The sequence below is a fragment of the Rhea pennata genome, chromosome 3 (genome assembly GCF_028389875.1).
Source record: "Rhea pennata isolate bPtePen1 chromosome 3, bPtePen1.pri, whole genome shotgun sequence".
Lineage (NCBI taxonomy): Eukaryota > Metazoa > Chordata > Aves > Rheiformes > Rheidae > Rhea > Rhea pennata.
The window spans coordinates 126,049,286-126,120,602 of record NC_084665.1 but is presented as its reverse complement, the minus strand read 5'-3'; the positions used below and the strand labels follow the sequence as shown (position 1 = coordinate 126,120,602).

The 71,317-nt window shown below is 46.7% G+C and overlaps 8 non-coding genes across 8 annotated transcripts; 5 read left to right on the top strand and 3 right to left on the bottom strand.

Annotated features, from left to right (window-relative positions):
- Positions 1–43,468: 43,468 nt before the first annotated feature.
- TRNAR-ACG (transfer RNA arginine (anticodon ACG)) lies at positions 43,469–43,541 on the top strand. The gene has a single exon. It is a non-coding gene; the product is annotated as a tRNA-Arg (tRNA).
- A 1,494-nt stretch (positions 43,542–45,035) lies between these two features.
- TRNAW-CCA (transfer RNA tryptophan (anticodon CCA)) lies at positions 45,036–45,107 on the top strand. The gene has a single exon. It is a non-coding gene; the product is annotated as a tRNA-Trp (tRNA).
- Positions 45,108–46,236: 1,129 nt separating this feature from the next.
- On the bottom strand, positions 46,237–46,308 carry TRNAW-CCA (transfer RNA tryptophan (anticodon CCA)). The gene has a single exon. It is a non-coding gene; the product is annotated as a tRNA-Trp (tRNA).
- An 879-nt stretch (positions 46,309–47,187) lies between these two features.
- Positions 47,188–47,259, top strand: TRNAW-CCA (transfer RNA tryptophan (anticodon CCA)). The gene has a single exon. It is a non-coding gene; the product is annotated as a tRNA-Trp (tRNA).
- An 856-nt stretch (positions 47,260–48,115) lies between these two features.
- Positions 48,116–48,188, top strand: TRNAR-ACG (transfer RNA arginine (anticodon ACG)). Its single transcript has one exon. It is a non-coding gene; the product is annotated as a tRNA-Arg (tRNA).
- Positions 48,189–48,862: 674 nt separating this feature from the next.
- On the top strand, positions 48,863–48,935 carry TRNAR-ACG (transfer RNA arginine (anticodon ACG)). Its single transcript has one exon. It is a non-coding gene; the product is annotated as a tRNA-Arg (tRNA).
- A 1,866-nt stretch (positions 48,936–50,801) lies between these two features.
- On the bottom strand, positions 50,802–50,873 carry TRNAW-CCA (transfer RNA tryptophan (anticodon CCA)). Its single transcript has one exon. It is a non-coding gene; the product is annotated as a tRNA-Trp (tRNA).
- A 1,950-nt stretch (positions 50,874–52,823) lies between these two features.
- TRNAR-ACG (transfer RNA arginine (anticodon ACG)) lies at positions 52,824–52,896 on the bottom strand. Its single transcript has one exon. It is a non-coding gene; the product is annotated as a tRNA-Arg (tRNA).
- Between the last annotated feature and the right edge of the window lie 18,421 nt (positions 52,897–71,317).

The following is a 71,317-nucleotide window of genomic DNA, read 5'->3' as shown; positions in this document are numbered from 1 at the left end:
AAGGTGATCTGGAAAGAAGATAAGGAAGATATCAATTAATGCCAAAGTGATTCCTGCACTTCCACATACCTTCTGCAGCAAGAATATCCATTATGACATGTTCCAATCCAATAATATGGGTGTCGACATATCCCTGGAATGCAGCGTCCGTTCTGGGCTATGCAAGGATCCAAGGGCCTAGGAATGAAGGGCTGCCCTAAACAGTGAAAACAGAATTGTTATTTGATGTGAAAATGAGCAAAAACGATTGCAGTGAGGGAGATATTCACACCCTCTCTCCTCTTCTCTAATTTCTCTCCCTGTTTCCTTCGCACCTTACCTGCAACTCCTTGGAGCACCAGGAATAGGACAGCCAAGAGCAGGTACAGGATCCTCATGGCTGTAAATGGGTTATGGATGCCTTGTCTATCTGTAATGAGCAGAGACTCCAAGATCAAAAGATACTGAATGGAGGGTCACCTAGCCAGGAGATGACGATTGGCTTAAAACATGACCAAAGCCAGAATTATATATGCTAAAATAAAATGAACTTGAATGAGGAACAGTGTGGAAACTCCACCTTTGGTGATATTCAGAAGTCCACTGGATGCAGTTCTGATCTAATTGGCCCTGTTTTAAGCAAGGATTTGGACCAGTAACCTCTACAGCCCCTTCTAAGTTAAATTACTCTGTGATTCTAGGATTTTTTTTGCAGTATCTCATCAGTCTTCTTACATTACAAAACAATATTCCAGACTTGTACAACACCAGACAGGTTACACTGATTGACCCCTGAATTAGTCGCTTAGACTCTATCATAGTTCACAAAGTCTTCATAGACTGAGTCAACAGTTATCCACATGATAGTCCAAAAAGGATATCAATTTCTTCTCAGCATCAATTCAGGTAACAATCAAAATGCAGCTGGAATTTGGATAAGAAACATAGCTCAAAATGTAACTCTGAACTCCAATGCTGGATAGATATCCCTTTCTAGGAAGCTACCCATTTCTTAAATGATAGGAGGAGGCTATCTGATATCTAGAAAGAAGGTTTCCAGGTCTTTCTCTACTCATCCGGGAAGGCAGCAAACACAGTTCCCTCCTGCAAACTCTGCAAACAACCCACAGTTCGATGGGACGGGTACAGACTGACCACACTCTCTGGAGTAAGGAAATAGAAGGGGTTAGTGAAAGCAGAACGCTTGTTAGATTGGAGATTAATGAAAGAATAAGGTGTGTATAGAGAGGGGGCAGGTGAGCATGCCTGTCCAGAGCAAGGCACAGTGATAGTTACCAGAGGAGGAGGTGTCTGTCTCTTCTCCAGTGGGTGCCCCAGATCTCAATACTCCCCTTTATATAGTGGTTTGGGAAGGACACCAGAGCAGTCAACGGCCAATGAAAAAGCCTTTTCCAGTCAAATTTGTCCTCCACCTTGGTGTTCTCCAATGAGAAAAGAGGCTCCTGTCTGAGACTGTTTTCACGACAAATCCTCTGATCTTTGTGCAATTCATCTTATACCACCCTAGGCTGTGCAAGACGCATTAGGCCACAGGGTTATGTAAAATATATGGGAAATGCAATGCCAACTGTTTAGGTCCTCCAGGCTCCTTACTCCATATTCTATATGCAGCTATAACTGTCTAATTTGCAGCTTCTTTCATAACATTTTGTCTATTAAGTCTAAGCCTCTGGCTGTCTTTTCTCCATGACAGAGAAGTATTGCTTTCTTTTCAGCTTATTAGTTGCATAGTTTAGTGCCTAATAGGATATGCAATTACAACATGTATACATCTTATTTTTTAAAAAAATATCATTTATCACGTTTTCACCTCTATTGCTTCCTCCCTGGATTACTCTTTTTTTTTTCTGTTGTTTTGATATCCTTTCTGATATCAGCTTGTATTCAGTCTTTCTCAGGCCATCCAGACTCTTGTAGGATAACCAGCACTCCTGCTGACCTCACATACTTTTCCCAAATCCCCTAAAAAAGATAAGCAGGTTATTAAGAAGAAATTTCTAGTCTTTCTAGTTTGAAATAGCAGTCAGAAGTCATGGATTCTCTCTATACGTATGTGTGCATATTTGCATATACATATTATGTATGGATTAGTGTATATACAGACATTCAGATACTATATATTTACTTCAAAGTTTCTCAAGATTTTTTGCATAGCTTAGCCATAAATGCTTTTGCTGTTACTCCTTTCTGGGACACATCTGCAGCCACTGTTACTTCATAAGCACTTTGGCTCTAAGCCTAAGTCATATGAAGAACTCTGGCTTCTGCCAGGTATATGTGGCATCTTTTTTGGCAGGAAATTCTGTATAATCCAGGTGGCTTAACTGAACCGCACGAGCCTGGTGAGGGAGGCCAGGTAGAACACATGAGAAGCCCTGCTGAGGTGATCTACCTTTTTTTCCAGGGCAGTGACAGATGTGTGTAGATGCTCTTAAACCCATGACAGACCATCAAGTCAGCCAAATCATGGAGTCAAATTCGCAGCACCTTCTTCTTCACATACACACACAGACACACAAACACACAAGGAAAAGATGAAGTGTCTGGATCTCTAATGTTCATTTTATTAGAACACAAAGTAGAGTGAGGGGATTCGGGGCATGGAGAAAATACAAATCTCCCTGTTCCTTCTGTCCACTGGTGGGAAAACCTTTCCTCCAGGTTTACTTTTAGTCTGGCATCTTTGTGCAGTTTTCTGGTTGTTAGAAGCACTTCACCTTCCCTTCTGGGTCAGCAGGAAAGATTTTCTTTTCCACTCTTTCTTCATCCATGTCCTGACCAGATGTCTGCTTGCCATTTCTTTGTGAGCTTCCCACTCTCCTGTGCCAGCTGATCTCCTCTGGAAGGGTCTTTGCCTACCTCACTCTCTACTTCAGAAGCTTCCTCAAATTCAGTTACTACCAGACAAGGTGCAAGGACCCATCAGCATCTCGATGACTCATGACAGCACATTTCTCCTTTCTGCTCAGCCACTGCCCTCTACCTCCTTCCTCCCCACAAAAAATATATGATTATCTGAGTCAACAACTTAAAAAAGTCAAACCCTGGATCACAGGGGCTTAAGTTAATTTTTGCTTATTAATTCCTTTCTTAATTCCTTTTTTTAATGCTTCTGTTATTGTTGTATCAGAGCTGGGCACAGCTTGTTTCACTTCTGGCTTGCAGTGAAAGACACTAGAGAATTTTGACTGGAGCTCTTGGACAAGACCAAACTAGAAATAATAGAAGGATATTTAAAAAAGAGAAAAAATAATTTCATGAGGATGAAAAGCCATGGAGACTGTAAAGGCCTGCATATGGATGGCCAGTGTTCATTCAAGGTTAAACCAAGTAGCATTATGGAAAACTTCAGGATACTGCAGATGACGGAAGGACAAAAGCTGTTGGCCGACCCCAAACTGGGGCTAAAGTAATATGACAATAATAGGAGAAATTACCAGAAGAAAGACAGTAAAAGGCAGTATCTCCCTCGGATGGAGAAAGGACAAACAGTAAAATGGGAGTAGATTCATAGAATCATAGAATCACAGAATCAGTAAGGCTGGAAGGGACATCTGGAGATCATCTAGTCCAACCTCCCCACTCAGCACAGTCACCTAGAGCATATTGGACAGGAAGACTGCTTAATTGGGAGGGTAAAAAAGAGGGAAAAAGGGAATTTCAAGCCTCTCCTCACATACACCTTCCTATTATGAATAATTTCCAGTTGCAAAAGTACTTAGCTATTCTTTTTCAAGTAACAAAGTGCAGTCTTTGGAGGATGCTGCCCTCAGATTCTTGCTGCCTGACCAAGAGAAGCTGCACTCCCCATCTCTCTCGTGGAGACTTTATTCAGTTTTCTTCCTGTTGCTTTCTCTACTGATAGTTGAACAGTAAAGTCTGTCCTGTTCCTTTCAGAAAAATGCAGGAAAAACGCTAAAAAAAAAAAAAGCAATACGGGCTTGTAGGGAAATTACCCAGGGTAGAAGACCAATTTTCTGGATAAGGAGAGGAGATAAGGATGGAGATGAGAGCTGAGTCACACTGAGTTCCAGGGACAGCTATGACTGCAGTGGTGATGTTGGACTGCAGCAGCAGGGCCAAGGAACTGTGTGGTTAAGGCAGATTGCTTCAAACAGTACTGGGACTCTTCTCAATTCAGACAGTGCAGAACCTCAGCAGCAGAGAACCTGCACAAGCTGTTACTGCCCTTGAACTGGGCCATATGTGTAAAAATGTTTAAAAGCACATTGGACTAAAGGGAGCGGAGGAACCTAAAATTGTTGTGATACCCTCTTTGTAGAGTCTTCTATTTGCCCTTTAGAGTAACTATGTCTGTGAGAGGCTGTTTCACTGTAATAAAAATGAAAGTGCTATAGAATAAATTGGAATATAGGTCATCATGAGGCAGGGAGAAATGTGCACAAAGGTATTCCTAATATCTTTGCTAAAGCTCTACAGACCTACAGTTAAAAAGGGTAAATGCTGCTGGCATGTCCTGCTTGCTGAATTCCCTGCTTGTCTGTGACAGCAGTGCTGTTGTTGCAGATGTGCATGCAGCTGCGTGCACAGTCAGTGGAAACCTCTCTAGAGAGAGCGGTTTGAGCTCATTAACTAATGAACCCATCTCAGAACAGGCAGTGGGGAACCAAAGCCTAGCACATGAGTGCCTGCTGCACGTTTCAGGGGTGGCACCAGAGATCTCTCTGCATCATTGACTTCCTGTAGTGGCTGCTGCTGTGGTTTTTAATCTTTCTGGCTCACATAACAAGCAGAATTATAAATCTTGTGTTAGAGGTGGGGAGCCAGGCAGAGCAACCTGGGAAGGATGCCACGCTTGGGTGAAGAACAGGACTGGAGAACACTGTTTCTTTCTGTAGGACTAGATTTTGAGAAATCCTGGTGCTGGGAATATCTTCCTCACCACCATCTATCAGCTTTGTAGTGAATGCACAGAGCTGAAAGACAGCTCAGAGGCCCACCTTTAGGCTATTTAAACCTTGTTTCTGGTCCTAGCTGTATGCATTCCCTATGTGGCATAAAGCCTGGTTTTATAACATAGACTATGAAGCACAGATATTACCACTGCTCAGCAAAAACAAAATTTGGTTCCTGTTCTCTGGTTCTCAGACAAGCATGTTTGTGCACATATTTCAAGAGCTTTTAAAGCAGGTGGCTAGCCCTCTATTTGCCTGCATCATCTCCAAATGGTCATCTTGGAGGGTCTTTGTGGGTGGAAGAGGTGCAGCCCCACTACTGTGCCAGGAGGGCACAAGGAATAGCTCTCAATCAGCATTGCTGAAGTGAACACCAGGTGGCAATCATGATTTCCAGGTAGATTTTTGACAAGTCAGTTCCAGGCTGGTTTCCACAGGGCCCTCCAAGGGCAGTGAACCAGCAACAGGACTGTTCCCCGGCTAGATTTCGTGCTGCTTTTGCAAACCGTGGATGTGCCGTGAGGATAGGTGTCATGCAATTGTACCAGAGGTCTGTTGCCCTTCCTTTTTATTTTTTTTATGTAGGACACTGGAGGACAAGGATGGCAAAGAGCAGGTGAAAGATCCTCATGGTTTAAAGTTGTCTGGGGACTCCTTGTCATCAGAGGCAAGTCTCAGCAAGAAGGGACTTAATCTGGGTGCACTCACACAGGCATCTAGAGTGATTTGCAGTGCCCTGGTGAGATCTCCACCTGGGACTAGCAGATAAGGAGCAGATGTGAGGAGACCCAAGCCTTGCTGGAGCAGCACCAGGCAGCCAGGTGGGACACCAAGGGCGTCTCCAATGGCACTTGATGACTGAGTGTGAGCAAATGGGTATTTACGGAAGACAGGAATCTGTGACATGATGCATCATAAAAATACTGCTTTATATATATGCAGGCATATATTTTGGTGTAAATGTGCTAGGAGGACTGTAGAGGAATGAAAGAGTAAGCATTACCATTATTATAAAAAGTGAGGTGTCTAATTTAAATAAACAGTGACTATCACTTAAATTAATATCTTGACTATTCCTGTCTAAATCATAGTCTAGAATAGTCTTTTTCTGATCATATGTTCTTTAGATAAAATAAAATACAAAGCAAATTAGAAAAATGATCCTTTATTTCTTTTATCATGCTTATAAATCCTGAATATATGCATGCACAGACAAATAAAAATATGTACGTGTGCCTGTGTGTGTTCTCTGTATAAAAGATGAACATGATTTCTAGGGCTATACACAATATCTTCTGCATTACTGCAGAAAAAGGAAAATGAATGAGAAATTTAACTATCAAAATGCTTTCAGTATGTAGTATTAATTCGTGTATTATGTCTATTTAATTGCAAAGATACAGATTAGTCTAATACATTCCTTTGATGAGCTTGAGTAGCCCAGGCAATAATTAAAGTCAATAATAACACAGTGTAATTGATAGTTTAATTACCATATTTAAGGAATTTAAAAGCAAGTTTGACAAGAAGTATACTTACAATTCTTTAGAATAAGATTTTGTCAGTCCTATTTCATACATGAACTCTGATCTCTGTTTTGTACCACGCTTGGCAGGTGATACAGGTACCAAGTAGGAGGAAAGGATCTTGTCATCCTATTTAAATTCAGTGTTTATTTCTGCTTCCTTAAGTAAAAATGAAACAAAATGCTCCTACCTGCTGTAAAATATGTATGCATGTTGCATCAATTATGTAGCAGTGTGACTGGGTAAGAGTAGTCTGGGGGTGGTAAAAGCTGTCATTTGGATTTTTCCTATCACAACATCACTTGGACCCAAATAAGCAGAATTTCAAGCTGCTATTGGAACAGAAACTGGTGATTTCTAAAGGAAGGGAAGATTTCCCACCTTGCCAGGTGCTTGCCATTGGCTGCCCACCTACTGCTGAGGCAAACAGACCCCACAATCCTTTTCCCTAGACCTGCCTCAATTACCTGTTAGACCAACATAATTCACAGCAGCAGCAACACTAGCAATATAGAAGATACCAGATAAAAGCACAGCAAAAAATACTCAGTCATTGAGAACTGAGTGCAATTATTCCCATACACATTTCACCAAAGGAAGCACATCTGGCATCTGCAGCAGTCTAATGCAGCATTTCAGTGAGGGCACTCATGTTTCTGAGGAGGTAGCAGATCTACTGACCTAACAAGAGTGCAGCTAAATATGGCTATCTCTTACCTGTCTCTAATTCTTTCAAAAGGAAGATAGGTCTCTTTTTCCCCTTTTGCAGCATTTTCCTTTTTTCCCTTCTTAGGTATCTAAGAAGGTGTGCTACAGAGGAAAAGAAAAATGTGGTTGTGCTTCGATGTAAAACTAAATCGTAAGGATAACTAGAAACCAGAAGCAAGACTTAACAATTTGGCTTCCATTCAATCTTGGGTTTTACTATTTATTCATTATTGCATTGACCATACATTCCCTCCTCCTAATCTTCATCAAGAAGGAGCAAGATCCTCTCCAACTACTAGGCTGCATTCTCAACTCCTCTCTGATCCCAAGGCACTACCCACCACCCCCAGGGATCAGGTTCCTGACTGGAGCCAAACAAGCAGTTTTCAGCGTATGTCCCAATATATTTTTTTTTTAATCACAACCTCCAACGGCTCTTGCACAAACCACGGTGGTGCAACATGTTTTTCAGAAATGCCAACTCGTTTTCCACAGAGAAAGGTGAGAGAGTTCACGAGCAGGCTCCATTTCTCGTTGGCTGCTGGGAAGTGCCAATTCAGCTGCTGTAATCGTGGTGAGAAGCTCCTGTCACTGGCTGACTGGTCTGTGAGAGCTTTGTCAAGAACAGGAATGCACAAAAACAGTTGTTCTGGGACAAGATAGAGGTTGGTGAAGCTGAGCAGCTCGCTGAGAGGAACCAGGTAGGATGGACTGGCCACCGCAGCCACTTGCCACCTGCTATTCACTGATGCGCAAGGTTCTCTAGGGCGACCTGAAGATACAATTTTCACACCATTTTCAATTGATAAGGAGCAAAACACAAATCTTTTTTTGTCATATTCTGTGTTTATCAAAAAAGAAATTTATTATACTAAGACTTACAATTTCAGAATTTAATAAAATCCTCCTAAGCAATTAAAATATTTAATACTTATTTATGTTTTAATATTTAAATATTTCAGTAACATACTTGGCTGATTACTGTAGTCAATAATGATGATTTTGGATCAATATATTACATTAGTCAGTGTTATTTGTAAAAGTAAATTAGACTTTGTAGTAAGAAATGATGGTGGGGAGATACCTAGAGGCTTTCAACTGGCATATGTTATATAAGAGTTTTGGAGAAAATTAATAGATGGCTCTTTAGCTTTTTCTGTAGAGACTTTCTAGGGATTTAGTACTGGATTTATAGGTACAAAAATAATTACTATTTAAATAATTATGATTTCAGAGAGTTTATTACCCAGAGAAATCAGAATGATTTAAATCATTATCTAACTATATCTGTAATAAAGTATATAATAATTAAATAAAATGGACATTTTTAGTAATTCACTAGCTTACCTTTTTATTATAATTCAAAAGCAACTTGGATGAACGGCAAAGGACTATCTTAGTGAATATACTCAAATAAAAATGGATAAATGTCACAGTGGAAGGACATTTTGTTCATGTAGCATTGTTACCTGTAAGTTACATAAGAGACCTAAAAACCAGGCTTGTTTATACTATAATACAAAGGTGATAGTTGGAGAAGATTAATTACATTTCTTACTCTTTTATTAGTTATAACATCTTGACTGTATAGTAGTTCAACATAGAAGTCTGCATTGGAGCCAGTGTAGATTGTCTATTATTAATGGATAGTGTTCATTTCATTATTTTTAATTTTATAGGCATAAAATATATTTTTAGGTCTTCTGAAATTTGCTTTCAGATATATTTTTCTGTTTGAAATGCTATTTCAATGAATTTATTCTAAAAAAATTACTATATTGCATAAATTATAGTTTCTATTAATAAATTTCAGCTGATATGTCATAATTAGTGTTTAGACCAGGTAATGACACATGTATGATAAATACATGACCTCTCTGTGATTTTTTTTTTTTTCCTCTTGGAAGCTGTTATATTTTGTGACACTGAATTTGGACATGAAGATCTCTTATCTTTTCTTTGCTGTCCTCCTCTTAGTACTTCAAAGCACTTTAGGTAAGAGCTACATAAAATCAAAAGAAAAAAAAAAAGTAGTTTGTGAGTTTTCAGAAGTTTGTATTATGATTTTTTCTGAACTCTTTTTCTAAACAGCTCCATTACCTGCAAGGTTTGCAGCAGAAAATTTGCAAAGAAATAGGCCTGAGCCAGTGGACAATTCAGACAGGCCAAGTTCCATCTAGATCAAGGGTAAAAGAGGGGTAAAAACACACAGAGGAGCAACATACCTGGCAGCTGAAGTTACAGGCTGAAAGACAGTGTCGTGCTGGCCAGTTAAATCGTGCCGGGGTACAGGAAATAGAGCAGCTATGCTGCTGTCAGATTATTTATGAAGTCCTCCAGGCAGTTTTTGGCACTGGCCAACTAACATTCCCCACGTGCTGGGCACCATCTAGAGCACCAGAATACTGCCTTGCTGTATTTAAATACTTGTATTTAGTCTTCCTTGGGAGGGAAAATCAAGGCTCTGCTTCTCCGTGCAGGTTTTATGCGTGTGCCTAATAACGATGCGCAATGCAAACAAGCCGGGGGCACCTGCTCCACGGACCGCTGTCCTCTCCACACAAGGGCCTTTGGACGTTGCCAGCAAGGGATCCTTTGCTGTAGGACTGTGGTGAGTTGAGGAATCGGTGAAGGCAAAGTGTTTCTTGGGGGAACGGGTTCATTACATAAACCTAGTCTGCCTTTCAGATGTGAAACGCATTTAGTGCAAGCCAGCAAGGGAGCAGAGGTGTTGTACACTCAGATACAGAGTTTCTTGAGGACTTCTTAATTAGTTTTCCCTGTGTAAACTGATGATCTAGCTCAAATACCTCACATGCAAAATAGCTCATAGTCTGAACTCTTGAGCAGAGGTAAGTAACTGCTCTGCAATTAACTCTTTTCTCTGTATATCTCAATAGCTGATTCAGAACCCTCAGGATCAGTAATAATAGTTGCAGAACACAAATCCCTTAAGCCCATACTATGCAAATTGTGTGGAGACTCATGACATAGGAGTCAGATGCATATTTCATGCAGACTAAGGAATCTACACATCCCATTTTGCAAAGTCTAGCAGGCCTCCTATTCAAAAGAAGGACCTGAGACATGCTGTTCTGCTAATTATTTTCTTCAGTTCTACAATTCTTCATTTGTTAGACAAAACCAAAACATAACATCTTACTTTTTACTTAATTCCTTACTACAGTTCTGAAGTTTAGCTTATATCCCTACTCTAATATGAAACCGTAGAAAGAAAATCATGAAAATTTATACTCTGTTTCCATTGGTTCTAAAATTTCATTTCCTGTTTCATTTTACTAGAAGATGCCATAGCTAGTTTTGTTTTTGGAGATATCATTTAAATTTTGTTCAATATTAGCAACAGATATTTTAAAAATGAGGCGTGAATAGCAGATGTGTATATAGAGTTTCCTTTCCATACCAGAAATTCCAAGATGAGAAAGAAGCTTCAGATGTTGAGATCTAGTATGTCACTATTAAGTCAAATATAGAGGCAATTCTTGTTTAAAACTCAGCAGCAGCAGAACTGTGAAGTTCTTGCAGTGAGTTCCTAATTTATCCAGGCATATTTGCCCCCAGCTCAGTCAATTCCTCTGTGATTTCATTTGAATCTTATCCTGGTTATAAGAACAAAACCTAAAAGTTTCTTTCCTTTCTTGCAGTATGATCAGTGACTGTCGGCACTCAGATTGGCTAAGCGGAGCTTCTAGCAATTTAAGAAAGGTCTCCTAGATTTTAAGAAGATTTTAAGAAATCCTAGAATTTTGGGCTGAAAATGTGGGCGTAACTTACTCCTCTTGAGCAACAACAACAACAACAACAACAATGAAAATGAAACAAACTCTCCCACCAAAAAAACTTAATGACTTGAATAAAAAATAGAGTGATCCTTAAACCACCCAGGAAAGACTAATATTTCACTTTTTTTATATATATAAAATGTCCTTGCAGTTAAAACTATATAGCTCCCACAAATATTGATCCTAGAGAGAGCAGATTGACAACATGGGGAAGTCTGTCCCTATGGGAGGATGCAGAGCAGGTTCCTCCTTTGAACTTCAGAACAGAAACTCATTGTACTTTCTTTCTTTTCAGAACTGACAGTAATGAGATTTGCACTGAAAAACAGGCTACAGAAAATACTTAATACACAGCTGGACTGTTTGTGTATCATAGTCTCTCCTCTACATGACTCAATATGTTTCAATAAACTTACTCAAAAAGTCTTGTGTTTCGTCCTCACACCCATGGGGAATTGTCTTGGTTTGTGTTTTTGCCAAGAGATCTCTCTGCCTCTCAAAGAGACAAGAATGTGACATGTGCACTGTGGTGCTTTTCTCCAAGAAGTGGAGAAGAAACTGAACCAGCCTACTGAAAGGAGTATGGACTGATCCTATGCCTTATTAGGTGAACCAGTAATGACTGGGAATAGCTTCTCTAAACTGTGATTATGGTAGTAGACAGCTGGCACAAAGTCTAGATGAATGAAGGTTTGAAAATTACCTCAAATCTTGAATAGTCTTTTTGCTAACTGCTAGTAATAATGCTGGAATTTGAAAATAAATGAATAAGCTTCTGAATGTGGGGACGTGGTCTTTGTCATCACATTAAAAGAAGAGAAGTGATTCTTCATCATTTAGTGAAAAGGGTTTAGATTTTCACTCCAATTACACTCATCGCAGTGCACCACAGCAGTTCGGGGGTCAAATGCGGGCACATAAAACAGAGGAGGTAGTATGAAATCATCAGTGTTCATTTATATTAATAAACAGAATGGCACCAAGGAATGGGTACAGGGACACCTTGGCATCCTCTTGGATGGGGCAAACAGCAGTCTCCTGACAACTCAGGGCACAGCCAAGAGACCTTTTTTGGTCTTAGATGTATGCCCTATTTTGGAAGGTTAGAGAATTTAATAGTATAGATATGGCCAAACATGCCAGTTGACCACACAGTCAGAGAATGGACTCTAGTACTTTTTGATTTTTAATATGTATACGTTACCACACAGATCTTTGCAAGCCAAACACTCTCAGTGGAGATTTAACAGGACTCAGTGACACATATACTTAATTCAACTTAGTTTAGTTAAATAAGCTACATTTACATGTTGATTTTTATAGATAATAATAAAAAGAAAAACCACCCTGACATACACGAGCACGTCAGCAGTGTGATTTTACAGTGACATGCTTTTATTAGAATTGAAGCTGCAAATGTTTTTATCAGGGATATAAGAACTCCTCCTTAGAACTTTGTGTGCTCCCAAGGCTCTTCATCCCATGCGAAAGGCTCTTCAAACTTTGACCAGAGCCAAGATCCACTGATGTCAAAAGAAAGGAGATTTCTCATAAGTTCCCAGAGTTCTGGTCTGCATGGTCAGTGAGGTGCCACGTTTAGGAACTGGGAGTCCTGTAAAGAGAAGATAGGTGCTTAGCTATTTTCGCCTATCTTCACCCAATCAAGTAAACAAATACTTTGTAGTCTCAGATTGACATTACCAATTTGTGATAATCTAGCCAGAAAAAAAGCTAATTTAAGAATAAAGAACTGCACTGGTGAATGTGGCTGATCCTCTCACTTTCAGTAAAAGTGACAAAGGTACTCTTTTCCTTTCTTTTCTTTCTTTTTTCTCTCTCTCTCTTTTTTTTTTTTTTTTTTTTTGTATCCTTAGCATGAAGTTTTGCAGAAACCCAGTTAGATTAAATATAAATGCAAATAATTAAAAATCCTAAAAGATACTTAATATACAAAAGGAATGGATCTGATGTAGCTCCTTTGACATGAAATGCCATCAACAGCAAAGCTAGACCATGGCATATTCCAGTGCAGCTCCCCATGGAGTTGGTGCTGATGAAAACCTGCTTTATTCTCAGAAGGTAGAAATTCTCCTCTAGCTCAAAGGAAATCTCTGACTTCTCTTACAGCTAATTGAGGGTATAAGTGAGATTTCAGTGATACTTTGGCCTCATATTTGGCACTTTACACCAGATAACATAACCTAAATGGAAAACTGCATTCCAGGTACATGTCTTGACTTGCTTCATGGTTATTCTGTCCTAGTAACCTTGTTTTTTGGTAGTATGAAGCTCATACTACTCTCCTTGTGCTCAGGCTGACGAGAGTCCTCAGAGCTGACTGTCTCAAACCAGTTGTATCCACGTTGCTTGGCAAAGGCAGTGTTGGAGCACAAGACGTTTCTGCCCTGGAATTAGCTTCTCAAGATGGAGGAAGAGTTGAGTTTTTAATAATATAGATATTCAAAGTGTGCAGGCTTGAGTGTGAGCTCAAATCTGCATTAATATCGCAGTTGAGATACAGTCTCAGTGAGTTTCTGAGGAAAACAGCTCCATTGCTGGAAATGGCACCACCCTGAGCTCAGGACATCCTGGCTTATCTATCTGCGAATGCCAAGTTCCTCCCTCCTCATCATCAAATTCTCCTCGAAGTTTTTAGGAGAAAGCAAACTAGTATTGTTTCTTCCTGCTCCTCTAGTGACCTATATCTAATGTGACATTCATACTGCTGTGTTTTATATAATCCAGGGTTGACACCAGTAACCATTTGGTGCATCAGGGACCAAACAGTGAAGGACATTCACAGGCTCCAAAGATGAGGAAGGTAGGACATGACACTCCTTTCAAGCTAAATTTTCCTAGAGGTAGACTGATTAAACTGGACATCAGCTCCCTGGAGTTCTTTGTCACCTGCATAGGAAATATTCTGACACCACAAGGCTACATGTCTTCATTGTCAGCCATAAAAATCAACAATTAAAGGCACCTTGGAGGGCATGTGTGTGTGTGGGGGGGAAGATGATCTGATGTATCCCAAAAGGGAGGAAAGTCCAGTAAGTCTTTTTTTCCCTGGTGCAGTAGCATTTTGCTGGAAAAGTTTGTCCTACCATTTGCAGCATTTCAGCTTCCCACCGCGGCAGGTCCCAATGTCAACCAAAGGTCCAGAACATGCTACAAAAGAGCAGGAGCCCCGGTTTTGCCTGCATGCTATAGTATCAGCAGTTTCTTGGCTATAAGCTGCAAAAAAAGAGGAAAGAAGATTCATGTATATTTGTCACAGCAGAGAATGGGAGAGTTGTAATATTGGGTTACCAGGCATGGTATGTGGCTTCCTGCCAAGGTGCCGGGGCTTGCAAGAGAAAATTGCCTGATTCCCTGAGTCCGTTCGCTATTCCAAACAGAAAGCAGAAAAGAAAATAATAATAATAATAATAATAAAAAGCAGTTTTCTACCACCTACTTTGCTTTCTGGTGTCTGGATTTGTGACTGAGGTGACCCAATCACACAACCTTAAGGTCTTCACACACAAATAAAATGCAAACAAACCAGCAGGCTGTAATGCTAGAATTACAATCTGGAGATACAGTCTGGCTGATTAATAGTGACTTGAGGATAAGCGTCTGCTTCTTTAGCATTTCTCCTGGAGACATGTATTTGTCATTCAGTTACACATAGACACTCTATGGTCTGTGAAAAGGTAATAGGAGACACAGAAAAATACATATTTAAAATGAACCTCACAATACTTTCAATAATGTTTTAACTGAACTTCTTCAAGCTTTCAGTTCAAGTTTTATCAAATGTTAAGCATATTTGTGATATCATAGTCATTCTATCCTGCTTTGAATAGCTTTCTGTGGGAAAACTATATGCTTTACTAACATTTAAAATATGGCAAAGCTAACACAGATGGCATAAAATTGCAAAAGGTAGATCTCATTTACAACCGAATCAGTAGGACTAATGATTGCCCCAGTAAAATGTTTTATGCACTTAAGCATACACTATAAACTCGATAACTGTTGTCACTAGTGCTGTGGGTGGTTTTAGCCAAATGGCATGCTGGTTTTACTATGCCTGATACATTCAGAAACGAGAGGCCAAACGATCACATAGTGTCAAACGCTACAACTCCTTCAGTGGAATCACCTGGTGTTATCCCACCTAGAAAGCTGGCCACAAGTGTGGGTTCATAATATTTCCATGATAAGCACTGGGATGTGCAGCCTGAAATTCAAAATGTTTTTTTTTTTTTTGTCTTTTTTTCTGTACAGTACAAATGGATCTCTCATATCACCTGGAGCCTTGTATACCTATGCATTTAAAAGGTAGAAGAGACCATTATTAGCAGCTGCTCTGACTTCCTGCAAAATTCAAACTAGTTTTGCCTTGTGCTTTCTTTGACAAGCTCAATCACAGCTGTGGTCAAACTGGACTGGATCCCTGATTTAAAAGGAATGCATGACTTTTAAAGGCATATATATTTTCTATCTATTCAAAATTCAATAATGTCTGGTAAATCTACCACATTTCAGCCCATTTGTTCCAGTGGTTCTTAAGTCTTATCTTTTCTGTTGATCATATATTGTTTGAGGATTGTATATTGCTAATCTCACTCTGCTGCTTTTACAGATGTCACTGAACCTTGGTTTCTCTTGTCTCCTAGATTAAAAAGTCCTATAGCGTGATGGGTCTTTTCCATGTGTAAGTCTTAATGGAAAGAGACAAAATAACTTATCAGACTTTCCCAGAGACTCTGCTGGAATGGAACCAGCTCTGCAGCCATCCCAGAGGTCATGACTTTTGATAAGATCCAGAGTACATTTTGTGGTGCGTAAAATGGGCAAAGTCCAAGAGAGCAATCCAGAAGTATACTGTACAGGCACTGTCTAAACCTCCCTGGAAGGGTCTACTTTTGGCCTGAGTGGTTTTATTTTTCTTCACTGAGAAAACATATATTTGCTGCTCTAGGAAAATAGATTCACATTTGTATCTCCTGCAAATTGAAGCATAGATGTAACTTAAACTCCCCCAGGTCCAGAGAACAGCCTAGAAAGCTGCATGTGCCCTGAACACATTTAATGCACGTGAACAGCATAGAATTCCAGCAAAGTCCAACAATCACTACAACTTTCTTTCAAAAATATAGGAGATCTACTAATTTAAAATAATTTTGAGCAGGTGGGAATGCAAATGTGAGAAGAAGAATCTCTCACATCACAGGGCAATGTCTTAAGCTCCAGCCTACAGAATTGCCTGAATACACAGGAGTACCTCTTCTTTCTGTCATGTCATCAAGCAACTGCAATACAAGATTTGTAGGGCCATAAAGAGACCATCAACAAGACCATCCAACAAGATTAGGACTATTACTAGGGAAGGGGACTTCTAATATAAAAGGTATGGAGTCCAAGGACACAGAGGTAGTCTGAATAACAGCACTGGGTTTTAATGGGCTGCTCTATACATGCAGCCTTTTAGCCTTCATCTCATCTATTTTCTATCTTACCTGGAGCTGCCTGGAAGATGAAGAAGAGAACAGCAACAAGGAGGAAAAGGATCCTCATGACTGTCAGCTAGTAAGGTGATAGGCTTTGCAGGTGAGAAGATACTTGAAGGAAGCTATGTTTCTAGGCAGAATATGGTTAGCCCCTGTGCTTATAAAGGGCTCTGGGATTAAGCAACGTAGACATTTGGGAGGAGGGAAAGACACTGTCTGGAGAACAGCAAGTTCTTGTCCTTGTCATTGTCCTATTGCTGTAGAGACTAGTGATGTATGAACATGTTGCAACCTAATACGTTTTAAGATGCCTGACTTGAACCATGACCAAATCACACTAGCTGACCTGAGCAGCCAAATCACTCTGTACTCTCAGGCCTTGTGCCAACTGGTGGGCTGCATCTGGAGAGGATACAGGATTGGAGGAGGCAGGAGGTGGGATCCAGTGATCTGCAGTACTGTAAACCATGCCAATTTGCTGATGGGCAATGGCTCTTGGCCATGTTTTGTGACAGCTTGTTCTCCCCAAGCCTCCGGGCACTGCGAGCCTAGCAAAGGCCAGGGAGCTGGCCTGCAAGGCTGCATGAAATAGGGAAGCCACAGATCCTCCTCCTTGGATGGAGGAATGGATCAGAGCTTCAGTCCTCAGGTGAACTGGAGCTGTAGGGCTGCAGCTGCACTTCATATGTGCTATTGAAGGATGAAGGTAAAAGAGCTGTGGACATGTCCGATCCCTGCCTATAAAGTCTGTAGATATGACATAACTTCATTCTTGCAGCTCTTCTTCTAGGATAATTCAGTGCTCCATTACTCCCTGCATGAGATATTTATGGTCTAGTTTAGCCATGGGTTTGTACTGTCCTTTGAAGATGAAGTCATTGAAGAGAAAGGACTGTCTGGCACCATGCACTGTGTTACGCTATCACAGAAGGCCATGTTGTTTAGCAACTAGCTTACTTCTATCTTGAAAATGGTGGGGTTGTGTACCCTGCTGCTGCTGCTGGCACTCGGCTTTTATGCCCTACTGATGGTTTGAACCTTCCTCCAAATTTTTGTCTCATGGAGAAGGCTCCATGCAAATCAGGATACTCCTAAGTGTGGTTCCTCCTAAGCATGTGGGAAGAGAAGCTTTGGGGGAGTCACTCTTTTATGTTAAAACACTCTTTGTGTTTTATGTGTGTGTTGGCAACATTTTTTTTAAGTGACCCATTGGAAAAAGCTCTTGTCTCTTCCTTGCACAGCTTTCCTCCTGCCTCCCCCAGGCAGGACGTGAGTGTTTGTTTGGAGGGAGTTGTTTGGGGGAGGGGGGGAGTTTGCTGAGCAAACCCTGCCAGAGCCAGGCCTTGATGTCACATGTTGTTCAATGCTCTTTGTAACTAAATATTGTGGGGGAGAAGGAAGGGAAGAAGGGAAGGGAAGGGAAGGGAAGGGAAGGGAAGGGAAGGGAAGGGAAGGGAAGGGAAGGGAAGGGAAGGGGAAGGGGAAGGGGAAGGGGAAGGGGAAGGGGAAGGGACTCTATCCCACACAACCCTCCTACCAGCTCCAGCTGGAGAGCAGCAGCAATGCTCGTCCTGAGTCTGGCTGCCTCTCTGGAAAAGTAAATCTCTACCCTGTGAGGATATAGCAGCCCTCTGTGAAGACTCCCCAGCGTTTGGAAAAGGGAGCCTGGGCAAGATGTGTCACTTCTTTCTTCCAGAGCACCAGGATGAATAATTAGTGCACAGAAAAAAAACAGGAGACCTGTTCTTGATAGGAAATTGGTGTGTATTAGAGTAAATATTTGACTCAGGCAGAGCAGTTTGTGTGGGACTTGACCTTATGAAAAAAAAGGGAAACACATCACCCAGAAAGAGTAAGTTCATCTCTTTGAGTGTTCCTTCAGCGGCTGGTTTGTTGTTCGCATTTTCAGCTCAGAAAACCTCCTTTTGTAATCTGTTTTCTGGACTGTGTGGCAAGGAGTGCAAATGTCTTTGGACCTAAAGGAGAGTCTCTCCTTTTTGTTACAGCTGGAGGGCAATTAATTCATCAAAACATAACAAGAGGAGTAATACAGTCAAAATCTCTTGTAGTCTTGGAATAAATAAACAGGTAGCATCAAGCAGTGGTGTTGAGTTGCCCCATCCCACAGTTAAGGACAAGTGGGGAGTCTGCTGTCCAAGTGCTTGAAGAACCTGTCCAAGATCAGCCATGGGGAAGAAGCCACTGATACTAAATCTTTATTAAGTCCCTGTTCCCATTACTGTTTTGAAAATTGGTCTTCAGGTTACTAAGGAAGAGATTTTCCGAGGTCCTGCATTAGCTCTGAAGGGTGTGTGTCAGTCAAAAGAGCTCTTTATTTTCCCCCATGGCTTGCATTGCATTATCAAAGAGTTTGGGTCCAGCTGCCCGCCTGCCAGCTCTCCAAGGGAATAAGGCCAAAGCTTGCCTGGCAGAGATGTTCTCATACAAACGGAGTTTGTAAACTACTAGGTTTAAGGAAGGAAATATTGACACACGCTTTTGCTAGGTGGTGGATTTGTCATTGTGACTGTTCTTACAACAAAACTATTGTAAGACAGAGATGTAGAGTAATTCCCCAGGATTTAGCGTCATTTAACACTTACAGACTATGGTCTTCTCGTCACTGGAACAAAAAGATCTGGACTTTTTTGATAGATCTAAAGCTCAAAGTTGAGAGGCTTTTTTTCTAGCACAAACACAGTCTATAGACAGTTTGTACAGGATAATTGCAAAAGAACAGGAAAAAGTTGTCTCTGTTGTGTGCTTTAGGCTAATAAGGCAAAGAGTGCTGCCAAGCTTTTGATGGGGAAGTAAAGACAGGAGGAAGAAAGTAACGTGTATTTATCTGACTCTTTTCATTTCTGTATTTCCTTTTTACTTCTGACTGGGGTTCCTTTTAGACTATTTAGACAGAAAAAAAAAAGTCTACTGTTGCGGGAAAAGAAAAATCTCTTTCTTATGTGAGATACAGCTCCACATTTGGAGAGGATGGGATCAGTTAAATTCCCTAAAAATAGTTATCCAGTGTAACATGGAAATTTCTAGCTTTTTCCCAATGTATCTGGCTCAAGTCAGCCTTGTGCTGCCTTCAGGATAGATGTTAGGAAACTGACTCCAGGAAATAGACTTTCTGCCTCCATGACTGGTTGCAACAGGAGAAAATGTCGACTATGCATCTGTAGCTGTAGAACAATACAATGAAAAATTCCTTGTTCACAATTTAGTACTACAGATCTATTGGTAACTTCCATACTGTTAAATAAAACAGTCCAGGGACTATTCTCTGATCTTGAAATTGAGTGACAGAGCATGGCTTGCATCCATGAACCTAAATTTACACACACACACACACACACACAAAACCACATCCAAAAAGACCAGTGGGAATAGTCTGCAGTATGATCTATCCACTGACCTATGGGAATCACTTGCATCATCAGTAGTTATCCAGAGCCAAAACTGTGCCAGCAACTGTGCTAACAAACAGACAGTATAAATGAGGACAGAGCTGTGTCCTGTGGTCGATGTTCCTGTGTCATGACTCTGTTTTACTTAGTAATATAGATATAGCCCTTTGCGCCCAAGCTAAAGCTAGTCAGCAGCCACAAGTCAAATTAAGAATGTGTATTTTCTTCTTGTCTTGAGTTTAGTCACAAGAATATAAGAACAAATGTGGTTTAGGGAGGCCTTGACAATATTTCACAGCTTAATAATATTTTATGTGAAGAAACTTCCTTATGATTATTTATTTCTTTAAAGTCTCTCCTAAATTTTACTTGACATCTTCTGCTTGTTACGCAGAAAGAAACACAAGAAAACTCTTCCTTATTCACCTTCTCCAAGACACAATTCTTTTTCCAGATCTGTCATATTATCTCTTAGCAATTTGCTTTCTTGACTGTAGAGCTCTACCTTCTTTAGTCCTTTGTATCATTATCAAATCTAGCTGCTGTTTCATCCACTACCTTTTCCAAACCACTTGGAAATATGTGAAACAACACAGGCTAATTTGTTCAAAGAGACCACTAGACCCAACAAGCCTTGGGTCAAAACTACAGAGCAAATTATGGTCAATAGAAATAAGAGATCACTGTTATTAGCTTTAGAGATATTTATTTCTGTGCGTGAATAAAATAGTATCACATATATATATAGCTCCACATTCTCCAATAACAGCCTGAACTTGAACTGATTGAAAATCCAAACATCTCTGTGAGGTAGGCTGGAATAGGTGGTAATGATGCCAAAGAAGCTTGTGTATTTATTAAAAGCAAAAAAAGCGAGTGACTTAAGTGAGGAAAAACCTGGATCTCCAAAAGCAGTGTGCTAACAGGATGTATCCTCTGGAAGCTTCTTCAATGCTCAGTTGCAGGAGGGTTTAGATAGAGGAGGAATCCATCAAATATACCCCCTCAAGGCAGTGGAAATGTTACTGGTATGATGGCACTGATCCAGAAAAACTGATGTTCTTATTTGGCTATAATCCTGTAAAGATACAAAGGGTCTTGTTATTTTGCAGAAGTGCAGTCAATGATCTCCATATAAAAGTCTTGATACCTGCTAATTACTTTTCAGAACAAATGTACAGGGTGAGTTCAGCTTGCAGATTTAAAGACCTGGACATGGAATTATCCCCATGTGTGCTGGGTGTCTAGGTCTATAGGTATCTAGCCCACAGGAATTACAGTCATGGGCAAATTAGTCGTATTTCCAGTTGTGATAAAATATTGATTCAGTTTATCCCAGAATGAAGATCTGTGGTTGGATTCAGTCATATAAACACAGAAATCTAGTGTCATTTGACAAGTTCAGCAGTATCTGCCTGGCATCTGCCACTTTTCCTGAAAACCACTGGTTTCCCATAGGTCATGAGCTGTATCAGCCAGACCTGTATGTGACTTAGATTTTGAGACATCTCATATGGCACCAGACCCCTTTATTTAGGCTAATGAATCAAGCCAAGTTCAATTCCTAAGACTTTTTTTCAAGTAGTGCAGTAGGTTGTATCCTCAGCTTCTAAAAGGTATACTGTATTTCAGAATATCCTGTTGGTTGAAGTGATTCAACCTACCCGAATATATAACACTCCAATAGGAAGAGACATTAATCCTGAAGATTAACATCCATTGAAATCACATATGAGGACATTCTTCTGAGAAAGATTTTCACTAGAAAAATTACTAGGAGCCAAACTCAAGTGGTTTTCCTCATCTCCCAGCCCCACTTCAACTTGGATCAGGCCTAAGAGATTTTCTTAACAATGTTCAGTGTCAGAGATTTGCCCTTGCCATTCCCAGTCCATTCACTTTCAGTAGAAAGTGTTATCTGAAGTGAGCAATCTAACATAGAGCCAGAGGGAATGAGTCATTCCTTTGTAAAAGCATCCAGTAGTTGGTTGCTTCTGCACCCTTTATATTCCCAAATTCCTAAGTGAATGCTTCCTTAGCATTATTAATTTCATGACAGTGCACATGTCCACTTATTGGTGGTATATGGGTTTTTTTCAATCACTGTCTGACAGCTCTTGGCCTATAATCAAGGTAAGTCCTGTGGTAATTCAGTGACTGCAGATCCCCACGTGCTGAGCAAATGCTGTGAAACTTGTTCTCTGGAGCCAACTCATTTTACTTTTTCAGTTACTAGGAACCCTCAAACTCTGGCAAGTTTACATATAGAGGCTAGAAAAACTCAGAAAAAGACAAATCTGTGTCTTTATTTTTAGCTGGACTGTGTCTGGTCACATCAATGTCTGGTATGTGCCTAAATATATCCTATGACATCATGACTATCCCTTTCATGGAAAGACAGAAGAACTTCTCCTAATTTCCTATGAGTTCAGTACATGTGGTTGGAAGTCACTGATGGTGGCAATGAACAGCATACAGCAAACAACTGAACAAAACTACTGTTAAGATTTAAAAGCATGAGGAGAACATCTTTTGTTAAGCGAAAGTGAATTTCCCCAAAGCATATTCCAGTTCTCAAGGAAAGAAAAAAAGTCTTACTATCAAGAAAAATTGAATTGTCTCCTCAAACACACATCTGTCTCGTACACATTCATCCTCTGTCTGGCCTTTTAATAAATAGCCATCCTGCAAGCCCAGCAGAGCTGTGCTTCCTAATCAAATAAATAGGAGCCAAAGCAGGCAAAATGGCAGACTGAAAACACCCTCATGCCCTTCAGTTCTACGGCACTTACTTTGAGCAGCATTTCAGCAGCCCCCCATGGCATGTTCCCGAGGCAGCGAATGTGGGTGGGCATAGCCCAACGCGGCAGAAATTTCCCTGGCTCTTACATTCTGCGGTGTCAACAAAAGTCAGGTCTGCATAACCTGTGGGAAGAAGAACATGTTAAAGCTTCAGTTTGCAGTCTAAAATGATAAAGAACAAATATGGAACAAGCCAAGTGTGTTGCATCTCACCTGGAGTGGCCTGGAAGAGAAGGAAGAGAACAGCAAAAAGCAGGTAGAGGATCCTCATGGCTATCAGTCAGCTGTGGACTATGTGTCCCTGCAAAAAGACTCAAAGACCAATGGAGGATAAAGCTTTTTTGAGGAAGAGGCTGGGGAAAGCATCTGGTATTTATAGGGCTTGCAGGATTGTGAAATTTTGATGTTCGAGTGCTCTGTCAATCAGTAACTGTAATTAACCTTCTGGAAAGCAGATTGGTTATCCACATACCTCAGGCTGCAATGAAATGTGCAATGAAAATTCACAAGAGTGAATTTCCACCTAGTTAGCCATTTGTATAATCTGACCATCAGCCAAGTCTCACTGAGTCACGTGAGTTCTCATGGCTTTTGCAGGCCTATATCCAGCACAGACATGAGGATGAGTCAGGCAGAGGGCTTGGGAATCGAGAACTATTGGTGTCTACTCCCTTGGATCCTTCATTCACTGATGAGTTATGTAACATTTTGTCTCCATCTCCCTGCTTCTGTCACCGGAGATATAACATCAAAGGTAGAAAAGCATTGGGAAACATTTGAGTCTTGGTGAAATTTTTCTTTATCACTTTTTAAAGAGGTTTCAGGACATTCTTATCCACTGCAGAGGGCTGACCCAAAGATTTCTCCCTCCTTTAATTCTCACTTATATCCCAACTTGAGTGCTTTGCTTGGATTTAACTGAGGCTCCTACAACAGGGGCTGCAGAGGGATAAAAGCTGTACTTGGATTATGAACTGGAGTAATATCCAAAGCTCTCACTGACTTCAGTGTGTCTATGACTTCCCCTTTTGTTTCCATGCTTATTCCATAAAATAAAGGGAGAATGGGCTGATTCTTTAAGAGTCTGTTAAGTTGTACGGGTATTATGGGTGTAATTGCTCTTCTTACAGTGAAGGGAAGGTGGTTTCCAGTTTCAAAGGGAAATAGGGGTTCTGAATTTCTGGACAAGCTTTAAGCAGCTAACTTTAGCCCAGAGTGGGTAATATTTCTGATGTCCCAGTGAAAACAGACAAACTTCTAGAAGATGATTCAGAGCAAAGACTTAATTCCAGTCGCAATGAACTCTTGGAAGACTCCCTCTCAACTCCCTTATGGGGTCTGTGTCCACTTCTAAAGACTGTTGTGAATAACACTCCTCTTCCTCCAACTCTTCTCACTCTCCCCAGCTGCAAGTGTTTTGCAAGTCTTCAGCAGAGCTGCATTTGCAGTATCAGAGGTGCTGGCCTGTCATCTGTTTTATTAATACTGAGGTTGAGTGAAATAGTTAGGCAGACAGAATGCTTTAAAAATGCAAGGTCTTCTTGGACTTCATGTCAGAGCATCTTCCCAGTGGCTGTAAATTGTTTGAGAAGAACTAGTTAGAGGATGAAAGCACTGGAAGTTTTTCTTAATGAAATCCTGGGCTTATAGATGTCAAATCACTGCAATAGCTCTTGTACCGATAGGAATCTTCTTTTTGTTTAAATATCATCATACATAACCAATAAGTTAATTTCTGTCCAAACTCAGCCATTTCTGTGGCTCCTAACTCTGGTATTCTAGTTCAGCAGTTCGCTTCCTTATGACTTCATTTTCCAGATTTAACTACAAGTTAATGATATTTTTGTTCTGAGAATTATTAATAGGACAAAGACATTACTGACGTTTATGTTTAATGTACATAGTAACAGGCAAGCCAAAGCAGCTAAAAGAAAGTAGTAGCAAGGTGAGTTACCTAAGTGCTTACATAGGCAATAACATTATGATAAATATTTATTTCCGTCTTCCAACCATCAGATCTAATTGTCAGAAACTACTAAACTCTCCAAAATGTGTTTTTTATCCCATTGCCTGAGAAAGTATTCACTTTTTGTCACCAGCTCTCCAATTTTTCTCCTTTCTAATGGAGAGAGGCTCTGCAGTCTGAGCTGATTTGTCACCCATGTCTTTTCTCTTTCAGCAAGTTGTCAAAGCTGAGTGACATCCTATGACAATGATTGAGAGACAAACATCTGACCTGGAATATGAACATGAAGAAACTGGGAAACTAAACTCTTTTGTTTTTATGGAGGAAGATCCAAAGAAAATCTAAATTTTCCCCCATCTAGCCTTCATGTAGACAGGCTGAAGGTACAGTAACACTTTGCATATGGAAGCATGCTTTTAAGCGCCCCTTGATGAAGTATATACTAGGGAGGAGTCAAGTTTTCCACAAAGAAAACCAGAATGTGACAGTGAAGAAGGCAGTGACTAGTCTCTGGTACCATGTGCAATATTTGAACCAGCTCCTCTCACTTTCGGGGTTCTTTCACTCTATTCCATCCATAGAATAGAATATATCTCTTACCAGTGTTAAGTGGCTTAAATTTCAATGTTGTAAATTATTGTATTTCATGGATCTTGCCCAACAGCCTTATTTCTTTCAGAAAGAGAGCAGCACTCTTGAAAAGTGAGTAACCCTTGAAACCCACTAGCATGGGTAGCCTGAAAATTTCTCTCAGAGCAATAGGAAAATTCCATGACTCTGGCTCCCAGCAAAGAACAGACTGGTGCAAACCAGTTGCTTAAAATCAGGCCAAACCTGTATAAAGTGCCTGAAGAGCAGAGCCATGTGTGCAGCACAATGGTGACCTGAGGCTGGAACATGATGGTGTGTGCGTCGAGCTATGCCCCGCTGCAGCCCAGACCAGGAATTAGGCTCTCCTACAGAGACCTCTGGTGAATGTTAATTTCCAAGCATGAGCTGGTAACACAGGAAGGTGTACGCACCTACCCTAGAGAAATCAGGATTTCTCAGTAATAGTGTTCGGAGGACTTAAAAAACTTATGAAAGTATTTTGCAATGCAAACAAGATGAAGAACTCCATGCAACAACTGAAAGTAAATGAGAGATAAGGAAGAAACCCATAACACTCAAATGACTTTTAATTCTGTCTTTGTGATCTTTAAGAGATGGTCTACCAATCATAGGAGAAGCTCATACCTGTGCTTCAGTGGCTAAGTGTGAAAGGACTTCATACATCAGCAGACAGAGATCTCTGCGTGATCATGAAGGAAGCAGAATCTCAGAACAGTGCTCCTTTTATTTCCCTCTGGTTATTTATAGGATGTTGTGCTAGCCTATGCTGGATGAATAGATATTTATGTTTTGATGTTTTTCATCCAATTTTGTTGAATTTTACCCTAGAAGCACAACATTCCAAAGGTAAATTACAAGCAAAATCTAAAATGCTGAGTGGCCAACCCTTGGAAACTTGGTCTTATCTCAATAATCAAGCATACACTGAGTAGATTTTGCAGTCTTCTGCAAGATAGACATTTTTCTTTTCTTCTTCTCTTCTTGGTTGACTAACTACATCCAGCTAAACATAGTTCATAATGAGAATCATACATCATGCTGATTGCTTTTCAAGTCCACTTTTTTCTCAGAGAAGTTCTCTTAAGCACAACTTGACAGTTAACAACTAATAAATCATCAAGATGCAAGTATTTAATAGTATAAGAACTATTATGTTTCTAGGAATTATTATCTATAAGGTGTACATGTATTTGGACACTGGTAGGATTTGATTCTGCCATTCTAACTATAAGTATGTATTTAAAACCACACAGACACATGATTAGCCAGCAAAGCACATGCTTACACCCCACTGAACCCAAGCTAAAGTTAGCATGTGCTTCAGTGTTCTTTTGAATGAGAATTAATGAATAATAGTGGTACAAATCCTTACAATACACGCAGAGCAAAGTGTGTTTACAGAACTTCATCTTCCATTATTAACAAATAAAATAGTTATTAATTATGAAAACACTATTTTATTCAGTTGTGTCTTGTATCTGAAGCTTTCAAGACTTTGCAAACAATACCAGAAAAGGGCAGAAGAGGAGGCTGGAGAGCCTCTCTGTATGTAAGCTTCAGGGACAGTGGAGTGCTGAGGTTTGAGAACTTAATCAATAATCATCTGTTTGCTGTTTGGCTACCCTTGGTTTCTCTGATCTCAGTCACATGTAACCTGATGTTGCAATCTGTACAGTGAGTCAACATTGACCAGACTTGTACCTGACAACACTGAAAATCAGCATGACCTTCTGTAGTTTCTTGTTGTCACTCCCTAAATTGACCATTGTCTTGGTTCTGAAGTGCAGGTGAAGGCTTCTATACTAGGAAATTGAAATAATGCTATAAGGATCCCTGTGGCTGAAAGTCTGCTGAGATGCTGATCACATAGAGAAGATCCTTAGCAGCAGAGTGCTTCTATTAAACAGGCTCTTGGTGATTATTAAATGATAGAGTTTGGTACTCATCCTGACACAGAGGCATTTCTAGCCCTCTGGGAAGCTGATTATTTTTCCTTAGGTCAGTACCACAGATAAAGCCCAGGCCTTGCAATTATGTAATCAATTACACAACTAATTTCCAGTGAACTAATCAGTGGATTGCATAATGTGCACAGGGGCTGAAGGCATATGCAATATTTGCCATCTACCACATGATGGGCTGTGTCCTCTGGGGACTGGAAGAGAAGAGAGGCAGTGCCTGGTTGGGGGTCAAGAGCTTTTTTCTTGTGCCTTCATCACAAAAATCCTTGCTTCTCAGTTGCTAGCTTAAGATAGCACTTCACTGTACAAAATTGTAGTCCCAGGAAAAGTAGAGATGGCTTTTACCTCTACTGCTAGTTATATTAAACTGCTACCTGCCATGGAAGTACAGGGACACTTAGTGATGGCTGTGGTGGGGTGACAAATAGAGAGTGCTGACTCTGGGAGGATTTTCTGGTACTGCAGCTAATTTCAATTTAATTTCCTGCAGGAACTGGCCTCCTCTGTGGGCTGAAGGGCTTGTATATAGGACCATGCTACCTCTTAGAGGGTGGAAACAGTAAGAGTCTGCCAGTCTAGCTAGTCCACCTAGGATTACTTCTGTTGTGTATATTCCCTAAGGAGGTATTCTCCTAAATATTTCTTTGTGGTAGAGATAGATAAGCACCTATCATCAGCCTCTGGCATCATCGTGTAAATCTGCTCTCTGCCTCCTTATTTCACCACCCCATCCAGCAATAGTGCTTCCATACAACTCTGGCCTCTCCTTTTCTCCCTGTCCCAGCTCCTGCTTCCTCCCATGGACCTGCCATGCTGGAAGATGAAGTCTGGTCTAATCTTAGCTGGAAATGGGATTGTTATAGCAGCATCTGTAGAGGCCAGCTGGAAAGAGTCACTCAGAAAGAAAGGTAAGCCACTGAGCAAATAATTTTTGAACTCTCTTGTTCACAGACATGATAGACATAAGCCGATCTGATTTTTAGCCCACTAAAGTCGATAAAACTCTCAAGGCCGTTTGCAGTGACTTGGCCCTGTTGCATGGAGGGTCATTTCCAGCATTCTGCATAAAGGTCTCCACAGAGCCACCCACGGCTAATAGCACCCGCTCCTCCTTGCATGACATTGCTGAGAAACGATGCTTTTAATGGTTGTACCTAACCCCTGCCTCACAGGACAGGATTCCTCCTGGGTAATGAGCCCAGACACTGCCAGGCAAATGACCTTCAGAAAGGCCAAGATTTGCTAGCACCAGTCAAGGTTACATTTCACAAAAGTACAGTTTTTACACCCACGCTTTTGCAGGGGGTATAAAACACAGTTCCATCTAACCTTCACCCTCCTCCTCAGTACTTCAAAGGGTCATTGCATCTGTTTTGTCAGTGTTGGTACAAAGACCACATGTAAAAGTTTGGCCTTGGTAAAGAATTACGCCCAAAAATAGAAAATTTGGAAAAAAAGCCCCCATAACTCCTCAAAAAAAAAAAAAAAAAAAAAAATTACTACCTCTTCACAGGCAACCCTCACGGATTGCTACTTTCCTGATAGAACTTGTGAAGCAGAATCATCTGGGCTGCCTACTTAGATAACCTCAAGCTGATTGTGCATATGTACATACTTGACCTTATAATCTGAGATCTCTTTTCCATCTAACCCCTCCATTGGGTTGAGGCAGAAGGGTAGATAATGTGCAGGGAAACACTGGTAAGCAAATAATACCCTAACATGCACTGATGAAATTTAGTGGTGGGCAGTAGGAAAGCCAGTCCAACAGAGGCTTAAATGTGGGTTGCTGAAGGAAGGAAAAGGACTAAACATGACAGAGGCTGTTCACAGAGCAACCAGCATGGCTGGGCCCACTCTCTCACCTTCCAAAGCAATGTGGACGAATTCAGACTACCTATTGGGAATTGTCCCTAGCCATGCTAACCCTTAGCTGTGCCCAGGGATTTTTGGCATCATTGCTAGTTGCCTGGAATCCAAACTGTGCCCAGGTTAGTGATACAGGCTAAATACACCCAGCCATGTCCCTGTTGCTCTGCCCTTGCACTGTTTGATTTGCCAGCATGGACATGATTCTGTCCCAGGGAATTTTGCCATGGATGTTCTTGTAAGAAAGTGTAGATCTTTTTTCTCTCACTTTCCTCTCCACCAATCCTCTCTTCTTCCCCTCAAGTCCAGGTCAGTTATGATAGTATTTGGACCACAGCTGTTGCAATAAATAAGAAAAATCACATACTGGTATAAACGACGTAGGTCTTATGCCGTGATATGTTCGCAACCATTTTGAGTGCAGTAATTTCAGAACCATAAAGCTGCTCTGAAGAGCAGAATCAATGCTGCTCTTTTGGATCCTCCTTGCTCTTGACTACAGCATGGTCTTTAGATCACCACTTTACAGCATGAAGAGACAAAGCTGCAGGACCCAACCTCTCTTTTGTAGGAAGGAAGGAAGCAAGCAAGCAAGCTATGAGACAAAACCGCTTTGGCACATAGCTCCTATTCTTACGTAAGTGTCAAAATCCTGGAGAAATATTCATACAATGGAAAGAAGATTCAGTAGAGTTTCCATGCACAAAAGCCTGAGAAGTAATTTCTCATGTCCATGGTACAAATCAGTGAAGGTCTGTCCCAACTGACAGGCCTATCAGTTGGGGAATCAAAGTTAACCTGGGCTGATGCACTTACATTGCTCTTTCCCTGCCTTTCTCCAGCTATATAAATCAGGGATCTCACTCTGGTAGAGGAATGGACAATCAGTGGATTTTACCTGTTAATTTCCTGATGGAAATGTATGAATAAATGTATTGTAGGCTGAAATAGTTTTTTGTTTGATTGTTTGTTTGTTTTTTTTTTTTTTTTTTTTTTTTTTTTTTTTTGTACAGACAAATCTTCCTGTCTGGTTAATCATGGTTTCCTTTGCACTGGAGTTCAGGAGTTTCTGATACACTTGGAACATCCCTCCTTGGTACCTTCACAGGCCCTGACCTGGATGGAAGTCACCAGATGAAGAGGCACAGAAAGAAAGAAGTAGATGAAAAGAGAACAGCCAGACATCTTCTGAGTCCTGCCAGGGCATTGCATATGGTCCAGTTTTAGCTGAACTTGCCTTCGTTGGTAATTGTGTAACTCATTGCTGTATATTTACACAATTGGGGCCAAGAATAAGAGTAGTGTCTGAGTTTATCTGGCAGCTGAGGAAGAATACTGACATATCATCTGTGTGTCCCTTCATCTCCTCCTGGTCAGAACTGATCACAATTCTCTTTCTGGCAACATGTATATTCAAGAATGGGTGGGCTAATCCACAGGAAAATACTCTGGAAGGCTGGTAAACATTCAAAAGGAAAAAATCTCATTTCTGAAAGCAAGTGTCAATCAGAGGAAGTTAAGAGATTGTATCAAGGAAAATATGACTATAGGCTTGTCACTGAAAGAGACAAGATCCTAGATTAGAGCAATTTTTGGAATACTCTGTACAACTTCTCTTAAATTTCTTATGACATGACTTTTCTGAGATTGCACAGAGGGTTGGTCAGCGCAGCGCCTGTCAGGGGTTGCGTGCTGAGTGACATCTGCAGCCTCTGGCTGTCTATGCATCTGAGATGCTGCAGGGAACCTTTTCCATAGTATTATTCCAACATGTGACTTTGCACCAGCCCTGTGCAAAGGGAGAATGATGTGCTGGGCAGGGTCATACACACCAGCCCCGTCCTGGCTTTAGGAGAAATTCGCAAGTTCTTCACAGCAAAAATGAGGCATATGAAGTATCTGGCACACTTCTGAGGCTTTTAAAATGAAAAAAAAAATAATAAAGCAGGATATAGTACTGAATTGGAAGAAGTTATCTGCAGAGTGATGAGCTCTGACTTGTGTCCCTTACATTTGAACATATATCTATTTTAAAAATTTACTATTGATTGTGTCTTACCACCAGTGTCAGTGTCTGCATCTATCTCAGTGCCTGTGTTTCTTCTAGGTCTTCTTACTACATTTAGTTCTGACATTCATTCAGCTTCTGAGCAGAAAACTTGGCCTTCATTTAGGAGTATATCTGGGATCTACACCTGGAAAAATAAGTGAAAAATAGAAAAGAGAGATAAAAACATCTCATTATGAATGTAGTTCTTGAACCTGATGTTGCAAAAAGATTTGAAGATTTGATTGGAACAATGGGATAAAGAAGTTAAACAGTTTGAACTTTTAGAAAAAAGAAGACAAAGGTGTAACTGTGTGTGTGTGTGCGCGTGCATGCGTGCGTGTGTTTGGGTTCAGGGATTGCAACAAGTGGGAGGTAGAGATAAGAAATTGCAGTTGGCTCTTTTTATTGTTGTTTTGTCTTGGTAGCATTCCAAGGAAATATTTATCTTTTCTGGATTCCTGGATGATAATACATTTTGTATCACACTTTGTTTATGGTCAGCTTTTAAAAGTATCAGTGTCATATCTGAAAATCTGTCTCCTATCTCTGGAGAAAAAGATAAATATCAACTCCTTTATAACAGCAAAAATATACATTGAGAAAGAGAAAAGTCTCAGCATCTCTCTGATGGGGCAGTCTTGACTTCATGTTACAACATAAGAGCATCAGAAATGTCCTGTCAGCCCCTCTGATCCAGGACGTGGTCCCTGGCAGCAGGAATCCAATATGCTTTTTATGGACACCATGCAAGCCTGGACACTTTCTGTCAATCACCCATCTCATACTCCTCCAGCACCCACTGATGTGAGATTAAGTACACTAGAATGGACACTTCTGCCTATCCTTTTATTACTCTGTTGTGGACCTGCTGTCTATGAATATGTCTAGTCCTTTTTAACTTTGCTGGCAATGTCTGCCTCCACAGCTTCTCACGGCAGCAAAGTCCAGAAATTTGCTGTCTGCAATATAAAAAGGGAGATTTTTAAAGCATATTTTAAACTGAGCTTCTAGTTTCCCCAAGTACCACCATTTCCTGTACTGTGGGATTTGGTAAATATCAATTCCACATTCACCACTCCCTTCATGATTCCGCGAACCTTAGTCCTATCCATCTCCACCAGCCTTCTCCATTCCAAAATGACAAGTCCCAGGCTTTTTATTCGCTCCCCATAAGGCAGTTGCTCCATCATCTTTGTCATTTTAGTTGTCCTTCTCTGGACCTTCTCCAACTCCAGCATGTCCTTCATGGCATATAGAAGTCAGGACTACACGCCATACCCAAGATGTGGGCCCACTAGGATTTATCTTGCCTTCCTCCTTCCTGATGATGACCAGCACTGTGTTGGCTTTTCCAGCTGCTGGTGACACATTGAGCTGATGATTTCAGAACACTGTACACAGTGAGTCTAGGATCTTTCCTGCCTTCTAGTTCTGTGTCACAGCCTGGATTATTCTTCCCTAGATGCATTACACTGAATCACTTCTATCATCTATTATTTTCCCACTCACTTGGTTTTATGAGGTTCCTTGCAATACACACAGCTTTAAAAAGCCTGAAAAAAGATAACAAACCTTCAGATTTCACTCTCTCATTGATGAAGACATTCACAAAAATTGGTCCCTGCGCTGGACTGGGATACTCCACAGGTGACTGGCAGTCATCCTTGGTGCAGGTGGACCCTTGGTAGTTACTGACACATCAGTCCTGCTCTGCACTAGGGCAGACATGAGTCCTATATGTAACTACGGATAGAGACGAGAGCCTGAAGGAGCATGCAAACTGCATCCTGCAGATTGTCTCCAAGAACCCTTCCTTAGAGTTATACTTTAGAGGGATTCATAGAGAACAGCTGTCACTGGCAGGGAGACACAAGGGCCCTTCTTATCCCTGTAAGAGATGCAACTTGGCAGTGAATGGTACTCAGTTATTCACTTATTGAGCAAGGCAAATTCAGCCAAAAGCAAATCTTAAGCAGTGCTAGCAGATACCTGTGAGCAACTACCTTCTCGTTTCTTTTAATGCTTGAGAAAGACTCCATGCACTGCTTACTTTTAACATCTAGTATAGTAAGGGTTTTAAGACACAGCATAGACTAGTGCAACTCATGGTCTGAGGTGGCTCCTGGGGCTGAAAAGTGATGAAGCCTTCTCTAGGGAATGAAATCTCACTGTTTCTCTCTTCTAGGTTTCCATGCAAAGAGATTCAGAGACACCTTAACTACAATATGTGGCTGGAAAGTCAGCAAAAGGGCTAGAAAGTTTGGGGTTCATAAGAGAGTCTTTAAAATAGAGTAGAAATATATGTGCATGTGTCTGGGGATTTACAGGGCTGGAAGACTTGACTTTGAAATTTCTCTCATCTCTATTCTTGCTCAAATTTGGATCTACTATTTGCTTTCTTTGTCTTCTGTTCTCTGTCTAGCACATTGTTAAAGGTGACAATGAAGTATCTGACTACTATACTATCTTTCTTTACACATGGATGAGATCCATAAGCAAGGTTCATCACAGCAAGTTAACTAAGTCTGATAACTCGGTGCTCATGAGCTGGTCACCCTAAGTTCGTTTTTACATCAGGAGACACATAAGTACATTCAGGCACTGGCTCCTTTTAGATGTGTTTTAGAATGAGATAAACTACGCCTCATAAATGTTTCATCTCTTCATTGACTGGAAGAAGGATAAGGAGGTTATTGCATTTGCAGATGCTGTCACTGTGACATATTATGAGATAAGTCTATGCTCTTATGAGGTAAGTTTGATCCTTTTCCGTTTTATGATAGGAAAGGCAGTCTTTGTGACTAAGCCACCTAAATGTAGGTGTTTGTCTATCTTCTAGGGGCATGTCTCAGGTCTTGCTATGGTCAGATCTGGGTTTGATTCAGCTGATGGATACCTGGGGCATCTATGTGGACCTAAGGATCATAATACAGGACTTCAGAAAACCTGCAGTCTTCTGATATGGTCACTGGAGACCAGGGCTTTTCAGATGTGTGTGTCTCTCTGAATCATGTCCTTAGATAATGCAGGCACTGAAGACAAAAAGTATTTAAAAATGTTAAATTGGGGCAGGATTCAGTCCGCAATTGTGATAATGCAAATTAAAGTGTGCGCTTGTGATTCAGCTCCCCCCGCAGCAGGCACCTGTACATCAGGAGATAAACCATGCCCTGAACTCCTCTGATGGCACTGAACTACAGACTTGATACAGGCTTTGCTTATGAAAGTTCACTGTATCATACCTGGTTGAACATCAGAGAAAATTAATAATGAGGCTATGGCACTTGACTGAAAAAAAGGCCATTTGAACTTTCTTTGGCCTTCTGTTAACAAAGGTGAATTTGCACTGATTTGAATTGTCACTAGGTTTTTCTCTGAAAAACCTCCCATAAGCATTAGATAGCTCAGTTCACTCCAGAAGCAGATTAATTTTCCCCCTTTTTTAATTTAAGAGGGGAATTAAAGATAAAAAATTATTCATGTATGTGTTTTTATCTATAGCTGCTGCTATGTAAAGAATATATTGCATACATTATGGGAGATGGTAATTCCAGTCATGGTTTCATCAAGTGCAGAATAAAGAGTCCAACAACACTGGAAATAAACCTGCAAAGTAATAGGTCCATATGCTGCATGGAAATACAAACATAACCTTGTTGCAGTATTTATGCCCTTCTAATCATATTACACTCCAGCACATTTTTCATGAAAACCCATGTTTATGAATGCATGTCTTTGTAAGTGACACAATAAAGATATGTCTTTCCAGGATATTTTGTTTAAAAATCTGCAAGAGTTATCAGAATTGCTGAAATAAAATATGTGTGTATGAGTATTAATCAATTCAGACCTATTTCTGTAAATTTGAGTCTTAAAGTGTTATTTTTATTAACTGTTTCTGCTCAGAGAGTGTCACTGCTAGTTCTTCAGGGAAAAGTTTGGCTAATTTCATAGATGGGAGTGAGAAACAGCCAAACACTGTTCTACCTACCTTATCATATTATAAGGTGATATCTTAAGTATAGTAAAACCTCATATCTGCCTTCACTCTACCCAATAGCATTAGAGGTTCTTTTCTTCTTTTTTATATCCTGTTTGAGTTGCTTCTCAGGCATAAGATAAACGGGTGTTTGAGATCATTTGTCTCTCTTACAAGTGATTTTCTGCTGCAAAAACCTTTACAAAAATGGTCGCTTCTAAAGTTCTCAGTTCTGGCAAATCCCAGCAAATATCTCCCACAGAATCACCTGATCAAGAAACATCCCTCTGCAGAAGACACAGGCAGAGTGTTTTCGGGTATTATCCTACTGCTTGTAGGACTTCAACATGCTAAGCAGAAAATTAAGACAGAAATATGGGAAGGGACCTCTCGGATAATGACACTGGAAGCATTTTTTGTAGTTCTTATTGATTTGAATTGAAATAATTTCATGAAAAACAAGGAGGTTTTAGTGTTACAGGCATCTCACTGCAGTTCTATTCTCTTAAAAGCAGGAATAATTATTGTTTTCCTTATTAGCTGCCCTAGTAGTGCTGGGTATCTCCTGAGACTCCACCACGATAAGCAGTGAACAAGCACAAATATAAGCCGTGGTCTCTGCCCTTCTAGGCCCTTCAGTTATACCCCAGTTCAATGTTTATTGACTGTATGTAAAGAGAGGGAGGAAAGGGAAAAGCTCCTCAAACCATAATTTGCTGCCATCTTAAATTCACATCCAAGTAAACTTTTAAAAAATTAAAATTAAAACAAAACTTTTGCACAAAACAGCATTAGTTTGTGGTTTTTGGTTGCCCATTTTGAAAATCTCCACTCCTGTTTTTAAAAATAAATTTTAAAAAATCTTAAATTCAGCTCATTGCAGAGTGAGAAAAATCTGTAAATCACAGGACTTGCTAACAGAGGCAGCAAACAGACGCAGCAGTTTCTGCAGCCTTGTCTTGACTCTGCCTTGGACTTCTGGGGCCTGTGTTGGACATTGCGGTCTGCTGGCCCTTGTAGGACGAGGGGACTAGAGAGTGACTCTGCTAACAGGTAAGGGGAGCTGGGCAAGGGCAACTGCAGGAAGCCTTAAGCTCTCCTGGAAGAAGCCCCAGCAATTATCCCCCACTCTAGCTGGGTTTAGCTACTGCTAATGAGCAGTCTCCTTTACCCCTGAGTAGAGGGTGTTGGGGCTTTTGACACAGGTAGCCCTTGTTTAGGGTGGATCAAGTACCCTGTGGGTCGGTAGTAGAGAAAAGTCTATTTAAGAGCCAGGTCTGGAGCGCAGCTCCCAGACTGTAGTGAACAGGGGTAGCAGTTTGTGCAGCAAGGTGCAAGAGGACATCTTCTTCTGGCGCCAGTAGTGCCCTCTCTTGCTAACATGGTTGTAACTTGTCGTAAAGCATATTTGCCAGTAGCTGTGGGAATTGCTATATCAGCTGCGTCCGAAGCGTCGACCCAGACAGAGCCTCTTGCAGCAGACGCTGCCCTACAGGTCCCAGGCTGCAGGGAGTGCTTGGAGCCTCTCCAGAAGGTCTAGACTGATGGTCCGTCCTCCTGCAAGAGGTGTGCTGTTGTTCAGGATTTGTGTCGTCAAGTCAGGGAGTTGCGGGATGAAGTCAGTAGATTGTGAAACGTGCGAGAGAGTGAGCAGGAGATAGACAGGGCGTTCTCAGAGACCGTGCTGCTCCCGGAGTCCCAGTCCCCTGCAGCAGGGGAGTTGCTGGAGGACTCTGCGAAGAGTGAAATAGTATAGCATACGACTGTCGAAGAAGGCTGGAAGCTAGTTGCTTCTCGAACAAAAAGAAGAAAGGCCCCTAATCCTCTGGTAGACCTGGAGTTACAGTTGAAGAACAGGTTTAGTGCACTCCAGGATGAGGAGAACCCAGACCTGGCCTCAAGGGAAGCAAATGAGCTGCCTGAGCCTGTGCCTTGTTGGACCACTTGGAAGAGGGGACGAGTGGTTGCAGTGGGTGATTCCATGCTGAGGGGGACAGAGGTGCCTATCTGCCAACCTGACCCCTCCTCTAGAGAGGTTTGCTGCCTGCTGGGGGCAAGGGTACGAGATGTGTCTGAAAGGCCACCAAGGCTTGTCCGCTCATCAGACTACTACCCTCTGCTGCTCTTTTACGTGGGTGCTAACGATACAGAGAGCAAACTAGAGACAATCAGGGAAGACTTCAAGGCCTTGGGCACGGTGGTCAAGGATCTGGGAGCCTAAATGATCTTCTCATCGGTCCTGCTGATTAGGGAGAGGCATGGGAGGAGGAATAGGATGATTTGCCAAACCAACAACTGGCTACGCCATTGGTGTTGGCAACAGGGTTTTGGATTCTATGACCATGGAACATGGTTTGAAGGCCAACAACTGGTGGGGAGAGATGGGATTCACCTCACCAAGCAGGGCACATTTTACTAGGCTGGTTAACCTGTATGCAAAGGCAAGAGGGCTTTAAACTAGGTAGGAGGTGGGAGAAGGGGAGTCATACAGACAGGATAGACAACAAAACACAAGTTGGGTTGGGGGGCCTCTAGCAGGTGCATGCAGCTGGGGACACGCATTCGGGACATGGCTATGGGGGACTCCTGTACACCCTTCCTGGGAAACCTGCAGGCCTGACTGCCTCTTAGAAATGCCTGTACACCAATGCACACAGCATGGGGAACAAACAGGAGGAGCTGGAGATCTGTGTGCAGTCACAGGGCCACGATCTCATTGCAATCACAGAGACATGGTGGGATAGCTCACATGACTGGAATGCTGTCATGGATGGCTATGTGCTCTTTAGGGGAGACAGGCCAGGGAGGCGAGGTAGTGGAGTTCTTTATGTGAGAGAGCAACTGGAATGCATCGAGCTCTGCATAGGGGTGGAGGAGGAGGAGGCAGTCGAGAGCTTATGGGTAAAGATCAAATGTCAGGCTAGCGCAGGGGACACTGTTGTGGGTGTATACTACAGGCCACCTGACCAGGAAGAGAAAGTTGATGAGGCCTTCTGCAGACACCTGGAGGTAGCCTCATGATCACAGGCCCTGGTTCTCATGGGAGACTTCAACCACCCTGACATCTGCTGAAGGAACAACACAGCAAGGACTACACAGCAAGGCACACACAGTCCAGGAGGCACCTGCAATGCATTGATGATAACTTCCTGTCACAAATGGTGGAGGGGCCTACGAGGAAGGGTGTCCTGCATGACCTTGTCCTTACCAACAGAGAGGGACTTGTTAGAGATGTGAAGGTTGGGGGCAGCCTTGGCTGCAGTGACCACGAGATAGTGGAGTTCAGGATCCTGCAGAAAAGAAGTAAGGCAACAAGCAAGATTGCAACCCTGGACTTCAGGAGAGCGGGCTTTGGGCTCTTCAGAGACCTAATTGGTGGAGCCTCATGGGTTAAGGCCCTAGAAGGAAGAGGGGTCCAGGAGAGCTGGCTAGTATTCAAGTATCACTTCCTCCAAGCTCAAGAGCGGTGCATCCCTATGAGTAAGAAGTGCAGCAAAGGGGGCAGGAGACCTGCATGAGTGAGCAAGGAGCTCCTGGCCGAACTCAGACAGAAGAAGACAATACACAGAATGTAGAAGAGGGGACAGGCTACTTGGGAGAATTACAGGAATGCAGCCAGAGTATGTAGAGATGCTGCAAGGTAGGCTAAGGCCCAGCTGGAATCAAGTCTGGCAAGGGACATGAAGGACAACAGGAAGGGCTTCTTCAAATACATCAGCAGCAAGAGGAGGACTAGGGAAAGTGTAGGCCCACTACTGAATGGGGCGGGGGCCCAGCCTCACCTCCATCCCTGGAAAGGGGATGGAACAGCTCATTCTGGATGCCATCTCCAGGCATATGGAGGAAAAGAAGATGATCAGGAGTATCCAGCATGGATTCACCAAGGGGAAATCCTGCTTAAGCAATCTGATAGCCTTCTATGATGGAGTGACTGGCTGGGTAGATGAGGGGAGAGCAGTGGACGTTGTGTACCTTGACTTCAGCAAGGCTTTTGACACTGTCTCCCATAACGTCCTCCTAGGCAAGCTCAGGAAGTGTGGGTTAGACAAGCGGACAGTGAGGTGGCTTGAGAACTGGCTGAAAGGCAGAGCTCAGAGGGTCATTGTCAGTGGCGTGGAATCCAGTTGGAGGCCTATGGCTAGTGGCATCCCCCAGGGCTCAGGACTGGGTCCCATCTGTTCAACTTCTTCATCAATGACCTGGATGAGGGTACGGATTGCCTCCTCAGCAAGTTTGCGGATGCTACCAAACTGGGAGCAGTGGCTGATACAGCTGAGGACTGTGCTGCCATTCAGAAATACTTGGTCAGGCTGGAGAGTTGGATGGAGAGGAATCTCCTGAAGTTCAACAAGGGCTAGTGCAGAGTCCTGCACCTAGGGAGAAATAACCCCAGGCGCCAGTACAAGCTGTGGTCTGACCTGATGAAGAGCAGCTCTGCAGAGAAGGAGCTGGGAGTGCTGGTGGATGACAAGTTGACCATGAGCCAGCAATGTGCCCGTGTGGCCAAGAAGGCCAATGGTATCCTGCACTGCATTAGGAAGACTGTTGCCAGCAGGTGGAGGGAGGTGATCCTGCCCCTCTACTCAGCCCTGGGGAGGCCTCATCTCAAGTACTGTGTCCACTTCTGGGCTCTCCAGGACAGGAGAGACATGGAGCTACTGGAGAGAGTCCAGCGTAGGGCTACAAAGATGATCAGAGGGCTGGAGCACCTGCCCTACGAGGAACGTCTGCGAGAGCTGGGCCTGTTCAGCCTGGGGAAGAGCAGACTGAGGGGGGATCTGATCAATGTATACAAGTACCTGAAGGGAGGGTGTCAAGGGGACAGGGACAAACTCTTTTCAGTTGTCCCATGTGACAGGACAAGAGGCAATGGGCAGAAATTGAAGCACAGGAAGTTCTGCCTGAAGGTGAGGGGGAATTTCTTTCCTATGTGAGTGACAGAGCACTGGACCAGGTTGCCCAGAGAGGCTGTGGAGTCTCCTTCTCTGGAGATCTTCAGGGGCCACCTGGATGCAACCCTGTCTAACATGCTGTAGGTGACCCTGCTGAGTAGGGAGTTTGGAGTAGGTGATCTCCAGAGGTCCCTTCCCACCTTACTGATTTTATGATTCTATGATTCATGAAATGTAAAAACTGTTCCTACTGACTTCTGTGAAATAGTACTTTTTTCCAAGTACTAGCTAGTGAAAAGAGTATTTAATAAACAACAAAACACACCAACATCCATGCCAGGAAAGACCATTTGAGACAGAAAGAGGAACTCCTGAGGGTGATTAATTACTCCCTGGATTTCTTCTGCTCTCAGACATGAAGTCTTCTCCAGTGTCTCTTACAGGAGAAAAATAAATGCTTTAATACATCCTGGTTTGAAGTTTGGTCTTGGTGCACTAGCACTCCCAGAAAAGTATCCAGCCACCTGCTGTGTATTGTACTGTACACTGGTGGAAGCTCTGCAAAAGGAAGCACCCAAGTTTCTTTCCATTTAGAGATGTCAAAGAGGCATAAAATCAAACTGTAGAAGCAGAGTGGTGGCACAAAACTTCCCAGTGGTTCAGCAGAGATCAGAGCTGTGTGAACACATGCATAGGGTTTGGCACATTCAGACTCCAGCTGCATGACACATAACACACAAAAGTGCACCTGGTGCAGGGTAAGGAGCTATGCCCCCTCCCCTCCCCTCCATCCTCCTCTGTCCATGCTCCTTTGTTCTTGGCAGAGCCAAGGACATAAAACAATGGTGAGGTAGCGACATCTGGAGGGCAGTCCACAATGGAAATCCTCTGCTTGCTCAATCCGTCAGTGACAAGCCAGTGGTTCTGGGGCATGGGATGGGCGCTCTCAAGCCTGAGTTTGTCAGAAAAATGAGAGCTGGAGTCACTGAAAGGCTCACACTTAATTTTTAGGTATAGGGCAGGAACAATGAAAACACCATAGCAGATCTTTCAGCCTTACTTCTTCAAATTGTTCTGTCTTCTTAGGACTCATCATGTCTAAATCCATGCTGACAATTAGATATTGCAAGGAAAAATTCCTGGTCACTATATCTTTGTGCTGCTGAGATACTGTCCCTGGTACAGCTTTGGCTTAGGCCAGCTGGCACTGACACAAGCAATTCCCAGAAAGAGTCAGCACAGAGAAGGGACAGTTCCCAACAGGCTAGCTGGACACAGACACACCATTCTAGAGCTAAAAAAGTTAAACTGCATATAGGCAACATGGGAAGACAGTGTCAACCTCTTTGACTAAAAGTCCAAAGAATGAACATGACACACTTTTGATTAATAGCATAGAATCAGATTATAACTGTTACAGAATGCATTTCCTTGCTGACAAGTGCTTTTGAGGGTGCAATTTGTCCTGTTGGATCCAATGCCTGGCTAGGAGAAATGGCTGTGCTGGGTGCTCACCCCTAAGGCAACCAGTCAGCAGGGAATGGCAGTTGCCCCGGCCCTTTGACCACACTGATGGATTAGAGGAGATACCTCACTGCTGCACTGGTGTGTTGTAGGAGACCCAACTGTGATTCCCAAACAGTGCAGAGCTTAGAGCAGCCCTGGGGCTCTCTGGAGCTGTGTTCCCTGGCGATGGGGCAAGTTGAGCCTAAGAGAAGTCTATTTTCCCTCCTCTTTCTGTCCCTCAGGATACTTATGGATAGTGACAAGCAATTTATGGGCAGATAGTGGGTGCTTCATGACTGGGTGGTCAGACAGGGCAGCCTCTGCATGGCAGTTTAAGTCCTTTGCACTTTCAGGTCTAGAGCATTGCCAAGCCCATTTGCAATCCCACCACATATGAATCCATGGAGATGACCTTTTTAAGATATCCCATCTACTAGATTCTCTTGGGTGATCTTCCTCATTGACTAAAAGTCATTTTGATGGCAACTTGAGCTTCTTAGCCCACTCACTGGGGACATGAGTTCAAGATTACTTTTTTATATCCATCCCACACTTGTATCATTCTGACAGCTTTTGGGTCAATGTCCTTCTTTGTGTGTACGATGCAGAATCATGGACTTCTACTCTCTACTAAATTCCTGGTACCACCTAATGTGAGTATGTAGAGGAAATAGAGCCAGACTTTTCTCCAAGTGCATAATGATAAGACGAGAGGCGGAAAAATAAAAGTTGTAACAAGGAAACACATGTTGCCAAGGAGTGCCAGCCTGGCAAGGGCCAGTAGTACGATAGATAACGTGCCATACAACATCTTAGGAGACTTCATGTTGGACTCTTGCTTGGCTTAATGACTGTGCCCTGCCCTCACCTGACTTTTTTTCCATCTCCTTTTGTAGGGAAGTAGAAACCTTGATCTGGAAATAATTACATTTGTCCTTACAGCACAAGATCAGGGCCAAGAGAAACATTGTCTGGCCATGGCACAATAGCCTGAGCAGCTCAGATGTCTAGGCACTACAAGCCACTGCTGCTAGTGTCTGCCCTATGTCGGAAACTCATCAGCATACCTTGTAGGTCTGGGTTGAGGGAATGCTAAAATTATCCAGATACAGTCTTACAGTCTTTTTGATATCAATCCATCAAGGAAAGGCTTCTCTGCTATGGCTTACCTGCTACTCTCCACCAGCAACGTGGGATATGGAATCAGAGGGCAAAAGAGGCTGCGCTTGGGATATCCAGTCCACAGGCTACCCTACAGGATGAAGAAATCCTGACCTCAGTGTGATTCGAGTATATAACCTTTGGATCTAGAATCAGACATGCTGCCATTGTATCAAAGGGTCAGAGACAGAGGGGCATGCCACCTAAGCATGACCCCAGGCTTTAGCTTTTATGGTTGAAGGACACTCTTTGAGGAAAGAGGATTTTTAATCCATCTAACAAAGAAGTGGGATCATTTTTGCAAGGTGTCCTGCTAACCCTTCAAGAAAGACTTTAAATTAAGTTCATTGGAAGAGGAAGGCCAAAGCCCAAAAAGAAGTGGAGTAACAGGACAGGGAGGAAGTACCTGGGGAAAACCAGGATGCAGGTGGGGGCTTTTATACTTTTCCTAACTGTAGGAGAAATGTCTGGGCATGACTGCAAGCAGTGTCGGAAACAGAAGGAATCAGAAGTCTATCTGCAATGACAGAGACATTACGGCGTAGATCACATAATTAGATCAGACCACCCACAGCTGAACACCATAGCTGTAGACATCCTGCCTTAGCCCTAACCCTGTGTTGGCCAGGAATCACCGTTGCAGATCAGGGAAGATGTCCCTCTACTGCCACAGAGGGGTGAGGCGCTGTGGGCTGTGATGGATTAGGGTGGAAGGGACAAGGAGGAGAGATCATCTTCCCCTACCCTCACTGCCAACCCTCCCCAGCAGCCCACTGAAAGCCCCTCAGGGCCACCAAGCAGCGCACAGGCTGGGGCCAGTGGCGCAATGGATAACGCGCCTGACTACGGATCAGGAGACTGCAGGTTCGACTCCTGCCTGGCTCGACCTTTTCCTCATCCCAAGCCTGGCTGTGGTGGACAGCACAAAGACAGTTTCTCTCAGCCCTCTGGCAGAAGCCCAAGTACTGGCTGGGGGTGGGAAGGCTTTGGTTGCAGGGAATGGTTTCAGAGTTGAGCTGAAAATCCTTAGAGAAGTGGGGAAGATGAGTAGCAGAATGACAACCCTGGACTTGAGGAGAGCTGAGCTGGGCTTAGTCGAGGAGCTATGGCAGAAGACTGATTTGGCTGAACAGAGGGCTCTTGTCTATGCCCCAGTATGAAAAGAGCAGTCCACCACCATCACCACTGTGGGCAGAAACAGGGTGAGCTACATAGGAACTGAGCCTGCACCCTTCTAATCCACAGTCAGGTTTGCTGACTCTCGCGCCAGTGGCTTTGGCCCCCAAACAGCATGGTATCCCCAGTAGTAGGGGGTTTCTGTAACTCATCAGGGTAAGCTGGAGGTGACAGGTCACACATATTTACCTTTAATCAGTTGACTTTGTCTGTGACTGCTTTTCCTTCAACTTTACTCCTTTTGGGTACCACTGTCTTGGTAGAAGTAGTTTCCATAACATGCCGCTACTGTGAAATAAAGCAGGACAGTAAGGGTAGGAGTGAGAAATGCAATGCACAGGCCCCTGAGGGGGACCATCCACCTCTCCCCACTGGGGTCGTGGCACAATCAGCAGAGCAGTACAGGACCAGTCCCAGAGAAAACAAGATCCTGAGCAAAATGAAGGGATCTTATCAATGTGTACAAGTACCTGAAGGGAGGGTGTCAAGGGGACAGGGACAAACAGTTGTCCCACGTAACAGGACCAGAGGCGATGGGCAGAAATTGAAGCACAGGAAGTTCCGCCTGAAGATGAGGGGGAATTTCTTCACTGTGAGAGTGACAGAGCACTGGCACAGGTTGCCCAGAGAGGTTGTGGAGTCTCCTTCCCTGGCGATCTTCAAGGCTCGCCTGGATGCAACCCTGTCTAACATGCTGTAGGTGACCCTGCTGAGCAGGGAGTTTGAAGTAGATGATCCCCAGAGGTCCCTTCCAGCCTTACTGATTTTATGATTCTATGATTCTATGTCTCCCCTGAGGGGCAGATGGGGTGGTTGCCCAACATATCCTAGAGAGAGGCCCCACTCAGCTGGCAGATGCCCATTGCTTACCTCAGGCATACCCCAGGCACTCATATCTTTTGCATAGCCAGGCCCAAGACCATCATCCCTCCCTTCTTCAGCTTTGCCCACGTACTCTGAGTCTGCACTGTCTCTCTGCACCTCAGCCCTATCCTGCCCTGCACATTCATCCTACAGCCTGGACTACACTCTACAGCCAGACTACAGCCAGAACTTGGCCATCCCCTCTTCACAGAGCACCCTCATCCTCTCCACCTCCCTTGGCCCTGCTACAAGGGTACCTCTGGGTGGTGCCCCATGCAGAGCACATGCCCAGTCACTCACACCATGGTGTATGCCTGGGTGCTGCAGTCTTTGCATCTTGACCTCGTGGTGCAAGGGCAGCACATCTGACTCCAGATCAGAAGGTTGTGTGTTCAAATCACACTGGGGTCAGGCTTGATTCAACACCAGGTAGCATTTGTATTGACTCTGTTTTATATTGCCTTGATCTTGGCAATAGGAGGAGTTTCCTGATGATGGGAAACAGATCACAGCATCTGACCCACCTTCAATAAGGGTGAGAGGAATTATCTATGATGTTACAGCCATGCCAGCCTCACTGCAGTTCTCAGATGAAGGTGATGGAACAAATAGATACTCCTGAAAGTGATGTCCAAAAGTCTAAAGGACACTAAGATGACTGGAAACAATGAGTGTATATTTACCACAGGCAGACCATGCCTCGTGAGCTGAATTGCTTTCTTTGAAGAGGTGAGTTCCTTACTGGCCAAGGGGAGACCAAGGAAGATCATTGACGTACTCTCCTATAGTATCACTGTAGCAAACTACAGCAATAAAGGGAATAAAGTGAATCACAAGATGAGTGGAAAACTGGTTAGACCACCAGGTTAGTGACTGATGACTGGAAGTCTGGCTGACATCATCATCAGTGTCTTATTTGGGTATTATATTATTTAATGTCTTCATTAGCAGTCTAGAGGATAAGACAAAATGAGGGACAGTGGAAGCCTGTCAAGTGCACTAGGTTGACCAAAGGCTGGGGCAAGTGGGGCAATGGATAACAAACCTGGATTAGGAGACTGTCAGTTTGACTTTTGCCTGACTTGACATATTTACCTTGTGGTGGTGATGGTCTGCTTTCTCCACAAAGGTCTTTCCTCTCCTGGCTATTATCCCACCTCTTGGGCCTTCTGCAGGACAAAGGTGCTGGGATAGTTTCTTGCCATAAGGAAAAGAGAGAGTGCATCCAGCCCTTATGGAAGACCTGAACCCCGCAAAAATGGCAAAGTGCCCTGCTCACATCAAATAGCACCACAGCTAATCTGGAAGAAGAATTAAGATCCCTTCTTAACTTTCCTTCTTGTAGGCTAAACTAATTCAGCTCTTTCAGGCTACCTAAGCATATCATGTGCTCCAGCCCCAAATCATCTTTGAGGTCTTGTTTTGGTCTTGCTATACTTTCTCAATGTTTTGCAAAACCCTGCATGTAACATAGACGAGCTCCACAATGGAAAACTCCACAACTGAAAAGCACAGGTAGGCCCCTGTGCTGCCCTAAGCCTGACCCCGGTGTGATTCGAACACACAACCTTCTGATCTGGAGTCAGACGCGCTGCCTTTGCGCCACAAGGTCAAAGTGCTGGGGTGCAACACTCAGGCATGGATCACAGCCTGAGTTGTGAGACTGTGCTCTCCATGGAGCCCATCCCAGGGTTGTCCTGGTTCTCTTCCCCTTCCCTCTGGTAAGGCAATAGAGGGCGTGAGTGGATGCCCAGGGAGAAATTGACCATGGCTTGATGTGTCTGGGTGGAGGATGGATGCCCAACACAGGATGGGGTGGTGGCAGAGAGGTGCAACATGATCTCAGAGAATCAGGCTGGAAGTTGAACCCATTCCAGGCTGAGGCCTCCTTAGGGACTGTAGAGAGGATGGTGCCTCAGACAAGGCCACACAGAAGGGCTGAGGGCCCCATTCCTCAGAAGAGTCTGAGGCAAGCTCTGGGCACCCACTGGCAGTGTGTGACTTCTCTTCCCAAGAGTATAGTGGGTAAGCACTCTGCTGGCCCTACATGCTGCTCTGAAGTCTCTGATTCTCCCAGAAATAGAGATTGTTTGGTCATTCCAAGCATTGCTAGTGTCTGCCACAGTCCTGAAGATGCTGACGGGGAACTGCAGGCAAGCCATAAGCAGAGGGAGGGTTGTGCTAAGCGGGTGGGAGCAGCAAGTGCCCGGATAGCTGCAGCCTTCCCACCGTCAGTATCCCTGCATGGGGCAAGATGGAATGGGATGGGTTCCGCTTCCAGCTTAGATTCCCTAGCATCATGTTGCCCACTGTGCCAGCACATCATCCTGCCCTGAGTGGCTATCCTCCATCTGGATACCCTAGGCCTTGGTCACTGCCTCTCTGGGGACCCAGTCGCCCCCTCCATTACCCTGATGAGGATGCCCCATGGATGATACTTCCCTACCACCCTGACCACAGTCCATAACTGGGAGCTACATCCCTCCACCTTGACCTCGTGGCGCAAGGGCAGCGCGTCTGACTCCAGATCAGAAGGCTGTGTGTTCAAATCACACCGGGGTCAAGATAGCCCATTTCTGTGCAATGCAGCTGGGAATCTGTGCTGCTGCAGGGCTTGACTCTTCTTTAAACTTCATGTGCTCCTATTAGCCCATGTCCTTGCCTCACAAGGCCAATCTGAATGGCAGCTCTCCCCTCTGGTACCTCAGCCTCTGCTTTGTGTTCCATCTTGACCATAAACTTACTGAGTATGTGCCCCATCCAGCATCCAAATTGTTAAAGAAGACGTTTAAGAGTGTTGTTACCGGTATTAATGCATGCCAACTCCATTCATAACAAGCCACTGGTTGCATTTATGACTGGTGATCAGAACACCTTGGGTCTGGTGGTTCAGCTGAGTACTTAACTCCTGTTCTTAACCTCCCATCAGGTCAATATTTCTGCAATCTGGCTACAAGGAGACTCTAGGACACCCTGCTTAAAACCTTGCTAAAGTCAAGAAAAATAGCCATTTCTTTCCACCAAGGCAGACAGGCAGTAGGTAGGTATGACCGGCCTTTACTAAATCCATTTCAGCTGTTCCCAGTTACCCTGTTTTGTTTAAGTGGTTCCTGACTTCATCGTCCCCTACCATGGATAATTCCTCAGTAAGGGAGGTCACACATTAGAACAGTGTCCCAGAAAAGTTTGGAGTTCTTATCCTTAAAGATATTCAAAGCTTGATTGGACAAGGCTGTGACGAAATGATCTAACATCAAAGACTCTTTTACTTTGAGCAGGAGATTAGACCACACGGCTGCCAGGGATCTCATAAAATCTAGATGTTTCTTCACTTCAACTGAATCATCTTCCACCATTCCCTGCTCCCCTCACACACCCCATCCAGTGTAGAGAAGCCCCCTGAGAAGCCAGATTGTGCAGGGCCAGTGGCGCAATGGATAACGCGCCTGACTACGGATCAGGAGACTGCAGGTTCGACTCCTGCCTGGCTCAGCCTTTTCCTGATCGCAGCCTGGCACTAATGATGACAGAGGACTGTTTTCTCCATGGTGCCCTATGTTTGCCCGGCATTTCTCCCACTTCTCTGGACTTCCCTGAGAGTAAAAGCCCTGGGTGACTTCTAGCCTTAAAGAAAAGGAAAGGTTCATCCAGCCCCTCCTGGGGCTGGAAAAGGAGCAGAACACCTGCACTCTAGCTCCTGGGGAACAGTCAGTCTCCTGGAGAGTAGGACTACCTTTCAGAGGGGCCTGGAGAGTTTGGAAGAAAAGTCCTGCCTCTGAGGCAAAGCAATCCCATTCAGCTGCAAAGGCAAGGCAGCCAGACTCAAGCATCCTCAGTGCTTGTCATAACCTTTCTGATCTGGAGTCAGACCTACTGCCTTTGCACCATGGGCAAGACATTCCCCCAACCCACTAGTGTGGACAAAGGGGCTGGGGGCCCCTGTTGCCTGTCTTCCTTTGTGAGGGGGTATCCAGAATGGGCACTGCTCCTGTTGGGTGCTGGGACCAACTAGACCAATGCTACCCTTTGACTGTTTTGGGGAGGAACAGTGCTGTCATGGGCGGGGATGGGAGCTAGGCAGTAAAATTTCCCTATTTCCCCTTCACTCCCCACATACTCAGCTAGTATAGAAAGAATGGTGAGGGCACCAGCCTGCCCACAGGCTGGGGCCAGTGGCGCAATGGATAACGCGCCTGACTACGGATCAGGAGACTGCAGGTTCAACTCTTGCCTGGCTCGACCTTTTCCTGTCCACAGTCCGGATGTGGTGGTTGTGGGACCTACTTTGTCTGGTGGCTTGCCCTCACCTGACTTTCCTCCCATTTTCCAGGAACACTGCCTGGCCTCCTATGATCTTCACCTAGTACCCACAGATCTCTACCCACATCCCTGTCTGGGTTACATATGATAAATTCATAGTCTCCAGGAGGATGTGCACTAACTATGACTGTTCTGGGAGCTTGATGAGCCCTACCAGTCTCTCCCCACGTGACAGGTCTGAGCCTGACAAGTAGCAATCCCTGTGACAGAGCATCGGTTGGTAGACGGGGCCTCTGTCCCCCACAAAAGGGAATCTTCAACCGTTGCCACCCACCACCTTATTTCAATGCACCTACAGGCATGTGTGGAAGGCCCAGCTGGCCCAGGATCTTCCCTGGTGGATCATGATCTGGTGGATCATGGCCAGTCTGTGGCCATGCTGGATCCCTTTCCCCTAAGTGCACTACTAAGGGCCCACTATACTCTGCGGACAGAGGCCGTGCACTGCCAGCTGTGCCCAAAGCCCAATCTTCTGTAAGCTATGGGTTACACTTAATGCAGAGGGGAGCAGTTGAGACATTAGCAGGCAGGGCTTCTACTCAGAAGAACCTGGACAGGGTGAAGAAACACTGGCAGAAGTCTTACGAAATACAGCAAAGGCAAACATAATAGCCTGCATCTGGGATGGGATAATCTCATGCAGCAATACAGCCTGGAGGTGACTGTCAAGAAAACAGAGAGACTTGGAGAACAACTTGAGCTAGTGTCAGCAGTGTGCCCTTGCACCCATGAAGGCGAACTGTGTGCTGGGCTGTATGATTAAGAAAATAGGTAGTAGCTCAAGAGAAGTGAGAATCCAAGGTACATCCAGCACTTCTGAGAATGTCACTAGATTATGGGGACTTGGATTCAACTGCCCAGCACAAGAAAGACGTTGACAACCTGGAGTAAGTTTAGCTTTCTCTTTGTCCCAATTTTTCAGCACATTTTTGAGATTTTCCCGTATTAATGTTTTTTTTAAGCCCTCCTTAATAGTTTAACAATTCAACTGGTATGGATTGTGGCCGCATTTGTCTGATGGACCTTGTCAGCTCCCAAGCCATCCTAATTCCTTAAGGAAAGTCTCGTGGTCATAAAAAACAGAGGTCTAGTGTGACTGCAGGCTGCATTCCTCAGCTCTCACATCATAACACAAGGGCAACACATCTGACCCCAGGTCAGAAGGTTGGGGCCCAAGTCACATTGGGGTCAAGTACCAGGTAGTGCTGGGGGCAGGTGTGATGTCTGCATTTTTCCATGGGGCTCATCTATGTTATATATAGGGCTTTACAGGGCAATAAGAAACTGTAGCAAGCTGAATTCATTGCCTCAAAGATAGTTTGGAGCTGGTGCACATGATATGCTTAAACAGCCTTCAGGAGTATTTGTTTCATAATCTTCATGTGGGTACTGAGAGGCTGACTGGACTATATAACTCCACAGATCCTCATACCTTCCCTTCTGGAGGTTGGGTCTGACTCTAGCCTTTCCCCAAAACACGGTCATTAATCCACTCCAGAAATCTCCTGAACTGACTGTGTCACACCATGTTACTCCCAGGCAAGTATTGCTATGGGAGAATCCAAGTCCCAGTCCCCCATGAGTTATAGAGACTGCAGTTGTGAAGCTTCTCCTAGTCCCATAAGTCATTTTCTTCATCTTGACCAGGCAGTCTGCAGCAGGCACCCTCCACAAGGTAATCCTATGTTGATCTCCCCTCTGATTACAAGCCCTCAGCCCTCAACTCTCCCTAACGAAAAAACAGGAGAGGAGCAATACAACAGGCACGTGATGTTGAATCAAGCCTGACCCCGGTGTGATTTGAACACACAACCTTCTGATCTGGAGTCAGACGCGCTGCCCTTGCGCCACGAGGTCGGGGTAGAAGGATGCAGAATCACAAAATCTTGCAGAATCAGAGAATCTTACAGAATCACAGAATAGCTGAGGTTGGAAGAGACCTCTGGAGGTCATCTAGTCCAACCCCCTGCTCAAGCAGGGTCAGCTAGAGCACATTGCACAGGATTGCCACCAGGAGATGGAGGTGAGGCTGACTGGCCTGGAGTTGACTTCTTCTTGCCCTTTTTGAAGGCTAGAGTGGCACTGGCTTTCTTCCAGTCCTCAGGCATCTCTCCAGTTCTCCAGGACCTTTCAAAGATGATGGAGAGCGGCCTAGCAATAACATCCACTAGCTCCCTTAGCACTTGTAGGTGCATCCCATCAGGGTCCATGGATGTGTGGGGGTCAAGTTTGCCTAAATGATATCTCACCCAATCCTCCTTCACCAGGGGAAAGTCTGCCTTTCTCCAGACTTTCCCTCTTGTCTCCAGGCTCTGGGAGTCCTGAGGGCTGCCCTTAGCAGTAAAGACTGAAACAAAGAAGGTATTCAGTAACTCTCTCTTCGCCGTATCCTTCGCCACCAGGGCACTCACCCAGTTCAGCAGCATTGTCTGTAGTCTTCCTTTTGCTACTGATGCATTTGAAGAAGCACTTCCTGTTATCCTTGACATCCCTTGCCAGATTTAATTCCAAATGGGCCTTGGCTTTCCTCATTCCATGCCTGCATTTTCTGACAACATTCCTGTATTCCTCCCAAGTGACCTGTCCCTTCTTCCACCTTCTGTGTACTTTCTTCTTCTATTTGAATTTTGCCAGGAGCTCCTTGCAGCATTCAGGTGGGATGGGTGGTGGGAATGTGTTGTCCATAAGAACCACCTCAGAGGTGTCTGAGGGTGCCCTCATAGCAGTGCCATGGGAGGTGGAGAGGATATGGGCACCCGTGAAGAGGGGGTGGGCAAGTTCTGGCTGCAGAGTGGAGTCTAGGCTTCAGGATGAATGTGCAGGGCATGACAGAGCTGAGACACAGAGAGATAGTGCAGGTGCAGGGTGCATGGGCAAAGCTGAACCCACCTAGAGTAGACTCTGGCCACCCCTGGGGAGCATGGTATCCTGAGCCAGGCCATGCAAGAGGTGTGAGTATCCTCTTCTGCCATATGGCCTGAGGAGGGCACTGAGCATCTGCCGGGTGAGTGGAGCCTCTTCCCAGGATGTGTTGGGCAGCCACCCCACTTGCCCCTCAGGGGAGACACCATGCTCACTACTCCGTTTCTTCTGGGCCAGACACCACACAGCTGCCACTATGTAGTGCTACTGTGTGCCATGACCCAGCGGGGCGAGAAGAGAGATGGCCTCTCAGTGGCCTGGAAATTGCAGTTTCCCATCCCTGGCCCTTGCAATCTTGCTCTGTTTTGTAGTAGCAACATGTTACGCGAACTGCTCCTACCAAGGCACTTGTACCCAGAAGTGACAAAGCTGTGGGGAAAAGGAAAGCACTCATGGGCAAGGACAAGTAAAATTGAGAGTAAATCTGTGCTACCCTTTGCTTCCAATCCATTTTAATGAGCAGATGCCTTCTGGGAGTGCCAGACTAGCTGACTGTAGAGGTCAGAAGTGCGAGAGACAACATGCCTGACTATGGATTAGAGGGGAGGATGTTCAGTTCTTATGTAGCTCACCCTGTTGCAGCCCACAGCGATGATGGTGGTGGACTGCTCTTTTCATACCGGGGCATAGACAAGAGCCCTCTGTTCAGCCAAATCAGTCTTCTGCCATAGCTCCTCGACTAAGCCCAGCTCAGCTCTCCTCAAGTCCAGGGTTGTCATTCTGCTACTCATCTTCCCCACTTCTCTAAGGATTTTCAGCTCAACTCTGAAACCATTCCCTGCAACCAAAGCCTTCCACCAGCTGGTACTTGGGCTTCTGCCAGAGGGCTGAGAGAAACTGTCTTTGTGCTGTCCACCACAGCCAGGCTTGGGATGAGGAAAAGGTCGAGCCAGGCAGGAGTCGAACTTGCAGTCTCCTGATCCGTAGTCAGGCGCGTTATCCATTGCGCCACTGGCCCCAGCCTGTGAGCAGCTTGGTGGCCCTGAGGGGCTTTCAGTGGGCTGCTGGGGAGGGTTGGCAGTGAAGGCAGGGGAAGATGATCTCTCCTTCTTGTCCCTCCTTCCTGAATCTGCCATAGACGCACCTTCTCACCCATGGGGAGAGGGCTGGGCAACAAGGGCTGGCACTGATTCACAGTCTCTCAGACACACTAGTCGGTTTGTGGGATATCTTGCCTTTCCACAGCTCTGATTCATAGCCAGTGCAGAGTTGGATCCAGGGCAAGATGTCTGGAGCTGTGGTGCCCAGCTGTGGGGTGGGCTGTACTCACAGGCTGTCTTCTTTAATGATGCTCATCACTGCCTCGAGGAGAAAGATCCACCACTGCCAATATGTTCCTAGTGCCCACCACAGGCTGCGCTGCAGGAGAGGACCTGTGCCCAGCCCTGTGCCCAGCCTGAGGTACTGTCTTCCCTCACTGCATGCCTGGGCCTGACCCCTGCCAGTATGGAGTAAGGAGCCTTGTTCCTGTCTAGACTCCCATGCTATATGGGCTGATGCCACCCTGAAGCTGGAGAACAGACTGAGAAACAATCGGCAACAACTTGGTGGAAACATATGGAGAGAAAAAGACCAAAGAGTTTGGATATAGCTCCATTAAGGAACTTATCAATAGGTGATGCCTCTGCCCATTAATAATCTAAAAACCCAGAGGAAAAGTGGAATCAGATGGCTGATCACTTGGCTAGGATATATATATGACACAGTTTGGAGGCAGACTGGCCAGGGAAGTGGTTACATGAACGGCTAGGGCACACTGTGAGTTCGGTGTTATTTCAACAGGCTGCAAGATGATGATGATGGCCTGTTACAAAATCATTGGCTAACAGACTGTACACTCATGCCTTTTTTGTCAAACAATGATATAGCACATGTCAAAAGGAGAACAGTTTGCTAGTCTCAGGGAAGGTAAAACTACTCTGGGAAACTTGGCAAGTAGATAGGTCCCTTAAAGTGAACACTTGAAGGCTAGAAATACATCCCTACAGGTGTTGAAATAATTAGTAGTAAAGGGACTTTGCCTCTACCTCATCAACCTTAAAGTAAAGAAATGGTAGAAAGATGTAAAGGATTACTGAAACCACTGCTACACAAGAATGTATCTACTAATTCCTCTGAGTCAGGATCCTGTTAGTGGGAAGTTGTAAGTCAGCTAAATAAATGACAAACCCCAGTGGCAAGTCCCACAAATAAGAGGTTTATGTCAGAAACTACACAAATTCCTGTCAAGAGAAGCAAAGCCTCATCTAAATCCTGTAGTTAAGGTTGTGATTACACAGACAACTAATGTGCACGGCAACTTGGAATTTTATTTTTGTACATTAAAGAAGTCATTTCACTGCAAAAACTTCATAGAATCATAGAATCAGTAAGGCTGGAAGGGACCTCTGGAGATCAGCTAGTCCAACCTCCCCGCTGAGCAAGGTCACCTAGAGCATGTTAGACAGGGTTGCATCCAGGCGGGCCTTGAAGATCGCCAGGGAAGGAGACTCCACAACCTCTCTGGGCAACCTGTGCCAGTGCTCCATCACTCTCACAGGGAAGAAATTCCCCCTCACGTTCAGGCAGAACTTCCTGCAGTTCAAACTTTGGACACAATTTACATTATAGACTGCAAGCAGCCTTGGGGTGTCAAAGCTGTGCCACAACGTGATGGCAATAACATATGGGCTTGCAATTTGCAGGCATCTGAAAGTATCTTTCCTGCGCATTTCCATAGCCACCTCTTTATGCTCACAAGCGAGCATATGCAGGCCCCCGAGGCAGCAGGAGAGCTGGGAGGGCTGGCAAATTTTGGGAGTGTCACTGGCACAGACACTGCTGTTGGAGTGAGGAGCTCTTCAAGCACCTGCCTATTTCCTCGCAAGTTACACAGAGCACATGTGGAAATCCCAAGGCAACGGAGGGGATGGAGGCCAGGAGACCCCCCCGAAGTGCCGCAGCCCCCACCCAGCCCCCCAGGGCTGCCCCCGTTCCGGGTGGCGCATCACAACGTGCCGCAGTGTCACTGCAGTGACCTGGCAGCGGCCGCCCGCGTCCATCCCCAGTGCGGCGCGGCACCGGCGTGGGACGGGGCGCACAGAGGGGGCTCCCGGCTCGGCGTCGCTGCCCGGCGCAGGGACCCGCGTCCAGCCGCTCGCCCAGCCTCCCGCGAGCCCGGTCGGTGCCCGGCGCTGCCCGGCGCGGGACGCGGCCGTCACACGGCCGTCTGCCCGGCCGCAGCGCGATGGGACAGGCCAACTGCTGCGGCACCCGCGGCGCTGCCGGCCCCGCTGCCGACGTGCGGGCGCAGCCCGGGGCCCCCGGCCCCACGGCTCCCGGCGCCCACTGCGGGCTCAGGGCCAGGGCAGCCGCCCGGCGCCTGCCGCCGCTCCCCGCCCTTGTCTCCAGCGGGAGCCCCCAGCTCCTGCTCGCCCTCCGCGCGCGGGTGACACGGCACGGGCGCACGCGCCGCAGCCACCTCCTGCTTTTCCCCCACGCGCTCGCCATCGCCGCCTTCAAGTAAGAGGAGCGGCCGCAGCCCGCCTCCCTCCCGGACACCTCCTCGGCCACCCAGCCCGCCCCACCGCTCCTCGGCCAGGGGCTCCCTGCCCGCGGGAACCAAGCACGGGCAGCGGCGGGAGCTGCAAGGGGCACAGGGCAGGCGCCTGCTCTTGTCCTCCTCGTCCTTCCCCAGGGCTCCTGCTGGCCTCACTGCCCGGCAGCGACGCCTCCAAAGTGCCCTGCCTCTGTGCTCCGAAGGAGGCTCCTTGCTGCCACCCGGGGGTGGGCGCCACCGTTCCCAGGGCCCTGCTCCCACCAACGGCTCTTCCTGGGGACAGCGGCGCTGGCCCCACCGTGCGCACCCACAGCTCGGTCCCTGCTCTTCCTGCTTGCAGATGCGGTTCCACTTTCTGGCTCAAGCACCGGGCCGCCTCAGCGAGCTCTGGGTGCTGTGCAGCGAGGAGGTGGCCGCGGCCAGGCCTGACGATGAGGAGGAGGTCTTTGGCCTCAGGTGTAGCCGCACGCTCGTCCTCGTCTGGCCGACCAACCTCTGCGTGGTTACTTTTGGGTGAGCGTGAGCAACGCGCCCCAGGCCCCTCGCGAGCCGCTCTCCTGCCCTATGTGGCTCAGCCGTGGGCCTGGGACTCTGCCCCCGCAGACATGCAAAGCCTGCAGGCCAGGTCCCGTGCCAGGTGGGAACGGGGGCCAGCTCTGCGGATTTGGTCCAGCCCACGTCTCTTCTGAGGGAAGCACCTTCTGAGTAGAGAAAAGCCCAGAGCAAGAGTAGGGGGGGGGCGATCTGCTCCTGATGGTGGGCGCTTGTGGTGTGACAGGAGTCACTGGACGGAATCTTTCAGCAGCAGAAACATGCCGGGGTTCAGCCGTGGACTGGCCGTGACAAAGAGCTGATCGTTCTCGTGGGGCTGAAGATGCTCTTGTGACAGCTCCCCCGCAGAGGTGGCTTTCCCGGCAGAGGCTTTTTTCTCTTCCAAGCTGTCTCTGCCGGACATCAGGCTGGCTTGGGAAGGAGGGCATTCAAACACGGTGGCTTCACCTGTCCCTCGCTTCCTTCTGGAAGAGAGCAGGCACGACACCGCTCAAGTCAAGTCAGGGGGGTCCGCAGGGCTAAAAGTGGGGGTGCGTTAGGAACTAGCAGGTTGCTACCAGTAACTGCCGGTTGCTACGTGGAGCAACAGTGAGATCCTGAGGCAAGCAAAGCAGAGGGCGTGTCCGAGCCAGAAGTGGTCCGATTCTTTGTGCAGGATCTCCTGGCTGTATTGTACGGGAAAGGGCCCGCCACTGAGGGCATCTTCAGGAAAGAGGCCAATGAGAAGGCTGGCCAGTAGCTAAAGGAGGTCCTAAGGCAGGGCGAGAACGCCGATCTGGACAGCAGACCCGTGCCCCTCGTGGCGGTGGTGCTGAAGGTGAATTCCTCTGACTCCCCGAGCACACGGCTCCCCGAGCACGAGGCTAATCTGCAGGGGCCCCTCGAAGTGTATGAAGAACTGTTTGGGCTTGGGAGGTTGCACTTCCCTGGATTCCATATTCAAGTAGGGCCTTTGCATCATTTGCTGAAGAAAAGCTCCATATGGAAATGGGAACCTCAGTATCATGCAGCGTCAAGAGCTGTAAAGAATGAAATGCTTGCTGAAGTATCGATGGGACCACCCCCTCCACCCTCCATGCCCTTTACACTGCAGGCAGGCCTAGAGGATCAGGGATGTCAGGAGCGATTATGGCAACCAGACGTGCAAGGCAGAAAGGATTATGCCATGGCCATGGGCTCTACATTTTGGCAAGGGTCCCGGGAGCAGTGCACTTCCCTGGAGAAAGTGCTGTGAGCTGCATAAGAAGGGCAGCTAACATCTGAGCCATGAACCCAAGGAGGGAAAAAAGCTGTGTGTGCTGAAAGGTACTGAAGGCCCTCAGAAAGCCACCACAGAAGAAGTGTTGTTCCGGTTGCTAGGGCCCGGGCACGTCCGGGACGCTCGTACAAAAGGAAGGACTTGTGGCCGATGTGCTGTCACTCCTGGTGTCTTCAGGGGGAATATGTGGGTACCTACATTGCAGAAGATGATTTGCATTGTAGTGCTCCTGGCACTTAAGAGGCTAGTCAGCGCTGCAGCTCCTGGCTATGCAGGCCAGGATAGACCTGTCCTACCATGCCCAGAGCTCTGGAATTATGCCGGAGGAAACACTCAGGTGGTACCTGCGCCTGGCACCTTGCCTCTACTCCTGAGACATGGCGAGCAGGGGACAACTCTTTGGGAGGCATCCGTGTAGGCACCTTCAACGCTAGTCACTGCAAAGGTGATGAAAATTGTGAAGCTGCCAACGTTAGCCTTTGGCACGTGACATATGCTTTTGATGACATCCCCCCAGAGAATTTCTACTTCCCTTCTCCGGTGACTGCACAAAAGATGTCTTCTCTGGCACCATTTTGTACATCACTAACACTTGGAGTGACCTCCCATCAACTAGGCACCTTTCTCAAGCAAACCCACCAAGGTTACTAAATACCATCCCAGAACTGGAAAACACTGAGAAGAAAGGGGAGGAAACACAAGGCATGATCAAGCTACTGATTCCAGGAGCACAAGTGGAAACCAGCCTGACTGAATGTCACCGGGATGATATCTTGAAAGGCTGCTCCCCAAAAGCTGTCAGTGCCTTGCGAATGGTGTTACATCCTATGCCCCATGCTGTTAATAAACACCGTATTGTTATTTGTTGTCAGCTTGGCCTTGACCTCTCAGTTGAAAGCTTGAGTAGTTTGGCTCCCAGGCGTGGAACTTCTAGGGGGATCTGGTCAGAGAGAATGGGCCCCTGGCACACCTCCCTACAAAGAGGTGCTGCAGCATTAGGCCTGCTTGCCCACTGCTCTGCAGACCCACGGGCACAGAGAGCTGCGCAAAGCTGCCACACTCCGTCTGCGTGGCTGCTCCCTCACACGGGCAGCAGCACCGAAGCTAAGCCGTGAAGGTTAGCCAGATAACTCTGACGGCAATGAGCTTACTTCTCTGACCCAATAAGTGTTTCCTGCACTTAAGGGCGCGTGTTCAGCTGGAAAGCATTGGGAGAATTTTCCCTGCCAATCTCATCAAAATTATGACATGCTGCCACTCTGCTAGCATTAACTAGGTAGTAGTACGTGCAGCTACCACACGCGTCTCCACTAGGATGAGTTCTGACGCCAGGAAAAGGAAATCCACCTTACTTAGGTGCTCTGGTTGCACTTCTCTTTGAATTGCGATAGCAGTCAGCTCTTACTGCCTGCGTCACCAGGACAAAGAGTGAAGACCTCAGAGGAACTACTGAAGGCTCCAAATTCACCAAAGGAACAAATGTTTTAAAAACGTAGTCTGACAAGAATAGGAGGGGCATATACTCTTGGAGAAGAGATATAATCCCCATGTGGGCAGCCAACACTTACATGTACAGCCACTAAATGCCTGTTCCAGGTAGATTCCCGGGGGACAAATGTCCAGGTTGGCAAGCCAGCACAAACACAAACACACACCCCCAAACACTCTTCAGTAGCAAGCATTTTATTAGTAAATACTTACAAAGAGACCGACCCGATGGTAATCTCGAGAAGGACCACTCCAATGCTTGTCCCGATCATCTGCATGATGAGAGAGAGGGTCAGCAGGCACAATCCTTTTGGGCGTCCCCAAGCAGACAACGTGGTCCTCTGTTGTGCAGCAGCCTCCCTCTCCTTCTGAAAAATTCAGGGACTTACAATTATTCTTGGTAGGTGGGAGTCCCGGCACCTGGGGCAAACGAGCGCAGGGAGTCTAGCTCAACTCCACACCGGTTGCATAACCAGGCTATTACACTGCGCACGTGTGCAGACTTATTTTGGGGGCCACATTGACTTTGGGGGTCGCTATTTCATTACTCTTCAACTTCTCACCTTCATGTTGACTGCTTCTCAGGGTGATTCTGTGGCTGGAAGCCACAGAATCCAAATGTAACCAACCACTGTTCTTTCTCACAGATTTCCAAGACCTTCTTAGTTACTTATTTGTATTCCGCTTGACACAGCGGTATTGTTCTAGACGCCAAAAAGTTACAAAAGGGACCATTCTCACCAAGTATCACGTAGTACGGATACAGTGCCTCTGCACATATTGGGTGGAGGACTTTTTCTTTGGATCTCTTTGAAACTCGAGGGCGCTAACTTGCTCCCGGGGATCTGGGGCACGAGGCAGATCTTTCTGCAGTGAAAGAAAGACAACTGAGAGTGCCTTGAGAAAGGACGGGAGAGATAAGAGGTGTCTGGAGACAGAAGAATAGCACAAAATATATTTGTCCTTCAACAGTAAAATCATCACCGATTCTTCTGAACCTAAAATCAAGGTTTCCTCCATACAGAACACACGGGAAAGACATCATGATGCTTGAGGAGGAACGTGAGACCTTGTGTTCTGGAGAATTCTCCTGAGCACTCTCCTGGGCAAAGAGGGAAGATGCTTCTCAGGCTGGAGCACGGAGCTTTTCCATGCTGTCAGGTCTCAGCTAGCTCCAACAGCTTCTTTGGTGGTGACCAGGGAGGTGACCAAGAGTCTTCCCCAGCCTCTTGTTCCAGCCTGGGGAGGTGCTGCACTGAGTGGTGCCGCAGCCTGTTGGGCTGTGAGGGTCTTTGCTGGGAAAGCTGAGAGTAACCTGGACTTGTGTATGGGCACTGCTGAGGTGGTTGAGCCTTGCTGTGTCAAGGGCAGTGGAGCTGAGGAAGAAGTGTAGTCTGCCTCGGCATCTTTGGATTGCCTAAGTTCATGGGGAGTATGGAGGCACCTGTTTCCTATATTTTGGAACTGCCAGGGATATGCATCGCCCTCACAGTCCACACCCAGATCATTTCTTGTCTCTAGTTCTACTGTTGCTGTTGCCTGCACGGTGGGCAGCCCTGGAGGTGCCTGGCCAAGGGACACACATGCCAGCGCACCCTCTGCATGCAGCCACAGGCTGCTCTGGATGGGTCGAGAGACACTCCCATGGCCAACAGGACCAGGACACTGCTGCCACGCTGGGAAACAACCTACAGGCACCACAGAGTGGCTCTGTGCCACCTGCAGCAAGCAGCCTGGGCCTGGCAGGCGCTGCAAGGTGCCACGCTGCCAGGAAAGAGCATCCCTGAGCATGGCCGTGGTGGGGACTCTGAGGACCGCCCAACCCTTACCCGCACAAAACCGCCTGTCCCACCAGGAAGCGCCTGCACTTCCCACCAACTGCAGTACCAAACTACACGGCTTTATTGAAGCAGGGATATGCAGCTTCTCTCCAACGGACACAAGGACCCCGGCCGTGTTGCTCCCACACACAAGTGCCCTTGCATCCCATCAGGAGCAGCGCTTCACCCCCATTTTCACACGACTTGGGGGCTGCAGAAGCAGGAAGGCAGGAGGGAGGAGGGCTTGAGCAGCCATCGGCAGGACTGAGAAGCGAGAGGGACGTGCTGCTCGGATGATTCAGGGCATCATCCCCATATCCTGTAGGAAGTAAAGAGAGAGGGATGCCACCTGCTTGCAACATATTCTCTGCATTTCCCTTTCTGCCAGCCTCTCCCACCACTTCTCCTACAATACAGAGCTGCCGGGAGGCCATAAGACTAACAGCCTCAGAAGGAAGCTCCAGTGCTTGTTGCAGAAGGTCTAGAGCTGTGCTTTCCTAAGCAGTTGCAGCCCCAGCTCCAAGCTCTGCAGGCACATCCAGGCAAGGAGTCTGTTCCTCGTGCCTCCCCAGGGACACCTATCGCTCTTGGCCACCGTGGCAGAGCCTCCACCAAGGCTGTGCAGGTCTTATGGGGCTAAAGGGAATAGGAAAGTGCTGTCTGAGTCTGGGCTCCTTCAGGGCAGCCCTGAGCACACAAGGCCATTTCCCTCCCTGCCCTGGGCTCTGCCTCAGAGCACAAAGGCACAAAGGTCTGAACCAGGAGTGTGGCTTTAAAGACAACAGCAACTATTTCTACTGACACTGTGGCACGACAACATCTTTTTTAAACCTAGTGCTTACTTTTTGCAGCAAAGGAAAAAAGTTGAGCATTTTCCTTCGATACCAAAAGGGAAAGAGCACTTTAGAAATCCACAATAGCCGCCTTCTCGTTCACATCGCTCCTTTTTTCCTGGTGCAGTGGTGAATCCTGCAAATTAGAACAGTTGAAAGTGCGCAGTAGGAGGATTACTGTAAAGAATCTGTATATTGCAGAGGAGCTGACACTCCCCTTGCGTGTCAACCTGCCACACAGACTCAGCATCAAATCCACAGTCCTCGCCAGGTCTCATGGCTTGGGGCTACAGCACTTTGGGTTACTCAGCTTAGAGGTCACTGGATGAGGAGAACGGCTTTGTGGCCCAGGCAGGGGTCCTCACATGGCATTACACTAAGGGTCCGACCCGCAGTTCCTCCCCACGAGAATTGAATAACCCGCACTGACTGTAGGAGCTGAGTCCTCTGTGACTGCAACATGACCTCCTCTGCAACAGCTCCCCGTGAGGCACCTAAATGCAGGGCCTAGGAGCCGAATCCCACTTCAGCTGCCTGAAGGAGACAGCCTGTATTCTGGGGTGGCTATCTCTACACCCACCGCCCATGTTCATGGAGGAAAGGGTGCTCTCCAAAGATCTCTTATCCGTGGCATTGCGTGGTTTTTTGCACAGGAACACTAAGTCGATCAGAAAACCATTCCTTGCAAACTGTTCAGTGTCTCTGACAAACGTGGTCACTTTGCGCAACATGGAAGGCACCTCGGAAATGGGTTCACATCTCACCGCTCCTCCCCTCTTCACATCTCACCTGCAGTGCCCTGGAGCAACAGGAGGAAGAAGGGGAAGAGAAGGTACAGGAGCCGCATGGCTGACAGCTGGCCCAGAGCCCCACGTGGCTGCAGAGGGGAGACACCAAGGCAGCAAAGTGATGAAGGCCTTCAAGAGGAGACAGTAACAGCGATTACCACTACAGCTTCATGAACAGCCCCAGAACAGACACGTACACAATCTGCATGGTTCTTCATTACCTTTCTCACGGGTCCTCCTCTTAGTTTCCCCAAAACACACACTGGGGAACTCATGCCTGGCTGTTGCAATTTTCGTCAAAGCAACATCCAAAGAAATTTCAAAAACGCAGGCAGAAACTTACCTTTGGAAGCTGTACTCCCTCAGGCCTTATGCACGATGTGTTGTCTCCCCCTGCCTCTCCTTCCCCAAAGGCCAAAGTAGCAACGGACTACACAGTAGGAGATCCAACACTGAAGGCAATGCCCAAAGTGGAACTAGGGGCAAGAAAGGAGCGAGCTTCTCACACTGAAGGTCCAACCACCTCTGCAAGTCCAGACAGCTACTAGACACCTTTCCAGTCTGTCCTGTTGTTAGGAAACTCCAGATCCAGCTTCAACCCTTTCTAGGCTCTAATAGCCATCAGCTCCTATGTCCGATTTGCTCTCTTTTCTGGAACACCCACATGGCCTCTCCATACGCACAGGTGCATCCACCCACCTGTCATGTAAATGTTTCTGGGCAGACGGGACTTCAACAGGGAGTCTGAATGGGTGGCCAGCCTGGAAGAGTTCCTGCAGCTACCTACCAGATCAGGGGTGGTCTTAGTTCAGAATCTTGTTTCCCAAGGCAGGAACAGTCAGTGACAATCCCACCACGAGTTGCTTGTGCCCAAATGCCCTTTGGATCAGGCAGTACTGTGTTGCCCACAACACCGTGGTTTTATACTGTTCCAGAGGAGTGGATTGTGTGCTTATTCTTGGGGCCACATCTTCCCCTGGCCAATGAGAAAGTCACCCATGAGCATAGGAGTGATGGGCTGGTCCCTGAACCCTCCCTCGTGCAGGGGGAGAGGGTGAGGTGCCTCCTGAGAGCTGTTGCAATCTTCACCGTTATCCTCATGCAACACACCTTGCGACATATCCCTGCAGCAGCACAGCCGGCACCCTGGAGATGGTGGCTTGCAATGAACCGTCTGGCACAGAGAAAGCAATTGTTCTGGTATAGAAAGGACTAGGAACTAGTCATGTAAACTGAGAATATGTTTGCCTCTTCTTCCCCTTTCAGCTGCCTCGAGTAATCAAGAGAATTCTGCGATTCATAGGAATCACAATGTGGTATTCCAGAAAAAGGGTAAAGTCAAGGAAAGGGAAGGACCAAGGTGACTCAGGGAGGAAGAGGCATGGGAAAGAGAGAAGCAGGGCCAAGCGGATGAAAGCAGGCTGCTGCTCCGCACCCTTCTCTGGCCATGCACTTCACCTCTTCACCACGGTCTGCCCTATATTTCTCTTCAGCTCTATTCTTTAGGATTTGTTGTGGGAACACGCTGCCTATGCCGTGTCTCTGTTCGTGTCCATGATCCTCTGGGCACCTTCAAGCCAGACTAGCTGGCTGGCCTGAGTGTGGGCTACCAGGAGAGAGTACACCAAGAGTGCTAGGTCAGCACCAGGAGAGAGCCAAGGGCTGGGAGTCAGACACCGGAGAGACAAAAGGGTCTTGGGGCTGACCCAACCCCTCCATGAGCTTCTGAGTGGCCCCCTGGCCCAGCCCCAGGTCCCAATTCCTCCCATGACGCCAACGCCCAGCGCAGCCCAGGATCTTGCAGGACCCTCCCGCTCACCCAAATGTCCAGCCAAAAAGCATCTTTTTCTGTTTTTTTTCTTGTCAGAAAAAACAGGGCATCACTTTTGTGTTCTGACACCTCTGAGAGGAATTCCAGGGTGTTTGAGTCCTGAGTCTTGTGTCATCCTGGCTTTCTTAAGAAATGTTTGGCATTGGGGTTTGGAGAAATAAACTTGGGACACACACGATACCTTCCTGACCATTCGAAAGTGCTCACAAACTGCTCCTGGGAGCCAGAGGGACCAGAACTGGGCCCCCAAAAGCCTTGAGAGGCAAGTGCCAGTCAGGCAAGCAGCACAACCCCCTCCTGCCCACCAAGAACCGACACTTGTCTTGATGGCATGAGCTGAACTGAATGTGTGGCTAGAGACCTAGGGCTATGTCCGTGTTGCGATCATTCAGCTTGGATTGTTTAAGAGCAGCTTGTTCAGCTGGATTCGGCAGGCTAGTCCCTTACCCTAACACATTCCCTCGTTTCCCTGGAACAGCCACTACACAGATACAGTCATGTTTATCACTCGTGGCATGTCAGCGAACAGACGTCTTGTCGCAGGTGAAGCTGTTCGTGGAATGTTCAAAGGTAAGAAAGTGCACAATATTCTGCATATTTTTTCACATCACTCATTACTTGGCTATACAATCTCTGTGGAGAATAAAAAGAGGTTTATTTCTTTTTTTTCCTTTCTTTTTCTTTTTTCCGCCCTTTTTTCTTTTTTTTCCTTTTTTTCTTTTCTTCTTCTTCTTTTATTTTCTTGTTTTCTTCTTCTTCTTCTTTTCTTTTTAGCTTTTTTGGAAGGGGTGGGAGAGAACTAGTTGCTGCTAGTGTCTGTGCTAGCCAACTGCTTTGTGCATTGCAAACAGTTTGAATAAAACTACCATAGCCAGGGTTCCTGTTGCTCCGCTGCTGCGGGGTGTCACACGAAGCGTTGCATGAGGATAACGGTGAAGATTGCAACAGCTCCCAGGAGGCACCTCACCCTCTCCCCCTGCACGAGGGAGGGTTCAGGGACCAGCCCATCACTCCTATGCTCATGGGTCACTTTTGCATTGGCCCAGGAAAGATGTGGCCCCAAGAATAAGCACATGTCCCACCCATCTGGAGGAGTATAAAGCCACGGTGTTGTGGGCAAAACAAGACCCTCTGACCTGATCCCAAGGGCATTTGGGCACAAGCGACTCGTGGTGGGATTGTCACTGCCTGAACACCAAGACCGCCCCTCATCTGGTAGGTACCTGCGGGGGCTCCTTCAGGTAGGCCACCCATGCCACCTCCCTCTTCGAGTGGGCTCTCCAGAACAGACACTAAATTCTCCATGTGATTGGTTTATACAGATTTTCCATACTCTCAGGCCTGGTCTTGAAGATGGGCACTGCTGAGGCTGTAGGGCCTTGCTGTGGCCGGGGCAGATGAAGGGACTGGGAAGGGTGGTTTGGGTAGGCAGCTTTGGACTGCCTGAGATCTGGGAGAACACTAAAACTACTGCAGTGAGGCATGCATTCTGCCAGGCGTGCGTTGGAAAGAGCACAGGGGAGTCCTGAGAGTAAGAAGGTGATGGCAGACCATCTGGACGGTCCAACAGGCTGGCACTTCCCTAACAGCTCCCACAGTAGGCCACAGAATTGCTGTCCATAGCTGGCACTGCTTCTTGGGGACCAGGCTACAGCAAAATATCATCCCGTGCTCCTTGAGTGTTGGTGTGTCCCTTCTGCAGCCACGTGGAGGTCTCTGGGTCAGCTGTTGGCCATGCGGATCCTGTACCTTCTCTTCCCCTTCTTCCTCCTGCTGCTCCAGGGTGCTGCAGGTGAGACGTGGGGAGGGGCAAAGGGCTGAGCTCTGATCCCATGTTGGTGGGATCTGCCACGTCCTGGGAAGGCACTGCGTGTGCCGGAGTGATGCAAAGCTGAGGCAGGGTGGAAGAAAGGAGGCTTTGCAGGGGCCCTTTCAGGAGCACCTGCAGTGGCAGTGGGGACAGGTGCCCAGGAAGAAGAGCCTCACTTCTCCTGCAGGCTACAAAGGCATTCAGCTGCTGCTTCAGTTGAAGCCTGTGTTAAGCTGCTGCTCAGGGGGTGTCTCCAGGGGAGCTGCCTTCTGCAAGTCTGGGGTCCTGGTAGCCCCCTGTCAAAGGGACCTGCCATCCAAAGTGGGCCTGGAAAGTGCTTGCCCTGGAGTGGCTTCTCCCTGGGCAAACTGCCTGGGGCACAAAGCCATCCCCCCTTGACCAGTGGCCTCTAAGATGAATGTGCCAAAGTGCTTTTACCCTGAACTGTGAGGCCTGGTGAGGGCTGACCAAGGGCTTTCCATGAGAGGCCACTCAAAGGCCAGGAGCAGCTGGGAGGGCACACGGGGTGTGGGATGTGTCCGGCTGCCCCGTTCTGCTGCTGCTGCCAGCAGTGGGCACACAGCTGGGGACCTGGGAAAGCAGCGTGGCTCTTCCTTGGCCTCCCACTGCTCTTCTCCAGTGTCTGCCCTCATGTGCGTGCACACCCCCACTGCCACCTAACAGTGCTGTAGACGAGATGTCTTCCTAAAGAAGATGCAGGTATGGTGAGTTTGATGCTGAGTCCTTAAAGGGGGCTGAAGTCCATGGTGAAATCCAGGGTTAGCGTCAACCTTTCCAGAATCAAATGTTGTTCTCACACATTGTCTTTGCTATTTTTTCCCTGTACATCTGTCTCCATGGCTGCAGGAAGCCTCTTTCGCTGTAGACAAAGAGGAGGATTCTGTACTCTTGGGGGCTGCATATTTCCTAATATATTTATTGGGTCTTGTTTTGGACTTGGGACTTGCTGTAAAAGGTAAGTTTCAGGTTGGAAGTCCAGGAAAAGGGTTGCTAGCTCATCAATAATGATGATATTTCCTAGCCCTCTCTTGAGCCAACTCTTGGCTAACACCTTTGTGCCTTCGTGCTCTGAGGCAGAGCCCAGGGCAGGGAGGGAAATGGCCTTGTGTGCTCAGGGCTGCCCCATGTGTGGAAGGTGGTGACCAAGAACTGGCAGCACATTTCCATCCCCCTAAGCCCCACAAGACCTGCACAGCCTTGGTGGAGGCTCTACCACAGTGGCCAAGAGTGATGGGTGTCCCTGGGGAGGCGCGAGGAACAGACTCCTTGTCTGGATGTGCCTGCAGAGCTTGGAGCCGGGGCTGCAACTGCTTAGGAAAGCACAGCTCCAGACCTTCTGCAACAAGCGCTGGAGCTTCCTTCTGGCGCCGTTAGACTTATGGCCTCCCGGCAGCTCTGTATTGTAGGAGAAGTGGTGGGAGAGGCTGGCAGAAAGGGAAATGCAAAGAATATGTTGCAAGCAGGTGGCATCCCTCTCCCTTTACTTCGTACAGCATAAGGGGATGATTCCCTGAAACATCCGAGCAGCACGTCCCCCTCGCTTCTCAGTCCTGCCGATGGCTGCTCAAGCCCTCCTCCCTCCTGCCTTCCTGCTTCTGCAGCCCCCAAGTCGTGTGAAAATGGGGGTGAAGCGCTGCTCCTGATGGGATGCAAGGGCACTTGTGTGTGGGAGCAACGCGGCCGGGGTCCTTGTGTCCGTTGGAGAGAAGCTGCATATCCCTGCTTCAATAAAGCCGTGTAGTTTGGTATTGCAGTTAGTGGGAAGTGCAGGCGCTTCCTGGTGGGACAGGCGGTTTTGTGCGGGTAAGGGTTGGGCGGTCCTCAGAGTCCCCACCACGGCCATGCTCAGGGATGCTCTTTCCTGGCAGCGTGGCACCTTGCAGCGCCTGCCAGGCCCAGGCTGCTTCCTGCAGGTGGCACAGAGCCACTCTGTGGTGCCTGTAGGTTGTTTCCCAGCACGGCAGCAGTGTCCTGGTCCTGTTGGCCATGGGGGTGTCTCTCGACCCAGCGGGAGCGTGGGTGGCAGCAGCAGCTTGTGGCTGCATGCAGAGGGTGCGCTGGCGTGTGTGTCCCTTGGCCAGGCACCTCCAGGGCTGCCCACCTGCCTGTCTCTGTGCACCAGGGCTCCTCCTTGCCCTGCTCCAGCACACTGCAGCCCTCTTGGCTGTAGGCCCTGATGCCAGCATGGCATGGCCCCTGGGGCCCTTCCCAGCATGCAGCTGCACAGGGCCTCCCTCGCCCTCCTGGGCCATCTGCAGAGCAGCCCCTGCCCATCTCCCCTGCACTCCTGCCCTCCTCATGCACCCACACCTCTCTGCAACCCACAGCCTCCATCTCTGTGAGAGCCCTCCCCTCAGGAGGCTGATGGCCCAGGCCATCCACCAAGCATGTCCAGCCCTTCCCAATGCAGCAGCGTGGAGGGCTGCAGGAGCTTCCCTTGTGCCTCTGCCCTGCTCACAAGGCTGCAGATCCTTGGTTGGGGTTGATGATGGCACACCCTTCTGCCACCTGAATGCCTGCTGGGAAGGGCCTGGTGGCTTTTCAGCTGAGAAGGGAGGGCAGAGTGGCTGCTTGGGGAAGCTGAGAGCCGCCTGTGGCAACAACAGAGCAGTTTTGTCCCACCCGCAGCAAGCAGCCTGGGCCAGAGAGGGACAACAAGGCACAGCCTTCTCCACCAGGCTTGCAGAGAAAAGCGTCCCTGAGCGTGACCATAGTGAGGAACCGGAGGATTCGCAAAGCGCTTTGCTTCCACCGCGAAACATCTACACTTCCTTGCCCCGTACAGCTTAAATGGACATGGCATTGCGGGGATGGAGGCCGGGAGACCCCCCCCAAAGTGCCGCAGCCCCCGCCCAGCCCCCGGGGCTGCCCCCGTTCCGGCCGGCGCATCACAACGTGCCGCAGTGTCACTGCAGTGACCTGGCAGCGGACGCCTGCGCCCGTCCCCAGTGCGGCGCGGCACCGGCATGGGACGGGGCGCACAGAGGGGGCTCCCGGCTCGGCATCGCTGCCCGGCGCAGGGACCCGCGTCCAGCCCCACGCCCAGCCTCCCACGAGCCCGGTCGGTGCCCGGCGCCGCCCAGCGCGGGACGCGGCCATCGCACGGCCGTCTGCCCGGCCACAGCGCGATGGGACAGGCCAACTGCTGCGGCACCCGCGGCGCTGCCGGTCCCCGCTGCCGACGTGCGGGCACAGCCCGGGGCCCCCGGCCCCACGGCTCCCGGCGCCCGCCGCGGGCTCGGGGCCAGGGCAGCCGCCCAGCCCCCGCCGCCGCTCCCCGCCCTTGTCTCCAGCGGGAGCCCCCAGCTCCTGCTCGCCCTCCGCGCGCGGGTGACGCGGCACGGGCGCATGCGCCGCAGCCACCTCCTGCTTTTCCCCCACGCGCTCGCCATCGCCGCCTTCAAGTAAGAGGAGCGGCCGCAGCCCGCCTCCCTCCCGGACACCTCCTCGGCCACCCAGCCCGCCCCACCGCTCCTCGGCCAGGGGCTCCCTGCCCGCGGGAACCAAGCACGGGCAGCGGCGGGAGCTGCAAGGGGCACAGGGCAGGCGCCCGCTCTTGTCCTCCTCGTCCTTCCCCAGGGCTCCTGCTGGCCTCACTGCCCGGCAGCGACGCCTCCAAAGTGCCCTGCCTCTGTGCTCTGAAGAAGGCTCTTGCTGCCACCCGGGGGTGGGCGCCACCGTTCCCAGGGCCCTGCTCCCACCAACGGCTCTTCCTGGGGACAGCGGCACTGGCCCCACGGTGCGCACCCACAGCTCGGTCCCTGCTCTTCCTGCTTGCAGATGCGGCTCCACTTTCTGGCTCAAGCACCGGGTCTGCCTCAGCGAGCTCTGGGTGCTATGTGTAATAAATTGTAGCTATTTGTTCATTGTTTAGAAGGAGGTTTTACAACAATCAGGGTTGAGACATGGTGTCAGACAAATAAATTATGGTAAGCACAAAAGCTTATATGACCCCTTGTGGAACCAGTGTCGGGGCCCTAGCTATCTTGCAGGACTATGAAGAGCTGAAGTAAGCAACAAGCTGCTCAGAGGTTTTGAAGGTAAAAGGACAAAGAAAAGATAAGCAGGCGCCTGTAATTTTCTCACAGAACAGCATCCCAAAAGGGAGTCAACACAACAGATAAGCAAACCCCTGTGATCTCTCACAAGGAGACAAAACAAAATAAAGAGACAGAAGAAGACCACGGCCTTCCTCTCCACGACCACCAGAGAGCTTCAGACGACCCCCCCAGCAACTCACACATGCACGGGACGCACCGGGAGATTACAACGCAGACTATAAGGGGGGACTGTGTGTGAGGGAGGCGCGCGGCGTTGGCGGAGCTGAGACTCCCCGGCCGCCCAGCGCTGTTTTGCTTGTGGCTGCTTACTTAATTAAATAAATTGTTCACATGATTTAACAAACTCTCTGTATGAATTAACCTTCAAGAGAGTAACTTATGACAAATTTGGTGCCGTGACTCGGATGAAGGCAATGGACTGAAAAGCTCTTCGGAAGGGGAGGCGCCCCGCTGAGTTCGCCTCTGCCGAGAGCGATTTTCACTCAAGCCCTTCACCGACGAACCCTAAATTAGCCACAAGCAAAAGGAGCCGGCAACCCCAAGTAATCTTTGTGCACGAAGACCGAATGAAGACTCAGGATTGAGTATATATAGGCCGGTGATCCATTCGGTTGGGGTTGGGTATCCCGGAGTACACGTGAGAGACGTCCAGTAAGGACGAAGCGAGTGCGGACCCCTCGGTAGTGCGGTTCCCACATCCCGCGAGGGACTGGGCCACGAAAAGGGGGAAGCGGTGTGTGTGTGTGTGTGTGAAGGTACTCCGGAAGATGGGACAGAAGAAAAGTAAGCCTTCTGGTCCCATGGGTGGGGCAGTTTGTAGTGGAGGCTTACCTCCCATTCCCCCGGATAGCCCACTAGGATTGATGATTAAATATTGGGATGATTCCCCTTCTAGGCGGGGAAAAAGTAAAGTTAAGATGATATATTATTGTATTGAAGTCTGGGGCAACAAACCTATAAAAGGAGAAAGTGTTTTCTGGCCCCCTTTTGGTTCATTTGAGGACTGGATATGCCAGGCCCTAAATAGTTACGTAAATTCAAAGGAACCCTTCAGCTTAGAAGAGAGCGAGTATGCACACCTCTGGATAAATCCAGAGGCGAGAACCCTTTTTACCCATTAAAAGAAAAAGGAGGGCGGGGGAAAAAGAAGCGAGAATTAGAGATCCCATTATTGCCACCCCCTTATATACTCCCTGCTGTACCTACGGCCCCTTCTCTTCCCGGGCCGACCGAACTTCCGTCCTCGGGGGAGTCGGATGGCGAGGCTAACCCTAGTCCCCAGAGACCAGTAACTAGGAGTCAGACTAGAGCACAGGGGTTAAGTCTCGAAGGAGGATTATATCCACTGCGGGAAATAGCTATGGGAGGACCCCAACCGG